The sequence below is a fragment of the Coffea eugenioides genome, chromosome 11 (genome assembly GCF_003713205.1).
Source record: "Coffea eugenioides isolate CCC68of chromosome 11, Ceug_1.0, whole genome shotgun sequence".
NCBI lineage: Eukaryota > Viridiplantae > Streptophyta > Magnoliopsida > Gentianales > Rubiaceae > Coffea > Coffea eugenioides.
In genome coordinates this window covers 36641934-36714022 of record NC_040045.1, presented here as the reverse complement: position 1 = coordinate 36714022, position 72089 = coordinate 36641934, and the positions used below count along the sequence as shown (strand labels likewise).

General features: G+C 34.7%; 4 protein-coding genes and 1 pseudogene across 4 annotated transcripts; 1 reads left to right on the top strand and 4 right to left on the bottom strand.

Annotated features, from left to right (window-relative positions):
- Nucleotides 1-20462: 20462 nt before the first annotated feature.
- LOC113752457 (probable LRR receptor-like serine/threonine-protein kinase At3g47570) lies at nt 20463-26316 on the top strand. Its single transcript, XM_027296567.1, has 5 exons — nt 20463-21387; nt 22800-22871; nt 23550-25541; nt 25691-26048; nt 26169-26316. The coding sequence occupies exons 1-4, from the start codon at nt 20463-20465 to the stop codon at nt 26041-26043; spliced, it is 3342 nt and encodes a 1113-aa protein (XP_027152368.1). The 3' UTR covers nt 26044-26048; nt 26169-26316.
- Nucleotides 26317-27777: 1461 nt separating this feature from the next.
- On the bottom strand, nt 27778-35664 carry LOC113751434 (annotated as a pseudogene).
- A 4580-nt stretch (nt 35665-40244) lies between these two features.
- Nucleotides 40245-43886, bottom strand: LOC113753373 (cysteine-rich repeat secretory protein 12-like). Its single transcript, XM_027297510.1, has 3 exons — nt 43078-43886; nt 40896-41006; nt 40245-40773 (listed from the first exon to the last, which is right to left on the bottom strand). The coding sequence occupies exons 1-3, from the start codon at nt 43805-43807 to the stop codon at nt 40763-40765; spliced, it is 852 nt and encodes a 283-aa protein (XP_027153311.1). The 5' UTR covers nt 43808-43886; the 3' UTR covers nt 40245-40762.
- Nucleotides 43887-55515: 11629 nt separating this feature from the next.
- LOC113753655 (probable peroxygenase 4) lies at nt 55516-59398 on the bottom strand. The gene is made up of 6 exons (XM_027297868.1): nt 59177-59398; nt 58925-59020; nt 58731-58816; nt 57209-57303; nt 55986-56111; nt 55516-55878 (listed from the first exon to the last, which is right to left on the bottom strand). Exons 1-6 carry the CDS (start codon nt 59217-59219, stop codon nt 55707-55709), a joined length of 618 nt encoding a protein of 205 aa, XP_027153669.1. The 5' UTR covers nt 59220-59398; the 3' UTR covers nt 55516-55706.
- Nucleotides 59399-63435: 4037 nt separating this feature from the next.
- On the bottom strand, nt 63436-69529 carry LOC113753524 (ubiquitin-conjugating enzyme E2 variant 1A-like). The gene is made up of 5 exons (XM_027297701.1): nt 69279-69529; nt 66352-66491; nt 64190-64315; nt 63978-64104; nt 63436-63726 (listed from the first exon to the last, which is right to left on the bottom strand). Exons 1-5 carry the CDS (start codon nt 69319-69321, stop codon nt 63668-63670), a joined length of 495 nt encoding a protein of 164 aa, XP_027153502.1. The 5' UTR covers nt 69322-69529; the 3' UTR covers nt 63436-63667.
- Between the last annotated feature and the right edge of the window lie 2560 nt (nt 69530-72089).

Below are 72089 nucleotides of genomic sequence, written 5' to 3'. Positions count from 1 at the left end.
CATTTCTGTATTTGATGCCTGGTGGATGGATGGGCCATGGATCCTGTTACTTAGAAACGTTTCGGTTATAGATTCAAGTGAGCCCATTCTGTGCTTTAGTATTTTGTAAAGGATTCTCTCAATGGATTTTGGTGTTGTTTAGTAATACCTCTATTTTGCTAATTTTGGCAAAGGTGTTGATAGTTTTACAATAAATTCTTGTCGACTGTGTAAACTTATTGGCCAAAACTGAAACATATGAAAAAATAATTTTAGGCTACAAATGAAAAAGATAGACTTTCTGGAGGTATAAACTGCAATCAAAAGACGTACAATACTCTTGAATGCTTAAACAACATGGTTTACGTACAATACTTCTCAAAAGACGTTCGCACTAATTCTGTTTCAAATGAACTCAGAAAAGCGAATGTTAGATTTTTGATGCATTTGTAAGGTAGAGAAGATAACTAAAGTCCAGTTGAGGAAATTCTAGTAGCATGATGAATTTATATTCTTCTTCGTTGGACCGCATTAATACGTGAAACATGAACTGGATTCATACAAGATTGTTCTAGCCTAGCGCCTTTTGAGTCAATATTTGAAAATACAAACTTTTTTAATGGCTTCTCTTCTCAGATTGCAGTCTTTCTTGAAAGGAAATAGCACAAATAAATAAATAATGCGCCAATTCTTGGCTTGAGACTGAGTCAGAAATTCTTTGGTGCCACTTTTTTCTTTCCACATAATAGTATGCTTAGACAAATTATGGCCCTTTGTGGTATGAGACAGTTAGAGGATTAAAAAACTTGAATAAGTCTTCAGTCTTCTCTTCTTTTACCATTTAGGAGGTGTTTGGTTCAAATGTCGAAATCAAGATTGAGATTAGAATTATGGACCTCACTTGATTGAATACTCTTGATTTTTTTTCTTTCTTTGTATAGGCTTGCACGTATTTCTATTCCATGTTAGTGTATGGACTATAATTTTTTTAACCTAAATTATTGGTTGGTCAAAAAACACTGCTGCCCTTATTTTAGAGATAAGTAACGGATTGATAGCAAAAGAATTTTTTTTCGGAAAAGCCCACCATATATGTTGGAAAGAAAATAGACACTCCCTCTCACATTGATGACTACAAAAGAAACAAAACAATACCAGCAGATTTTGTTTAAAGAAGGTGTAATTTATGTAAAAAGATATTTGACAAATATTATATATCACCAACAGCACATACCCTATCACATAAACAACCAAGAATCTTCATCATGAAGGCTTTGGAAATTGAGTTTTATTTACGTACAGTAGAGGTGGCAATTTATCCCAAGTCCCAATGGGTTACCCATGCCTATGGAGACTTTGGGCGGGATGGGTACTAAAATTTGTTATTGGGTTTAAAATGGGACAAATCCCAATTGTACCCATTAATTGATGGGAAATTTTGGGAAATACTTGGGTACCCATTGGGCTCAAATTGCAAGGGCTCCGTTTGGATTAGCTATTTTTAGGGGGTGTTTTTGAAATATTTTATTGTAGTAGTATATATGAAAAATTTTTACGATAAATTTTTTTTGAAATATTTGATATACTAATATGGATGGAATGTTTTTTTGAGTTATTGTATATTACTGTAATATTATATTTGAAAAACTTATTTTTTGAAAAAATAGCCAATCCAAACGGAGTATTAGATTCAAAAATTATCTTTAACAATTTTTATAGTCATACCAGCGAATATAATCTAGTAGTCTTCCTAGTCATTATCCACAAGAATTTTCAGTATTTCAGTTAGTTTAAACCTGTCATACTTGGACAATGATAGAATAAATATTCAACACCCTAAGTACCTTGGCCATCTTGATATATGTTGGAATATGGTTGTATATCTATCTTTTCCTTTATTTATTAATCCAATTTTTGGTGAAAATTCTGAGTATAAAGCACTTGCATGTTTATTTAATAAAACTAAAAGAAATTTAATAAATCAAAAATATTAAAATTATATAGAAAATAAAAAATGAATTAAATGAAAAAAAATATGTAGAAAATAGATTTGGGTATTGGGCGGAATCAATCTAAACCCATCCCAAAGTGATCCCGCCCAAGTTAGTCCCAAAACACATATGGGTAAGGTTGGGCCCAAACCCATATGACTCGGTTCCATCTCAAACCTAAGCAAATCCCGCCCATCCCGCCCATTTTGCCATCTCTAACGTACAGAAAAGGAAAAATGAAAAAAAAAATTGAAAGATATATTGTTTACTCAAGCTAAGAGAAGAATGACTAAATGAGAGGAAAAAATGAGTTTTCAAATAGAAAGTAACGTTATATTTGTCTGAAGATTCGAACATTTGAAAATAGACCTGATTATGAAATTCTAAAAACACCAACTACTCAAAGACAAAGTTGGATTACAGAATGACTAAAATGTCACAAAATTAATGTTATAGACTATGTTGTAAAACATTCCAAACTTTAGGGGGCATAGTGCATTTAAAGAGAATTCGAAGAAAAAGAAATGACTGCATTTGATGTAAAAGCAAGAACTGCTGTTACGATTTCTTTTTAGACATAGTTATTCACTACACATAAGATTATCCTAAACCTCGTGTATTGGTGATTCGACATGTATCAAAACCAAGTATGGTTACAAAGAGAAAGAAATAAGGGTGCATGCAGGGGGGAAAAACACAAGTGATGCTAGAGAGCTCATGGTGCAATTGGAACTTGAAATTGTAGAGGCATGTAAGAAAAAAGATAATAACTACAGCGCGTAGAATTTTTTTTTTTTTTGTGTGCCGGGGGGGTGGTGGGGGAGGGAGGGGAACACCTGTAGCAGGTCTAGGTCTTGGGTCAAAGTCTCGAATCTATTTCTCGCTTCTTTCCATCCAATTAACAGGAAGGATATAAGAAAAAAGAAAATAATTGCTGCGGGTCTAAGTCAAGATAACTCAGATAATTACTTATCTTTCTCCACACTTCACTTTAGAATAATTGGATGAAAAGAAGAGACATAGATTTCGACCCTTGTAGTCTTCGTCAAGATGGCAATATTAGGTGACTTTAGTATCACTATCACCTCAGATTAGGGGAACATAGACTCAAATGATAAGAAAAGGGGTTTAAATTTCTCCATAACTTTATATCACTCTCTGGAAAGAAGAACCCGCTTACCACGAAGTCCAACATGTGGAAAAAATCTTCCTTGGTAGGCAGGTAATGTCTAGCAAGTAAATGATTGAAATGCACGTAGACTCTGAGCAAATTAATTTATAAATAGAAATTTATTTTGGTCGATTTCTTTCTTTAAGATATATCAATAGATAGCACTGGCTGTAGGTTTTTTCTTGCTAGTCGCTGCATACACATACAAGCATGTTTCGATTCATTATTATTTGAAAATTTTTTTACTTGAATCACAAATAAACTTTTTAATAATTTTTTGAGCAAATTATCCCAGTGGCCACTAAACTTTTGCCATCGTCGAGTTTTGGTCACTCAACTATTAAAAGTCTGGTTTTGACTACCAAACTGTATAAAAGGTAGACGCAAGGCCATTCTGTTAGATTTAGTCGTTAACTTCACCGATATGTCTGTCCGTGCGATTTCCAATACAAAAGATAGGGTCAATTTAGGAAGTCGAAAATATCACTTGCATCTCTTCTTCCTCTCCCATGCATCTGTTCTTCTTCTTCCTTGCCTAAACCCAAACATCAAACAATTGACAATCAAAGAAAAACGCAACAACGAAGAATTTTGGGGGATTGAGCGACAGCAGAACGGGTTGACAAACAAGATCTTCATCTCCTGGAAGGATGGAGTGGCCCAAGTGGGTGATTAGACCAAGGGGCCAGCATTTTGATCCATCTGATGCATACGGTAAAGTTTTAAAATCCCTAAATTTGTTTAGTTATCCACATCCCAGAATAGATTGTGTGTTTCATGTATGTATGGGCTACATTTTATCGTTGTTTTGGCTTTTTGCAATAAAGTATAGAGATTTCATAGTACACTGATTAAAGTATTCTTAATGCTGGAAAAAGGGGTTAATAAATAATTCATTCATTGAATTTGGGTTTACTAGTTTTGACTAAAATTTTAATTTTTTTAACTAATCGCATGTCATGCAGTGCCAGGTTCTTCTCTCTTCACCATACGAATGTATCATGGGGGTAAATTCAATTGGCAAAATTACAGATACATTGATGGGCATGTAGATTATGTTGATTTATGTGATGCGGAAACAATGTCTGTGCATGAAATAAACTACATGGTGGATAAATTAGGGCATTATGGATGTATGGTGTATTACTATGTTGAGCCTGGAAAAGATTTTCGAAGTGGGTTGAAGGAATTATCTACTGATAAAGCCATTATCAGTTTTTGCAATTGGGCTTATAAGCATAAAATCATGGAGGTGTACTGTGACCACAAGTCAAAGAATGAAATCAAGATGATGGCCACAAAGTCCCTTCCTTCTGATCTAGAGCTGAGTAAAAAAGCCGCAGTCACCATCGAGGAACTTGATGAAAATGGAAATGTTATTAGGGAACCTGGATTTGAACTAGTGCCATTTACAAGATCAATTGGCAAGATAGATGTTGGGAACTCTTCTAAAGAGAATGCCTTGAATAATGGGGATGATGGGGATGCAAATGATAGAGGAAATATAGATGGCCAAGTGGAGACTGATACTGATTCGGATAGAGACTGTGATCGCTTTAGTGCTGATAGGGATTTCTGTAGGGATGAAGAAATGTTAGAAGAATTGATTGTTGAGGGGCTAAAATCTGGTGTGGATTCTTCAAATACAGAGCAACCTAAATCTTCACAACATCCCAATTCTAATGTTGATTGTAATAATGCTGCACAACAGCAAGAATCAATTGCAGATGAGCTAGGGAGACAACAACAAACAGCTGGGATGGATCCATGGTCACAACAATCAGGACTTGAAACTAAATTTGAACCTCAGCAGCAGCCTGAGACAAATGAAGAACAACCTACGGATGTGGGAACTGGAAACCAGCAGTCGCGGAGGAAGAAGCAAGTTAGAAGGAGAAGAAACAACAATAGAGCATCAGGAGAAGAGGCAACTCCTGATTTAGATGATGTCCATGCATTAGATAGAGACACAGTGGTGACTGAGTTGCATAGTGATGCTGGCTCCTCAGATGAAGAGAATGATGATGACTGGAGGAATAGGTATGTTGACTTCAATCCGGAGAGAGATCTAAAAGACCCTAATTTTGAGTTTCACATAGGAATGAAGTTTGAGTCAACTGAACAGCTAAGATTAGCTGTTAGAACATATTCCATCATGAAAGGAAAACCAGTAAAGCCATACACAAATGAAAAAAAAGGTTTAGAGCAAAATGCAAACCTCCTTGCCAATGGTTTGTTTATGCTTCAGTTGAGAGGGAACTTGGGACAGCTGATTTGGTTGTCAAGAACATGAATAATGAGCACACAAACTGCAGTCATGTATGGAAGAACAAGAATATTTCTGCTAAGTGGCTTGCAAACAAATACATGGAGAGGTTTAGATGTAATGTTGAAATGCCTCCAAGATTATTAAGACAAATAGTTGATGAGAACTTCAAAGCTGAAATTTCAAAATGGGTGGCATACAATGCAAGGGCAATTGCTAAAAAGGAGATTCAAGAGAATGCAGAACAGCAATATAAGGACATATGGAGATATTGTGCAGAAATTAAGAGGACACACCCAAATACCACAATGGAAGTTATGTTTACTCCCTTCAGACAACCTGGATGCAACCCAAAATTCATGAGACTTTATTGCTATTTGGGAGCATTAAAACAAGGCTTTCTTGACGGTTGTAGGCCCATTATTGGGGTTGATGGATGCCACATAAAGGCTGAATATCGGGGACAGCTGTTGACTGCTATTGGAGTAGATCCCAACAATGGATGGTGGCCCATTGCTTGGGCAGTGGTTGAGAGGGAAGCAACTGAACAGTGGAAATGGTTTTTTGAGCTGCTGAAGAATGACTTGCAGATTGAAAATGGGTACAGCTACACCTTTGTTTCTGACCAGCAGAAGGTATTAACTCCTACCATTTGTATATGCACTGTACATAGATCTGTTTCAATTTACTAATGCCTTTTGTTTGTAATAATGTATAGGATCTTGACCGAGCATTATCTGAGGTACTACCAAACAGTGAGCACAGATACTGTGTGCAGCACCTGTATAACAACTTCAAGAAGAAACATCGTAGACTTGCCTTGAAGACAAAACTGTGAAACATTGCAGCAAGTACTACTGAGGGACTATTCAAGAAAGCAGCAGCAGATCTGGAAAAATTTGACAAGGAAGCATATGAATGGGTGAAGAAAGCACCACATCCCAGTCATTGGTGTAAGACTTTTTTTTCAGAACATACTCGATGCGATATGTTGGTTAATAATTTGTGTGAAAGTTTTAATGGTCATATCCTTGAAACTAGGCAGCAGTCAATTATCACAATGTTAGAGTCCATTAGGGTATTTCTGATGGAGAGAATACAGAGAAGGACAACTGCAATGGAGAAGTTTGAATTGTCCATTGGCACACTAATTAAAAAAATAATTGATGATAGAGTGATAGAATCAAGGCAGTGGAGGACCATTTGGAATGCAGTAGATGGATACCAGGTTAGGGGACCAAGGGGGGCCTAGTTTGCTGTTTATTTAAAGAAAAAATCGTGCACATGCAAACTGTGGGATCTATCAGGTATTCCTTGCTGTCATGCTATTGCAGCAATTCACAGAAATAATGGCGACCCCTATAAAGAGGTGTATGACTGCTACAACAGAGATCTGTTTCTAAAATTTACAAAAATGTTTTGTATCCTATCAATGGACAAGTAATGTGGCCTGAAGCTGATGGGGTGGATCTTGATCCACCAGAAAGGATAGTGCAACCTGGCAGACCTAAGAAGGCCAGGAGAAGAGATCCTACTGAAACTCAAAAGACTAGAAACAAGTTGCGGAGAAGGATAGTCATCCATTGCAGAAAATGTGGTGTTACCGGCCATAATGCAGCTGGTTGCAAGGTACAGCAACAAGACAATCAACAACAACAGAATCAGGATAGCGAGGAGCAGGAGCAGAACCAACAGCAGCAACGTGTTTCTAAGAATATGCAGCAGCAACAGCAGAACCAACACCAGCACCAGAATCAGCATGAACAGACCCAACAGCAGGACCAGAGGCAGCATCATCAGACCCAACAGCAGGACCAGAGGCAGCATAATCAGACCCAACAGCAGCATCAGAGGCAACATCAGACCCAACAGCAGCATCAGATGCAGCATCATCTGTAAGGCCCAAAGACAACCTAAGAGGGGGGTGAATTAGGTTGATTAAAATCTTAATCAAATTTATGCAATTTTTGCTTAATAAAAATTTACCTTCTTTTCTAGTAATGATCAATCAAGTAGATTAGAAGAAGAGAGCAATATTGATTCGAAAAACAAGTATAGATAAGCAATGAGAATTTTATTAAACAAAAAGAATAAGATAGAATATCAAACCGATTGTCTACCAAGCTTTCCTCAAACTTGAAGACCAATCACTAGGTTGAGCAACTTCTCTTTGATGAAAGATGATCAACTAGATGTACAATGGAGGGAGCACTTCCTCCTTGCCCTAAGCCTCACTTAGTCAAGTTAAGAAGTTTTACAATCACTCAGATAACCCTCAACAAAGCTACACTAATGAAACTTTCAACCACAAGAGAAATGCTCACAAGAAATTCACACCACTTGGAGAACAAATCTAGCTTTGGAGACTATTTTCTAACTAAAATATCTCTTTAGATCTTGTAAACAAAGTGTACAAAAGTCTGTTCTTCGTTCAGAATCGTTTGTATTTGAAGGGGACCAAAAAAGGGCTTCATTAATGCTTCCAACGGATAGAAGGCAGATGAAGAGTCAGCTAGCCGTTGGGGCTTTCGGACGTTCGACGGCTTAGTCATCGTCCAATCCCATCGTCCGAGAATCAGTCAAGTTGTTGTTCGGACGTCCGATGGGATTTTATCGTCCGAGCTTCTGTGTCCGAACGTCGTCCAGAGAGTTATCAAATCTTCGTGGAATTTTTAGGACGTCCGATGAGATTGATGTGCGTCCGAAGCATGCGTCCGATCCTTCAGGACGTCCGATGCTTTCTTACGAGCGTCCGACAGAGTCTTGGCAGAGAGTCATCAACACTTTGTGGAATTTTTAGGACGTCCGACACGTTCGATGTGCGTCCGAGGAGTACGTCGATCCATCCGGACGTCCGATGCTTCCTCACGAGCGTCCGACAGAATCTTCTTCTCAATGATCTTCATCCTTTCGGACGTCCGACATGAGTGTCCTGTTTTTGCTTCTTCTTTTGGTTGATTTTCATTTCTTGACATATTCGTACCTGATTCTTTGATAGGCAAAAAACACTTATTGATAGGGTGTTAATTGTTGGTATTTTTATTATTAATTTTCCCTTCTATCCCTGACAAATATTGTGTTAATTGCTGATATTTACTCATATTTGGTATCGGGACTTAATTTCAGGAATGAAGCAGAAAACTACCAAAAAGGAGGGACTTTATGGAGAATATGGAGACTTCTAAGGGCTTCAATCCTTAGGCCTTGGATTGGTGGGGACCACAAAGCTATAAGTCATTTGGGCTCTTCAAAGAAAGCAACGTAGAGAGACTTGGAAGAAGAAGTAATTTTGAAGACTTTGTCCACATGTGTGGGGACCACCGGAGATAGCTTTTAGTCATCTTACTTTTGGCTTTTTAAGGGGAGGACGTACGGAAGCAAAAAGGGGGGACCTCTAGTTTAGCTTTTTAGTTTAGTTCTAGTTTCCTTTCTCTGGACTGGCCTCTGACACACGCCAGGTGTTCGACAATATTCCCCAACGGGAAAAACATCTTTTATTCCTTGCTTTCTAGTAAAAACGCAATGCCTTTGCAATCCAGTACTTTTGGCTGCAATTCAATTATGAGGAGTGGCTAATTTCTTCATCTAGTCAGAGGTTAAATCGAAGCTTTGGTTCGACAAAACTGTGAGATCGAATTTATTTGCCTACGTTCTTTAATTTGCAAGTATTTATATATTTCCTGTTCACTTATGCATATGATTATTTCTTGCAATTAAATACTTGATCACTATTTAATTGTGTGAGTAATTAACAGCCATCTAAGAGTGCTCAATCCGTAATTGTTGGGTAATTTTAGTGCATGTGGCAAGTGACATGATTCAATTGTAGTAGAAACTTTTGAGTTGTTGTTGTGGAAATATATGATATAGCCTAAATAAATCGAGCATATGTGTTTGTTGGTTATAATTGGTAGCCAGTCTAATGATTAATGCTGTCAATAGGTTAAATCCTAAGAGCGTGTTTAGGACTGCTTAATTGGCTAGGGCAATAACTACAGAGCTTGTTGTGGTTATCGAATCAGGAAGGTTAGGCAGGTTGTCAGAGCTTGTTGACAACCATAACCAGTTTATTTGTAAATGAAAGATTTTATCTCTGCATCTGTGATCAGTGATTCGAACCATTAGTGGAGATTATACCTTTGACTAGAGATTTTCCTTCCGTTAATTTACTTTATATTTATTGTTATTTATTTTATCTGCGATTGTCTTATTTTTAATTTGAGCAATTAAATTAGACAGTTCCATATCAATTCCCCCCATTTTTATTTAATGTTACATTCATTCAAAATAAATTTCCAAGTCCCTGTGGATTCGACCCTGCTCACTGCTATATTCGAATTTTGTCTTTCACGTAATTAATATACTTTGGTATATCGGATCAAGCAAACTCTGGCACCAGGGTGAAGCTAGTAACCCATTGCACAGCCTAAGTCCCTGCTCCAGTACCATAGTGGACTTAATTCGTGACTTAAGAGTAGGAATTTTATTTTTGCTGGTTTGACACCCACCAAATTTTGACTTATATTTGAAGAGAGTTAGATAAACAATTCAAAGTCCTTTGTGATCATCAAAACCAAGAATAACATTCTCCCCCTTTTTGATGATGACAAAACAAAGATTTGAAATGAGATTTGATGATTGCAATAAAAACTCCCCCTTTCTCAATAGACAAGAACTCCCCCTTACTTAGTGAATCATAAAAAAATTTTTGAAAAACTCCCCCTCACTTGGCTGCCCAACCGAATTAAACAATTATCCAAAATATGATAATTAAGCAGCCAACATCCAACATTTTACCAATTCAATCCATCAGCCAATCCAAATTTAATCAAATCATCAATCAATCAATCAATCCAGTCCTCTCCCCCTTTTTGTCATCACAAAAGGGCAATCAATCACATCCATCTCATCCACAAACACATTCATCAATGCAAACCAAAAAATTCATTACATCCACACAATCATCATTCAAAATACTTAAACATCTATCAAACAGTACCAAAAGAAACATAAACATAATCATAACCAAATGTTGAATTCATCTACATATCCATTGTTGAACACCACAAACAAAATGCAAATGTCCTAAATGGTGAACTATGTGGATCCAGGTGTTCTTCAAGAGAGCTGATATTGGGAGAGGTCCTACTCTTCAGTTTCTTCATCATCTTCAGCAGCCTCTTCAACTGGTGCTTTGCCTTTATCTGATGTGGAAGGGCCATGAGGAGTCACAGGAGTTGATGAACCAGGGTCTGGAATTGATGAGCTTGGATCAGTGGGGTGTGGTTCTTTGTCATGGGAAACTTCCTCAACCACAGGTGGGGGAAAAAGAAGGTTCTTTTTGTCTAGGAAGGCTGTTTGTTGCTCAGAGGACATGGTGAGCATTAGACCATGTTCTAGAAGAAGAACATGCTGTTTGAGTTCACGAAAGAGCTCAATCACTACATCATTGGAGGAGGAAGATGCCTTAGTGGCAGACTTCCTGGGATGAATGGGAGTGAGTGAAACAGATGAAGGATCATGTGCAGTCTTAGACCTTTGTTCACTAGATGATGCCCCCTTATAAGCCCACAGATTATCTTTAAAAAATAAGATTTTTCCTTTCAAAATATCTTTTGGTAAAGGCATAAGAAGATGCTTCTTTGGGACAAACACCTAGAATTGGAACTTTGTAAAACTCAAAAATCTTTTGAAGAAACTTTTCATAAGATAATTTTCTGCGAGAATCAGTGGCATAGCGAAGTAAAAACTTGCACATGACAAAACCAAAATCAATACGAATTTTTTCTCAAAAACAGTAAAAGAGATACAACTCCATTTTGTTTGCATCAGTTCTATGGCCATCAGTGGGTACAAGCATGTTTGAAATGATTGAAAAGGCAATTAGATTCACAGGAGCAAGATCATTCAGTTTAGTATCAGCAGGGGAGGAAAAACTTCTTTTAAAATAAGTCAACATTTTAGCCCCATCAAAATGATTATCAGCAGTAGGGTGCTCTTCATAGGAAAAGAAATTTACAATTTTATCCTTGCATCCACGTTCAATGATAGTATTTAAAATGGAATTCACAGTTTCAGAATCAAAGACTAAGTCTACCCCATTAACCCTGGAATGATCTCAGTTTGGTCAGTGCCTTTCCTAAGATTGGCAAAAAATTGATGCAGCATTTCAGGATAATAGACATTGGGCATAGAAATGAGATGTGACCATTTCTGGAAAGCAAATAGACTCAGAATGGATTCTAAACCTATGTGGTGAAATTCAGAAGAGTTTACAGTTCGTTGAGGGATGACACCTTTCTGGGATATCCAGGAGTGTTTATCTTTTGCAGCATCATCAAAGAATGTAGGGAGTGTGACTGATTTTGGAGGCGGTTGAGAAGAGGTTCCCTGTCCAGATTCAGGCTGAGAGGTGGGTTGTGTAGTAGGCCGTGACATTTGACCCTTTACGGCTCCTCTCTTGAAGCGTTTGGATGAACGTTTGACCGTAGGAAGATGCTCATCCTCATCCCTGAGTGGATGCTTGCATCCAGCAGTAACCTTTCCTCCTCTTAGATTCACCATTGTGTGAAATGTGTGGAATGAAGGATGCAAATGATGCACACAGTAGTAGGGAAGTGAATCGCATAGAAATTTTGGGACAAAAAGGCCTTGAACAAGATTTGACAGAGCGGTTATGAGAAAGTAGGGTTTTGAGGGAAATTTGGGAATTTGCGAAATGTTATGCGATTCGGTAAAATGATCAGGAGAAACGAGTCGCAATCGATCAGGAAAAGTTTTGGTTGAGTCAATTTGGGAATGAGAGCTTCAGAATGGTATGAATTTGAGAGTGAGAGACGAGAGAGTTTTCGTCCGAGAGGAAATAGAAGAAGAAGAGTTTGAAGCAAATGAGAAAGAAAGTTACTTTAAAAAGTGTACCGTTGCACTGTCGGACGGCCGAACGAAGTCGTGCGTCCGACATCTTCGTTCGAACAGGTGTTTTCTGGAAAAAATAGCTGAAGAACATTATCGGACGTCCGTTCATCTTCTTTCGGACGTCCGAAGGCTTTGAAAAATTTTAAGATGAATTTTTTATTATCCCTAATTTTGATCTTAGATGAATGAACTGATCTAATGGCAAAGCTTTTGTAAAAATATCAGCAAATTGATCTTTAGAACAAACATAATTTACACATACTTCACCTTTTTGAACAAGATCGCGAATAAAGTGATGCTTTATATCTATATGTTTGTCCTAGAATGTTGAATTGAATTTTTGGTCAAATTGATAGCACTAGTATTATCACAGAATATAGGCATGCAGTCATATGATAATCCAAAATCATTCAAGGTATGCTTCATCCATAAAAGTTGAGCACAACATGCACTAGCGGCAATATATTCCGCTTCGGTTGTAGACAAGGAGATTGCATTTTGTTTCTTGCTAAACCAAGAGACTAAGTAATTACCAAGAAAGTGACAAGTTCCACTAGTACTCTTTCTATTCACACGACAACCTCCAAAATCAGCATCCGAATATCCATAGAGTGCAAACTCACTAGATCTAGCATACCAAAGACCATAGTCTAATGTACCTTTCAAATACCTAAAAATCCTTTTAACAGCATTCAAATGTGATTCTTTTGGACAAGATTGAAATCTAGCACACAAGCAAACAGCAAACATAATATCAGGTCTACTTGCGGTTAAATAGAGTAAGCTTCCGATCATACCTCTATAGTGCTTTTCATCCACATGATTACCTTCTTCATCTTTGTCAAGTTTTGTAGAAGTGCACATTGGAGTTTCAACTTGTTTTGAGTCCTCCATGCCAAACTTTTTCAGCAATTCCTTGGTATATTTTGCTTGATTTATAAAAATTTCCTCAAGGGCTTGATGTATTTGAAGTCCAAGGAAGAAATTTAATTCTCCCATCATACTCATTTCAAATTCACTTTGCATAGTGGTGAAAAAATCCTTGCATAGATACTCATTAGTAGCACCAAAAATAATATCATCAACATATATTTGCACAATAAGAAGGTCATTTAACACTTGCTTAGTAAACAGTGTGGTGTCCACAATACCTCTTTTGAAACCATTTTCAATCAAGAAACCACTTAATCTTTCATACCAAGCTCTTGGAGCCTGTTTTAAACCATATAATGCTTTAGATAGTTTAAACACATGACTTGGAAATTTTGTATTTCTAAAACCGGGGGGTTGATCCACATATACTTCTTGATCAATAAAACCGTTTAAGAAGGCACTTTTAACATCCATTTGAAACAATTTGAAACCTTTGAAACAAGCAAAAGCAAGAAGCATTCTAATAGATTCTAATCTCCCTACGGGAGCAAATGTTTCATCAAAATCAATTCCTTCTCTTGTGCATATCCTTTAGCAACTAATCTGGCTTTATTTCTTACAACAACACCTTTATCATCCAATTTATTTCTAAATATCCACTTTGTGCCAATGATAGGTTGATTTTGAGGTCTATCAACAAGTGTCCAAACCTTATTTCTCTCAAATTGATTAAGTTCCTCTTGCATAGCCAAAATCCAGTTATCATCCTTTAAAGCATCATTGATATTTTTGGGTTCAAAAAGAGAAACTAAAGCAAAATTGTCTATCAATTTTCTAGATGAAGAACGAGTCTTTACCTTTTCGGATGGATCACCAATTATAAGCTCTCTTGGATGATTTTGGCTGAATTTCCAAGCATTGGGAAGGTCTTTGACTGAATCATCATTCTCATCTTCATCACCCTTTTCTTGATCATTATGAGCTTCATCCATCATTTCCATTGCTGCTGGTTTAGAAATTCCTTCATCACCAATTTTCAGCTTTTCCATTCCTTCACGAACACCTACATCATCATCCTCACACGACCTTTTGGAATTATCATCATTAGTTTCATCAAATGTTATGTGAATGGCTTCTTCTATCACAAGAGTCCTTCTATTAAAGACTCTAAATCCTCTTTTGTTCTCACAATAACCCAAAAATATTCCTTCATCAGATTTTTTCTCAAACTTACCAAGATGTTCCTTTAAATTTAAAATAAAACATTTACAACCAAAGATTTTGAAATATCCAACCATAGGTTTCTTATCAAAAATCAGTTCATAAGATGTCGCTTCCAACGGATAGAAGGCAGATGAAGAGTCAGCTAGCCGTTGGGGCTTTCGGACGTCCGACGGCTTAGTCATCGTCCGATCCCATCGTCCGAGAATCAGTCAAGTTGTTGTTCGGATGTCCGATGGGATTTTATCGTCCGAGCTTCTGTGTCCGAACGTCGTCCAGAGAGTTATCAAATCTTCGTGGAATTTTTAGGACGTCCGATGAGATTGATGTGCGTCCGAAGCATGCGTCCGATCCTTCAGGACGTCCGATGCTTTCTTACGAGCGTCCGACAGAGTCTTGGCAGAGAGTCATCAACACTTTGTGGAATTTTTAGGACGTCCGACACGTTCGATGTGCGTCCGAGGAGTACGTCCGATCCATCCGGACATCCGATGCTTCCTCACGAGCGTCCGACAGAATCTTCTTCTCAATGATCTTCATCCTTTCGGACGTCCGACATGAGTGTCCTGTTTTTGCTTCTTCTTTTGGTTGATTTTCATTTCTTGACATATTCGTACCTGATTCTTTGATAGGCAAAAAATACTTATATTTGAAGAGAGTTAGATAAACATTTCAAAGTCCTTTGTGATCATCAAAACCAAGAATAACAATCAGGCCCAACAGCAGGACCAGAGGCAGCATCAGATCCAACAGCAGCACCAACAACACCAGCAGCAGGATCAATATCAGCAACAACAAAATCAGCAACACCAGCAACAGGATCAACATCAGCAGCAGCAGCAGCAGAACCAGCAACAGCAGCAGAATCAACAGCAGCAGGATCAAGAGTATCAGCAGAACCAACAACATCGACAGCAGGAAGAAGTTGTACAAAATCAGCAACAGTCTCAAAGCCAAGGGGCTCATCAACAAAAGAAGGCAGGAAAACGAAAGTTAACAGATTCAGAAAAGGGGCGGATCAACGCCAATTATGCATATTTAGGTAAATAACCTCCTTTCACTGTTGGAAATTGGAGAGGGAGATGGAGTAGAGCTGGTACTAGAAGAGGAGGAACTTCAGCAACAACTATCAGAGGACAACCAAGAGTCAAAAGATGATCAATATCTGGAAATTGAAGAGGAAGTAAAGCTATAGCTAGATTGGGACATAATTCAACTACATTTTGCCTTTTTGTATGAAGTTTGTTTTGGATTTGATATGCTGACCTATTACGAACTTGGTCCATATATACAAACAATTTATTTTGTCCAATCTACGCAGATTGTTCTATGTTAATGCGGCACTTCTGTTTAGTTCTTATATCTCTGTCATTGATTGATGAAATTAGTAGAACTGAAATGTATTGTTTCAAACCTTTTTTGACACCAAATAATAACTATTTATTCATGTGAACAATTCAACTTTTATACATCAAAATGTTTATACAGAGGGGTACAAAAGGGGCTTTATAAAGCCATTTGCCCTTTCCCTTTCAATATGCTACCATTACAACCAACTGAGTAGCTATTCTTCAATGATTTTCAACGATGCCACAAATTTGTAGCATGCCACCAGAATTATCTATTCTCCTAACAAACATTGCTAAGACAACTATTAGCCAAGGCAACACTGCACATCGAATGAGTCGCTTATTGGCTGATTTGTACTTGGCAATTTCAATTTTAAGTGGCTTCATTTTACCCTCCAATTTCACAGCTTTTGCTTCCCACTTTCTTGCAACTTTTTCAAATTCAACCATTTTTTCCTCCATTCCATTGATCTTTCTGAGTAGACCCGGTATAATCATTGTAGATCAAGAGCACATTTCATCATCTATCCAACCCCAATAGCCACAGCCATCCTTCAAAAAAAAAAAATTTCATTATATTTCTTACACAATAATAAATTAAGTATCTAAAAAGATGTTACAAACCTTCCCCAATGCGCATTTGGCAAATCTTCTTCCCGGATTTTGTGCAGTCCATGAAGTTATCATTACTGTCTTCATCCCACAAACACAAGTAGGCAAAATGGGTGCCATCGATGTAGGTGGCATGGATCTTGCTGGCCCGACTCTTGGTGGCGTTGATCTTGGTCCTACTTCCTCTAATCCAAGTTGGGCTTCTTCCATTTCCTTCTCTTGTAGTTTCTCTCGGGTAAGTAATCTTTATTAGCTTTATACAAGAAGAACAAGAAGATCTATTTTCAACTTCCTAAATTAACCCTACCTTTTGTATTGAAAATCGCGCAAACGGACAGATCAGCGAAGTTAACGACTAAATCTAACAGAATGGCCTCGCGTCTACCTTTTATACAGTTTGGTGGTCAAAACCAGACTTTTAATAGTTGAGTGACCAAAACTCGACGATGGCAAAAGTTTAGTGGCCACTGGGATAATTTGCTCTAATTTTTTTGTTATCTCAATCATTATTTTTTTCACGTACATCACGCCATAAGAAAGTGTCATAATAATTATTCTAAAAATGTCATTACCTAACTCTACAGTTAAAAGCAATCGGTTCGTTATGCACTTATTTGATTCTTTAACAGTTTATTTTTCTAGTTTTAGGTAGAATTTCATTGTTTTTATCCCCTCTCTTTTCTTTGATTCATCCTCCACTGATAACCTTCTAAATCTGAAATCGAAAATAAATATAATGAAACTGGCTCTAGTGTAGTCTAATTAACCTAAACGCATTGATCATACAATAGACTGAGGTCATGCAATGTACTATAAATTCCACGTTTTCAAGTCCTTAGTATTATTGTTGAAGTCTTTCGTCCAAAATAAAGACTTTGGCAGCATCTCGGTGGAATACCTTAGATGGCCTATAATTAATTATTTAATCCAAGAATTGTTAAACCAAGTTTTCTTATTGGTTGGTTGCTTGGGTTAAATTCCTTTTAAGACAAATGGGCAGAAGGTACTAAGAAAGTACTAAGGTGCCAAGTCCCATTTGGGCTCCAATCCGAGGGGAAAAAGACATGTTGGCTGTGCGGCACAACCGCAGGAATAACGCTTTAGACTTCGAAGTCTAAAGGATCCTTTTATCTTGATAAAGTAAAATTTACTCTAGTATTGAAAGTAGTACAGTATCATTAAAACTTTTCATCCGGGCTCTTTTTAATTTGTTTATTTATTTTCAAATTTTTTATACGAGAATAGTAACTTGTCAAATGTTTCACATAAAGTTAGTAAACATGGAGAAATATATATTTACTCCCAATTGTAGGATAAGTAACCATATCTGATTGAGATTGGTTTTTTCCCCCCTAAATATATTGCATTTTATCCTTAGTAGTCAGGGTATAAGGAAATTTAAAAAATTGAGAAAAGTTTGTATAAGGAAATTTTAAAAACTGAGAAAAGTTTATCAATAGCATGTATTGTTGAAAGATAAACAAAATTACTTGATATTCGAATCGAGTTCAACTCAATAAGAAATCATTTGAGTTTGGTTCGTCAATTAATCAAGACAAATATGAATAGCATTTTGTATTCAATAAAGTTTAAAACTCACCTTGAATTTGATTTGATTAGTATGAATCTTGACTTATACACAAAAAATTCAATCTACTCAATCTTGACTCAAGTTTGACATGATAAAAGCTTGTTTCAATTCGACTCAATGTATAAGTAAGTCAAAGTTGAACATAAATTTGACTCATTAAAATCACTAAGTAAGTTTAAACATTAGATTATTCGGCTTGATTAGATTTTTTTTTACATCCTAAAGCATGGAGTGCTACATTGGATTTATATATTGCATGTTTAGTCACAAAAAAATGCATCTTCTTCTATCCTATATATTGATGTCACAAAAATCATCTTCCGAATCAACTGGTCCCGCACTTCTGCCTCTGTTTGCAACTGGACCGGAATCGTCATTTATGGTACATATTTCTTTTATTTTAAAGTGTTTAATTATTAATACAAGTAATAAATAAATAAATAGAACATTTTAGCCATTAATTATTCATGGTGCAAAACAATACATTTGAATATTATGCGAAATTTGAGAACAGCTATGAAAAATATAAGAAGCCTGTAACAAACTAACGGGATGAATAAATGAAATAAAAAGTGAGAGAAAAAGAAGAAAAATAAGTTTAGTCAGTTTTTGCATGTTTTCTATTACAGAATTCCTACTACACATCGAACACAATTTCAATCTAATTTGCAAATCATTTCAATTTAAAACTCTTAGTTTTAGTATTTATAACTTGAGGTACTACAATGATCCAAATTCGAATTATTATAGACCAAAATTCAAAAGTCAAAACGGATGACTAATGGCAATTTGATTATTACTATTGGTAAAATCAGAAACATTGAGAAGCTAATTTCCTACCACTTTGGTACGCGAACCAAACATGATGACCAAAGCATTCTTCGCTTTATATGATTCCGTGAGTTGGGCTTCCTATGAAGGACAAGTCGTTGCTGGCACAAGATAATTGCAGTATACAATCACTTCACTACCATAAGAAAGTCAGTATAGAATTTCCGCGAACTGACAGCTATTCCTTCCTTCCCAATCTTTCACATTTACCCACAAAATACGGTTGACTCTCGTTGACCAATTTCTTAAATCCCATCCTGCTTAATTTTTTTTAAAAAAAAAAAGAAGAGGAAAGAAAATAAATAATTTCTCCCTAAGATTTGCAGATGTTTGTTACTTTATCCCCTCAAAAATTTGGCTGTGGGAGGTCCAAATCTGAGTTCTTAATTTTCTGACTGTGCAATTGGATTATTATTTCTTGAAGTTTTCGTAGAACAATATACTATAATAATTTGATATATATGAAATAAAATAATAATTAAAAAATATGTTCATGAAAAACATAAATTTCTTGAAAAACGAAATGCCAATTCAATCAAGGTCTAATCCTTACGCACAACACCAAACAACGCCAAAGTGACTTCTATCAGCCGATGTAGTGCTTCTTTTTCTTTTTCTTTTTCTTTTTTTACTAACTTTTTAAACAAGGCCTAAATCGTACGCACAGCACCAATCAATCAACGCCAAAGTGACTTATATCATCCGATGTAGTGCTTCTTCTTCTTTTTTTTTCTAACTTTTTTCTTGATCTACTTTCCAAGGCAAGATGATTGATCAACAGAAGAACAAAGTTAAGAGAAATAAATAAATGAAAAGAAAAAGTTTGATAGCTAATGATTACCTACTCACGAAGCTTAATTATAAAGAAAAATAGGAGAATCGATTGTAGTTTCCTTCTCTAGGGGAACTTTTTCTACAAATAAAGCGAAAATGTAATTTGGTCAACCGCAGGGCTCATTTGGTCATTTAACTAAAAGATAAACGTGATTAACCCACTTATGCCGTAGACTAGATTCGTACAAGAGTTTCCAGTCAAGTGCCTTCCTTTCATGTACAAGTCTAGGGACTTAGACTAGAGTAGTTCTTGGCAAAAACTTGTGTTTCGACACAATGGCCCATGGAGGCTTAGGACACTCGCTCTGCATCATCTCTTCTTTTATCCTTCAATTTATTTTTGTATAGAGATTTTCAAACACACAATAATTTTAGCTTGGCTTGGAGTAGTATCCCTTTCATCATTCCTGGAAAATTGTTATACTCAAAATTCAATTTTGCCACATAGAATGCTAAAGCACCGGATTGCTTGTCATATCAATTGCTCAAAAGTTGAAGAATACATAAAAAAAAAGATAGTTTCAAATTGTGACAAATTAAAAACATAAGTCTCAGAGATAGAATCAAGCTACTGTTTTGCCAGCGTAATATAGAGAAATCTAAAAGAAGAAAAGAATTTAAACTAGCAAACATATCAAAATTGAGCCTAGCTGAGGAAACAAATGAGGATCTTCAATTTGTCAAAACCTTGTCACTTCCTCGTGGAAACATTTTAACTCAACCCCAAGTATATGCCTATATAACTCCTGCCCAATTTCACAATGTATGCTCGTGTTTTATTTACCTTTTGTTTGGCATTCCTCAAGTTTTATTTACCTCTCCATAAGCAATGCAGACACCTTATTTTCTTTTCGTTGGAGCCTTGGTACTGTTGCACTTTATCGCAACTATCTCAGCTAGCATAAGTATTGCCAATAACCATAACAACAGTGCTAGTGATCTGAATGCTCTTCTTGCCTTCAAAGCCACCATTTTCGATCCTCAAAGGATTATCCCAACCAACTGGTCCACTTCTTCCTCTGTTTGCAACTGGATTGGAATCACTTGTAATGCTCGTCATCACAGAGTCGCAGCCATCAACCTTTCTTACATGGGAATTGTAGGAACCATACCTCCAGAACTGGGAAATCTTTCTTTCCTAGTCTGGCTAAATGTTAGAAATAACAGCTTTCATGGACATCTTCCAACCGAGCTATCTCGTCTCCATCGATTGAAGTACATCAACCTTGCAAGCAATGACTTTGAAGGGGAATTTCCATCATGGTTGGGATGTTTGAGTGCACTCTGGTACATCAACTTCGAATACAACAGATTTTCGGGTTCATTATCAGGCAGGCTCTCTAACTTCACAAAGTTAGAGACCATCAGGTTGGATTACAACTTTTTCACTGGAAATCTTTCAGAAGAATTCAGCGCTCTACCGAAATTGACAGTTTTGGACATTCAATTTAACCAACTTGTAGGCCCTCTGCCACAGGCTCTGTTTAACCTCTCCTCATTGCAAATTATTGGTTTTACGAATAATAGCTTATCGGGCTACCTTCCAGCACATATCTGCGATTATCTCCCACAACTTAAAGGGCTTTACTTATCACTTAATAACTTTGAAGGTGAAATTCCATCAGGCATCGGAGAATGCTCAGGACTCCAAGTTTTATCCTTGTCTTACAACAAATTCAGAGGGTATATACCAAGAGAAATTTGGAATCTAACCACGCTTACACGTTTAGTTTTGGGTGGGAATGACCTGACAGGTAAGCTGCCAACTTGACTTTGTTTTGGGTGTGTATTTCGAGCACCTCTAATTGCCATGCGGTTTACAAATACACAGCTAACCCCTTTGTACTTCAGATTGAAAGCTAAGATGATGAAATGCATACAAACTAACAGTTTTGTGCAAAAAGACAACTCTTTTTCTTAATTTTGTTTCTTACTTGAAAGTATTCTAGTTTTGGCCCCATTCTGTACGCTATCTTTATGTATTTCAAACTGAATTGTTAGTTTGCAATGTTTTGATGTTTTTATTTGTCAACTTTTTCATCTTTATTTTGTCAAAAAAAAGTAAAATTTAAAATATTCGTCCTTAATCAATCAAAATTTGCAACAACATTATAAAGTAATTATTAGTTATAGCTGGCAATTGTCATCCAAGACTAATTTATGTAAGTTTATTGTGTAGAGTACAAATTAAGACTGAAAATCCATCATTTTAACCCATTGAGAAATTTTCATTGGGTTTAAAGGATTTTGAGACTAGACTCATAATTGCATGAAAAATTTACATCACATACACTATTTCTGATGATTGCTAACTGCTTAAGTATTGGTGCAAACTTCGTGTGAATAATCTATAAGTGAGTTTACCTATAGATTATGAAGTTTTTGTTTTCAACAAAATAAAGATAAAAGTTAGGAAATAAAAAACTCAAAGCATGGCGGACACAGAGTTACTAAACCTAACCCAATGGTTCAATTGGTCAACTTAGTGATCTTGGATTAGTAGTTGGACTGAATGAGGACGGAAATAGTTGGATTAGATTTAATCTATGGTTAAGCCGCTAACTTGTTGCAACAATGGCCTTGCCAGGCTGATGTCTAGGCCGGCATTAATGACTATGCCAAACACACAATTTTGTTTGATGTAAGAAATAAAATTGTGAAAGAAGAATGAATTAACACTCTATGTATATTAATGGGGCAGAGTTGTCTTTTTGTACAAAACCATTGGTTTTAATGGATTACATCTCTCTTGCCTTTGAATACAAAGCATAAGGATGTTAAAAGTATATTTTCAAGCCACATGGGTGGTTTTGAGTAATTTCCCCTTAAAATTTTTGGACATTTGAAACTTCATGGCTTAACCGTCTATGAAAGAAAATGTAAAAAAAGTATTAATTTCGATATGCATATTTAGATTTTATATCAATTTTATTTCTAATTTATGCATACATTTAAAAATCCATTGACATATGCATATAGATTGCCACCAAAATGACCTCCAATTTTTGGGAGTGTATGTAATTGTCATTTTGCCAATATTTATGAGAGATTTACATGATACTGTTTGAAACTAAACTGAAGATCCTTAGAATTCTGAAATGCATATATATTATATACATATAATTATGCCATGCCATTAATTATATTTATCATGATTTTTGAGCAGGTGAAATTCCAAAAGTCATTGACAATCTCTATAATTTGGAGAAACTAGGCATGGAGAATGCTAATGTGACAGGTAAAAATCTTGATACATTTTGGCATGAGATCTATTTCATTATTCCATCATTAGAACACTTTTCTCAAACTTGAATTTGAGCTTGAAGTCGAGCGAGTTCAAATACAAATCAAATATGGCTCTTTCTCATACGTCAATCGGTCAGTCATACTAGTGCACTGCATAAGCTAAAAGGATTCCAATTGATCACTTCAAAAATAGAGATACCGATAGGGGGTTAACAGATGATACAATGGAAAATAGGAAGATGTAGGCATGTCGTGAATTCCAAATCGTGAATTTCCAAGAGCTAAACAAATGATATCCAAGAGTTTTGGCATGTCGTCATGCTTTAATTATTGTTAGCAGCTTGGTTGACAAACTTCGAATTACAAGATGCCAAATAACGCCAATTACCTGACCACTGCGAACTAGATAAATTGAGGGAGTTAGCTTTTTAATGGGCAACGGTGTTTTTAAGCTACACTAGTTTATGCTTAGTTCATCTATATTAGGAACCGAATTTACATGAACTGGTCTTCATCGTTTTGTACTCAAATGCTGGCTAGCTTGTAAACCGTAGTGCTTAATATTACGTATTTCCTATATATGTCCATTTTCTCATTACTTACCTCTTTCTTTGACCAAATTGTTTCACGTCGAATACCTCATTTTCTTGTTACCAATTTGATTTGTCAGGTATACTACCTCAAGAGGTTGGTAATCTGAGCAAGTTGGAAGTTGTACAGTTGACCTCAAATAGGTTGAGAGGTCCCGTCACGCTGAAACTTTTCAATATTTCAACACTACAATTTATTTCCCTCTCGGAAAACAGTTTTTCAGGCGAGCTTCCATCGACTTTAGGTGTTTTCTTACCCAACCTTGAGGAACTCTATCTTGGGGAAAATACATTCACTGGAGCTATACTAACATCCATCTCAAATGCTTCTAGGCTCAGAGTACTAGACATTGGCGGTAACCATTTTACTGGTGCAATTCCTCATTCTCTTGGAAACTTGAGATTACTAGAAGTCTTGTCCGTAACAAACAATGATTTTTTTGGGGACTTACGATCCAACGGGTTGAGCTTCATTACGTCTCTTGCAAATTGCAAGAATTTAAAATCTTTGAGGATTAATGGGAATCCTCTGAATGGCTTCCTCCCAAAATCTATCGGAAATCTTTCCAGCTCACTCGGATCCTTTCATGCAGGTAGGTGCGGAATCAAAAGTGAAATTCCAAGTTCGATTGGTAATTTGAGCAACTTAGTAGAACTGTACTTTGACAACAATAGTTTGACAGGGTTAATTCCAACTACAATCAAATGGTTCTTGAAGCTTCAGAGGATAGATCTAAGCGACAATCAAATACTAGGTGCTATTCCAAGTGAGTTTTGTAATTTGCTTAACTTAGGAGAATTAGGACTCGGACAAAATAAGCTCTCTGGTATGGTGCCTTCTTGTTTAGGAAATGTTACAACACTCAGATACGTTTATCTCAATTCTAACAATTTAAGTTCTGTGATACCAAGAAGCTTTTGGAGCCTTAGAGATATTTTGGAGCTAGACATGTCAGGAAATTATTTGACAGGTTCTTTGCCTGCTGAAATTGGAAACTTCAAGGCATTAGTTACATTGAACCTGTCAAATAATCAATACTTGGGTGGGATACCTAGCACTATTGGAGCACTACAGGATTTGCAAGAACTATCCTTGGAGCACAACAAGTTACAAGGATCGATACCAGATTCCATGAAGACTATGCTGCAGTTACGGCATTTGGATCTATCTTTTAACAATCTAGAAGGTGAAATTCCCAGCTCACTACAGGTATTATCAGATCTCCTACACTTTAATGTGTCTTACAATAGATTAAGAGGACCAATTCCTCATGGAGGGCCATTCACAAATTTCACGAACCTATCTTTTCTCTCAAATGAAGCATTGTGTGGCGCTCCTTGGCTCCAACCTTGTACAAGTACATTTCAACATGAATCAAGGACAAAAAGGATAGTCATGATTGTTCTGTTGGCATCAGGTTCTGTCATATTAGCCATGGTGATTTCAATTTTTTTGATGCGGTTAAAGTTAAGAAAGAAAAATCTAGCTCCGACTCAGAACTTGCTTCCCATGGCGACATTTGAAAGGGCATCCTTCCATGAGCTTAGACAAATAACAAATGGATTCAGCGAGAGTAACTTACTTGGCTCAGGGAGCTTTGGTTCAGTTTACAAAGGAATTCGTGAAAATGGGATGGTTTGGGCCATAAAAGTATTTGATTTGCAGCTAGAAGGTGCATTTAAAAGCTTTGATAGAGAATGTGAAGTCTTAAGCTGCCTTCGTCATCGAAATTTAACTAAAGTAATTACTGCTTGCTCTAGCCCTGACTTTAAGGCTTTGGTGCTCGAATACATGCCCAATGGAAGCCTTGAGAAATGGCTTCATGTAAACCATCATGTCCTAAGTATCAGGCAAAGGTTGGATATCATGATAGATGTGGCTTCTGGTTTGGAATATCTCCACTATGGTTATTCAACTCCTATAGTTCATTGTGATTTGAAACCTAGCAATATTCTCTTAGATGAAGACATGGTTGGGCATGTTTGCGATTTTGGAATTGCAAAGTTGTTAGGAGATGGAGAATCGGTGGTACAAACAAAGACTCTTGCTACATTTGGGTATATTGCCCCAGGTGACTTTTCTTGACTCAAATTTCGAAAATTTTATATCATTCAAATTAATGTTTCAACTTTCAACAACTAGTACGGTATGTCAAATATAAAACCTTTAAGAAAAAACATAAATTTGACTTTAACAATGAGTTTCAAATTTTGGTGCTAGAGTATGGACTGGAAGGATTGGTTTCAACAAGTTGTGATGTCTACAGCTTTGGAATTACATTGATGGAGACATTTACAAAAAGAAAGCCTAAGGATGAGATGTTCACAGAAGAGTTAAGCCTCAGGCGTTGGGTACAAGATTGCTTACCAGATTCTGTGATTCAAGTTATAGATGTAGATTTACTTCATCCTGAAGACGGACTGGTACAAAAGAAGATTAACTGCATATCATCTGTCTTGCAACTCGGTTTAAGTTGTACAATAGATGCTCCTGAGGAGAGAATAAACATGAAAGAAGTTCTAAGAGCGCTACAGAAGATCAAACTCCAGTTTATCAAAGACATCACACCTTGAAGCAGGTATAAAACCAATAATCCAATAGCAACTTTTTCTTCAATCATATGGTATATCAAAAGCTTATTCCAAGGATTATTATTCATTCAAGTAGTACTTATGTTTTTCCACTCAATACATGGCAGAGCCCTGAGGTGCAAATGTATTTGGGGAATTCTTTGTCCTGACTTGGTGCACCACCGAAATGCTTAAAGTTCAAGGAAGGAATGAGATATGTTAATGTATTACTTGGTGTTTATTATGAAACGCCAAGCATTTTACTTGGTGTTTATGTTTGACATATATATATATATATATATATATATATATATGGCAATTAAGTTGGTAATTTACTTTTAATTACTGATACAACTTTCCTCTTTTCAATTTTTGCAAATAAATGAGAAAAAAATTGATCATCAGTATACATCACCATGTAGAGGTACACATAAGCATATGTATTTGTACATATAGAACATGCATATGGCATGCAGATTCATGCATTTATTTTATTACAAATTACACATTTTAAAGGTGCAAAGAGCAGCGATGGTAAAGGAGTTTTATGTGCAACAATTACTACTTAATAGAAATTAATAGCACATTTTCAGGGTAAAATTGAAGCTTATATTTGTAATTATTGTTGGGGATAGTTGGAGGTTGGTAAAATTAATTATGTACCATTTACTCAAGCTAGAAAGTGGTGGGAACATTTGTTAAATATCTCAATTTTGAGAAATTACTATGACGAAGCTCTACACTGGATTGTTGGTGATTTGGGAACAACTCATTCCATACATTCCTTTAACATTGGAAATAAAAAAAAAATTCAGCATGTTCCACCTCCTTGGTTTTGGAAAACGGAATCATTGGATGTGTTTAGGTATTTTTCATGGTTTATTTTTTGTTATTCTGCCCTAACGAACTTCAATTCGACCCGTTTAAACCCTCATCCCAAATCTCTCCTCCTTCACCACAAAAGAAAAGATAGAAAAGTATTTTGTTTCTATTTGCGTTTCTGGTGTCGAATTGGTTGATTGTGTCCTTTTCTGAAATTCTGGAAATTGAGATCATCCCTCTATCTCCATTAACGGTCCATTTCTTGCATCTGTAAAGACAGTCCATTTCTTGCATCAACTTAAATTTGTATTCTACAAGCAAGCAACTAAGCACAGTGCAAAAGTATCTAGAACATTTCTCTTTGAACGACAAATTAATCCAATACAATATTATTGAAAAAAATATTAATAACCTCAACTAATACAAAATTTTGTGTATCGCAGTTTTTTGAACATGTCACAATGAATGTTCTTGACACTCTTTCAATTTAGATTTTTATTTCAAATTTAATTCTCTAAGAACGATTAGTATTATTGTGCTTTCAATCTAGGAACAATAAACAAGGGAAAAAAAGAAATCAATATTTAGTTTAATGAATACTATTACAGTTTTCACTCGTAAAACTTATTAATTCTTAAACCTAAAGAGAGGAGAGAAAAAAATTGCAAAAATTGGAATCACTGAATTGGAATTTCACAAATATAGCAAAGAAATAGTAAAAAATAACTCCCCCCCCCCCCCCCGGGGTTCCCCCTAAAATAAACAAGCAAAAAGAGGCATTTACTGCATAAAATTCTTTAAAAAAAAAATTTTTTGGTTTTGAAGAATTTGAACAAGCCATTTAAACACCATTAAGTCCATAGAAAAATTAAATGTAAAACACCAGCATATCAATGGCTAGGCCGAGTAACCAACTCACTCATGGTTCCTATGCTTCCCTATCCTCTGATTCATCACCTCCACATGAGCAACCAACCGAGTTACAGCAAAAAGTAGCCAGTAGAACATGAGCGCTGAGGCAATCAGCAATGCATTGCGCTGCCTCTTTATAATGGATTTCTGGTGCCACATGAGTTCGGCCAAGGTGCACGACTCGAGCGATTTACAACTCGGACGAGTTTCATACTTTCAGTAGATATCCAACAGCAAGAACAAACAAAACGAGACCATCGTCAGAAATGACTTTAGAAGGCTCCTTGTTATGGATGTTAGACGGACTTGTAAGGTGATCCGCGCTCAGAATAGTCAGCAGCAACACCATCACCGCCTCTGAAATGCCCAAACCCCAATTATCCAAAAGTTTTCTAGCCAATTGAATATTATGTATAAGTAAGGGGTTATTTTATAAGTATGATATAAATTTGATATGGATATATACAAGAAATTGGAAGAATTTTGTGTTAATAACCAAGAACATTGGGAGTTCTAAATCAGTTTTGCGACTAACAGTCACCTCTGCGCAGCTTTGGAAAATTAGACATTACTTGGTATAGAAAAGTCAAAATTGAGTTCCATCAATTACGTTTAAAACTAAATTCAAAAACCTTTCTAATGGTATAAAATTTCATCTTCGTATTTGTTGCCTATTAATACCAGAAAATTTACAAAATTGGTTGAAAATCAGAAGCTGCATAGTTAAGGACTAAAAATTGCACTAATTTATGGTCCAACTTAAAGCCCCCCTATTGATCGAATCGGTAAATGATTCCTCTGAAGATATTTAGTATTCTGAGTTTAATTTTTAATGCTACCAATTTTGTAGTGATTTGATATATATATATATATATATATATATATAACTTGAGTTATGTGTGTTTAACTAAGGACTGCATTTGCTGAAATTCCTGGTGGAAACATTTTAACTCAACCCCAAGTATATGCCTATATAAGTCCTGCCCAATGTCACAATTTATGCTCATGTTTTATTTACCTTTTGTTTGGCATTCCTCAAGTTTTATTTACCTCTCCATAAGCAATGCAGACAATTTATTTTCTTTTCGTTGGAGCCTTGGTACTGTTGCACTTTATCGCAACTAGCTCAGCTACCATAACGGTTGCCAACAACCATAACAACAGTGCTAGTGATCTGAATGCTCTTCTTGCCTTCAAAGCCACCATTTTCGATCCTCAAAGGATCATCCCAGCCAACTGGTCCACATCTACCTCTGTTTGCAACTGGATTGGAATCACTTGTAATGCTCGTCATCACAGAGTCGCAGCCATCAACCTTTCTTACATGGGAATTGTAGGAACCATACCTCCAGAACTGGGAAATCTTTCTTTCCTAGTCTGGCTAAATGTTAGAAATAACAGCTTTCATGGACATCTTCCAACCGAGCTATCTCGTCTCCATCGATTGAAGTACATCAACTTGGAAGATAATGCCTTTGAAGGAGAACTACCGTCATGGTTGGGAGGTTTAACTGCACTCCAATACTTATCCTTCCGAGATAACGGATTTTCAGGTTCATTATCAGGCAGGCTCTCTAACTTCACAAAGTTAGAGACCATCAGGTTGGGTTTCAACTTTTTTACTGGAAATCTTTCAGAAGAATTCAGCGCTCTACCGAAATTGAAATTTTTGGAAATTCAATATAACCAACTTGTAGGCCCTCTGCCACCGGCTCTGTTTAACCTCTCCTCGTTGCAAATTATTGGTTTTACGAATAATAGCTTATCGGGTTACCTTCCAGCACATACCTGCGATCATCTGCCACAACTTAAAGGGCTTTACTTATCATGGAATTACTTTGAAGGTGAAATTCCATCAGGCATCGGAGAATGTTCAATACTCCAAGTTTTATCCTTGTCATACAACAAATTCCGAGGATATATACCAAGAGAAATTTGGAATCTAACCACGCTTATAACTTTATATTTGGGTGATAACGACCTGACAGGTAAGCTGCCAACTTCACTTTGTTTTGAAAAATTCTTGTATATTTCGAGCACCAATAGATCACAGATTTAAATGCGGATGTGTGGAGAAACACTTAATGTTTAACCAATAATTCCCTGTCCGCTTCTTAAATCTTAATTAGAAACAAAATTTTAAAAATTGAAAGGTAGGAATGTTTGAAATACTTTTGGTAGAGATACTTACACTAAAAAAATTGGGAAAATCACTCAAGACCCTCATGCGGTGGTAAATGTGCCATCTAACTGCCATGCGGCTTCAAATATTACATTTAACTTCTTTCTACTTTAGATTGAAAGGTAATATGGATGAAATTCATTCAAACTAATCATTTTTTTTTTGGCAAAAAGACAACTCTACCCTAAATGTCAATTCATCCTTCTTTCTAGTTTTATTTCATACTTGAAAGTATGTTTAGTTTTGGCCGCATCCTGTACGTTATCTTTATTCATTTCAAACTGAATTGTTTGATTTTTCTTATTTCTTAACTTGCTTCCTTATTTTGTCAAAAAGGAAAAATAATCTTCTTTACTCAATAAAAATTTCTAAATTTTGTAGCTATAATCGGCAATTGTCATCCATGACTAATTGATGTAAGTTTATTGCATGAATTACGAATTTAGACTGAAATTCCTATGAAAGTGGTTCAAAATCCTCATAACCCAATAATAAATTTTCATTAGGTTTTGAAGGATTTTGAGACTAAATTTATAATTCACATGAAACATTTACATAAAAAAGAATGCTGTTGGCAGAGGCTAATTACTTTAGAAATATTGGGGAAATTAATTTTCTTGTCATGTCATGATTTATTGGCAGGTGAAATTCCAAAAGTCATTGACAATCTCTATAATTTGGAGACACTAGACATAAGGAGTGCCAATATGACAGGTAAAAAGCTTCAAACGTTTTGAAATAAGATTTATTTTATTATTTCATCTTACCTTACGTTCTTAGATGGAAGACATCATCATATTCAAAGTACTTGTGCCAGTGGAAATATTTGTACGTCCCACCAATTATTTCATTAGCATCGAATATTACAATTCTCGAAGTTCAAAAAACAGGAAAAAAGAAAGTACATAAATACAACAAAGCCAACACATAATTCAAATTACATGAAAATATTTATTATCATATGCTAAGTTCATGAATACTAGTAACATGGATTAACTTTACCAAAAAAAAAAACATGGATTTACTCGAACTCGTCTTTATCATTATGTATCAAAAACTTGCTGGCTTGTAAATCATAATGCTCAATACTTGCATCCACTATGTGTCTATCTTCTCATTACTTCCCTATCTCAACAAATTGTTTCAAGTCAAATGACTCTTTTTTTTCTTACCAATTTGATTTGTCAGGTATAATACCTCTAGAGGTTGGTAATCTTAGCAAGTTGGAAGCACTTGCGTTGCACTCGAATAGGTTGAGAGGTCCCATCCCGCTGAAACTTTTCAATAGTTCAACTGTACGATTTATTTCTCTCACGAAGAATGATTTATCAGGCGAGCTTCCATCAACTATAGGTGCTTTCTTACCCAATCTTGAGGAACTCCACCTTGGGGGAAATGAATTCAATGGAACTATACTAACATCTATCTCAAATGCTTCTAGGCTCAGAGTGCTAGACCTTGGTGAGAACCATTTTACTGGTGCAATTCCTCATTCTCTTGGAAACTTGAGATTACTGGAACAGTTTGCTATATGGCAAAATAATTTTTCTGAGGACTCGCTATCCAAAGAGTTGAGCTTCATCATATCCCTATCAAACTGCAAACATTTAAGAAGGTTGTGGTTAGATGAGAGTCCTCTGAATGGCTTCCTCCCAAAGTCTATTGGAAATCTTTCTAGCTCACTCGAATCCATTTCTGCCAGAAATTGTGGAATCATAAGTGAAATTCCAAGTTCGATTGGTAATTTGAGCAACTTAGTAGAACTGTTCTTTGAAAACAATAGTTTGACAGGGTTAATTCCAACTACAATCAAATGGTTCTTGAAGCTTCAGAGGATAGATCTAAGCGACAATCAAATACTAGGTGCTATTCCAAGTGAGTTTTGTAATTTGCTGAACTTAGGAGAATTAAGACTTGGACAAAATATGCTCTCTGGTATGGTGCCTTCTTGTTTAGGAAACGTTACAACACTCAGATATGTTTATCTCAATTCTAACAATTTAAGTTCTATGATACCAACAAGCTTTTGGAGTCTCAGATATATTTTGGAGGTAGACATGTCAGGAAATTATTTGACAGGTTCTTTGCATGCTGAAATTGGAAACTTCAAGGCATTAGTCTATTTGAACCTTTCAAATAATCAATACTTGGGTGGGATACCCAGCACTATTGGAGCACTACAGGATTTGCAAGAACTCTCCTTGGAACATAACAAGCTGCAAGGATTGATACCAGATTTCATGAAGAATATGTTGCAGTTACGGTATTTGGATCTATCTTTTAACCATCTGGAAGGTGAAATTCCCAACTCATTACAGGTACTATCAGATCTCCAATACTTTAATGTGTCTTACAACAGATTGAGAGGACCAATTCCTCATGGAGGGCCGTTCGCAAATTTCACGAACCTATCTTTTCTCTCAAATGAAGCATTGTGTGGCGCTCCTTGGCTCCAACCTTGTACAAGTACATTTGAGCATGAATCAAAGACAAAAAGGATAGTCATGATTGTTCTGTTGACATCAGGATCTGTCATATTAGCCTTGGTGATTTCAATTTTTTTGATGCGGTTAAAGTTGAGAAAGAAAACCCTAGCTCCGACTCAGAACTTGCTTCCCATGGCAACATTTGAAAGGGCATCCTTCCATGAACTTAGACAAATAACAAATGGATTCAGCGAGAGTAACTTACTTGGCTCGGGGAGCTTTTGTTCAGTTTACAAGGGAATTCGCGAAAATGGGATGGTTTGGGCCATAAAGGTATTCGATTTGCAGCTAGAAGGTGCATTTAAAAGCTTTGATCGAGAATGTGAAGTCTTAAGCTGCCTTCGTCATCGAAATTTAACTAGAGTAATTACTGCTTGCTCTAGCCTTGACTTTAAGGCTTTGGTGCTCGAATACATGCCCAATGGAAGCCTTGAGAAATGGCTTCATTCAAATCCTCATTTCTTAAACATCAAGCAACGATTGGATGTTATGATAGATGTGGCTTGTGGTTTGGAATATCTCCATTATGGTTATTCAACTCCTATAGTTCACTGTGATTTGAAGCCTAGCAATATTCTACTGGATCACGACATGGTTGGGCATGTTTGTGATTTTGGAATTGCAAAGTTGTTGGGAGATGGAGAAGCTGTGGTACAAACAAAAACTCTTGGTACATTTGGATATATTGCCCCAGGTGACTTTTCTTGATTACAATTTCAAATTTTTTATGTCATTCAAATTAATGTTTCAACTTTTAGCAACTAGTACAGTATGTGAAATATAAAAAATTTGAAAAAATGTAAAATTGGAGAACTGGTACTTGATTTTAACAACTAGTTTCAAATTTTTTTATGCTAGAGTATGGACTGGAAGGATTGATTTCAACAAGTAGTGATGTTTACAGCTTTGGGATTATATTGATGGAGACATTTACAAAAAGAAAGCCTAAGGATGAGATGTTTACAGAAGAATTAAACCTCAGGCGTTGGATACAAGAATGCACACCAGATTCTGTGATTCAGGTTATAGACGCAGACTTGCTTCATCCTGAAGATAAAACAGTACAAAGGAAGATTGAATGCTTATCGTCTATCTTGCAACGTAGTTTAAGTTGCACGACAGATGCTCCTGAGGAGAGAATAAACATGAAAGAAGTTCTAGGAGCATTGCGGAAGATCAAACTTCAGTTTATCAAAAGACTGAACACTTGAAGGGGCGGTATAAAGCCATAATCCAATAGCATCTTTTTTTCTTTCATCATATGGTATATCAAAGCTTTTCGCAAGGCTTACCATTCATTCAAGTAGTACTCATGTTTTTCTGCTGAGTATATGGCAGAGCCCTGGAGTGCAAATTTATATGGGGGAATTCTTTGTCTTGAACTAAGGAATGAGATATTTTGTATTGCCAATAAATTTGTTTACGGATATGGAGACCTTAAGTTCATGATCCCAATTTATATATATGTTGACTTGGTGTTTATGCTTGTCATACATATATGGCAATTAAGCTGGTAATTTATATTTAGTTATTCATACATCTTTGTCCTTTTCAATTTTTGCATATAAATGAGAAATAAATTGATCATCAATATATATCACCATATAGAGGTACACATAGGCATATGTGTTTATACGTACAGAACATGAATGTGGCATTTAGTTAATTACAAAATTATTTTTTAAAGGTGCGAAGGACAAAGATAGCAATGTAGTTTTCTCTGCTACAATTGCTACTTAATTTATAGAAATTAATAGCACTTATTCAGGGCAAAATTGAAGGTTATATTTGTAATTGTGGTTGACAATAGTTGGAGTATGTTAAAATTAATAATGTACCATTGCCTCAAGCTAAAAAATGGTGGGAACATTTGTTAAATAGCTCAATTTTGAGAAATTCCCTCTGACGAAGCTTCTGCACTGGGATTCTTTTGGGTGATTTGGGAACAACTCATTCCATTACATTCGCTTTAACAATTGGAAATAACCAAAAAAAAAAAAAAAATGCAGCATGTTGAACGCCAAAATGTAGCAGTATAAACATGAGCGCTGAGGCAATGCAGCAATGCAGCGCTGCCTCTTTTAATGGGATTTCTGGTGCACATGAGTTTCGGCCGGGAGGTGCACGACTGCGAGCGATTTAGCAACACGGACGAAGTTTCATACTTTCAGTAGATATCAACAGCAAGAAACAAACAACGAGTTACCATCGTCAGAAAAATGAGCTCTATGGTGGCTCCTTGTTTATGGATGTTAGACGGCCATGTAAGGTGATCCGCGCTCGAGAATAAGTCAGCAGCAACAATCACTCGCCTCTGTAATGCCCAAACCCAATTATCCAAAGTTTTCTAGCCAATTGAATATTATGTATAAGTAAGGGGGTTATTTTATAAGTCTGATTATAAATTTGAGTGCCAAAAGTGCATAATTGATATGGATATATACAAAGAATTTGAAGAATTTTGTGTTAATAACAAGAACATGGGAGTTTAATAGTTTTGGCTACTAACAGTCACCTTGCGAAGCTTTGGGAAAATTAGGCATACTTTGGTATAAGAAAAGTCAAATTGAGTTTCCATTAACCTTCTAATGGTATATAAATTTCATCTTGGTTTGTTGCCTATTAATACCAGATAATTGGTAAAAAAATTCAGAAGCTGCATAGGTTAAGGACTAAATGCACTATATTGGAAATTTGGTCCAACTTAAGGCCCCCTATTGATCGAATCGCTAAATGATTCCCTCTGAAGATATTTAGTATGGACCAATTTTGTAGTGATTCGATATATATATATAACTTAATTTCGCTCTCCTGCAGATAAGAATCAAATCTGAGAAGGCTTGAAACTAGTTTTGATCATTGCTTATTCTAGAGTTAAGTTTTTGTAAATGTAGCATGTTGCCTTTTGTACTGCTGGTTATATATATCATTGTGAACTTACAATGAGATTTTACAAGTTGATTTTTTACATTCAGACTTTTGTAAGCGCATTCAAGAGTTCATGGTATCCATATAATATTGATTTGTATTCAAAGGTGAGAATGTACGAGTAATTTGTAATTCGGAAGACTTTTGCTAGGCGACTTTGTTATCATCTTCGGGAGGGTAATTGGTGCCACGCTCTAAATTAAAAGTTAAATACTTTTAAATACATTATCAGATGCGAGGGGTGGCAGCCTCTGCTGCTGCGACATAGCCTAATACTATCCATTCTAGTGCCATGTTGAATTAGAATAACAGAAATGAAATATATATATATATATATATATAATCGGAATTCGTTCTGCTCGAAAAATTGTTTGTGGGCTTTTTCCTGCAATAAAATTTTTGCAATTACGGGGCACTTGACAAGGTTGATTGATAATTTGAAGAGAAGGAAAACGTCCAAATAAAGGATTTTTAGAAGTTGACGAGTGGGAGTTATCGAGGTTTTCGGTTTGTGACACAGCACATGTTTAAATCCAAGTAGCACATTTTGGATGGAGAGATATTTTGGATAAATAGTCCTTTAATAAATTTGAGCTAATGCATAAATCTCTTATTAAAAAATCTACAATAATAAGTTGTCAAATGAATGAAGAGTAGATCAAATGAGTAGCTAGATGAATGGAAGATGGTGTTTTAAGCTTTGAACTCCAACCGATGATCAAATGATACAAAAGTACAATAAAAAAAAAAGGGATTCTTTTCATTTGATTATTTGAGCTAATTTTTGATTTTGGTTTTGAAAAGTAATTTTTTAGATGTTCTTGTTGACTTTTGTATTTAGGATTTAAATTTTTTCAATAACAAAGAAAAAGATCAACACAAAAGTAAATTTATCTGATTTTGATTAATCAAACATTTTGCAAAACAAATAGCAAGTAAAAGAGCTCCGAAATCAAGTTTTTTTTTCTTGTTTTTTCAATACAAAAACGAAGCAGCCTATTTAGTGGCGATTTTTGTGGGGTTAATAGATTGCACAAATGGGCTTTTATCTTTAATTTGTATGGACAGTTGAACTGAACAAAATCATGTAGTTAAACTTATCTATCGGCTATTATTCCATGGGCTTCAAATATAAAATCACAAAACCGTTTATCTGGGCCACTCCATCCCCACTTGAAAAGCCCAAAAAGGGGAAGCTAATGCTTCTCAAAGTTAACTTAATCGACTGATTTTTCAGATTTGTCCTTGGCTTACGAACTCGATGATGGGCAAAGATGGTGATTTTCCTTCGTGCAATTAAGTCTGGATTTTGCAGTAATCTTGACTTTGTTTTTGCTAAATGAAGGTGAATTAGTTTAAAGTTGAATAAAATTGCATGTCAAATCAAGGCCTTATTTAATAATCCAATTCACCATTTAAATTTAATGAGTCAAAATCTTAGAATGTTCAGAAATGTTTGATAACAAAAATAAAACATTTTAATTAATCAAGTGGCTCTTAATTATTTAAGCAAAACTTACTTCAAAATATAAGGCATAAACTGTTCACTTATTATTTAATACAAAATATGCTCAAAGGTTAAGATTCCAATAATTAACAATTTAACCACTTAACTAATTCATATTTCAGATTCAAATTTTAGATTTTAGATTTTAGATTTTAATTTTATCAAATGCATCCTAAATTTAATTCTTGAAGTCTCTCCACCCTACCCTTATTATTTAGAGAATCCAATGCTAGTTTTCCCTCCATGTAAAGGAAGAAATTGATTGAAATCGTCAACTCTAGGTAAAAATGACCACTAATCAAAAGCGATATATGAGTTTTCACTTACCAATCATCTTTAGCTCAATAGGATGAAGTCGTCTCCAGGTCAATGAGGTATCAAGTTCAAGCTCCACTTAAATGTACACTCCAAAAAAAATCGCTTTTATTTTATTTTATTTTATTTTTTTCTGTTTTGGGCATAATTTGTCAATTGTCATGTTTGGATCACCATTTTGAACTGATTGATTCATGTCCCCCACTTTGGAGATCATAATACACATGATACTTACTACTTAGATTTGTTAAGGAATATACATGCTTTTAGCCTTAATATGATTTGTCCTAGCATGATTAGGATAAGTTTAAAGCAAATGGTAGGATGTGCTATAAAAAGATAGATTGTATGAGCTCACCTAATCCACAGACTTGAGAACTGGAAGAATAATTCACATAAAGAAAGTTTAGTGGATATGTGATAAAGACAAGATTCTACACAATTCAAGTATACAACGTACCCACTTGTCCTATGGCCTTCATTTTTATACCCCTGCATCCATTTTGAGATTGTCTTTTTCTGATTATTGTTACCAATTGCAGCTAAAAGTAGAGGGAATGTGGGAATATTGCCTTGATTCTGGTCAGAGCCATTAGTATTTATATTTTGCAGTATGCACAGGAGAAGAGTTTCTCAGATAATGTCTGGACTATATATATGCATGCCTGATCCCTTAATTGGGTCAAATTTTTAGTTGGTTAAGGAAAAGAATACTGATTCAGCAAAACAAAAATTAATAAACAAGAAAATTCAGCCTCACGTCTAGGTTTGATTGTGAGCCGAGTGCTGAGCCGAACAACTCGGTCAACCACTCAGCTCAAGCTCAGGTTGATCGAGTCCGAGGCCGAGTTCGAGTTATTCAACCAGAAAGCAACTCGAGTTTCAAGCCCAGATATATGCTACTCAAACTCAACGACCTACTCATTGAGCACTTATTAATTTAAATAATATATTTTTTTAAATACAAAATTTCCACTAAAGGTTTATGTTTTTAGATAATTTACAAGCTGATTTGCATACTTAATTTAAGTTCTTTAATGGCAAAAAGGTAATAGAATTTGAAGTAGACAAAATTCAATTTCATTCGCCAGGTTTCGAGCTTAAATGCTCAAAAATGAGATCTGATCAAGCATCTATGCTTGAAAGCAGCATCGAGTAATCAAGCTCGATATGGCTCGATCTTGATTCGAGTCATATCGAGTTGAGTTCGAGTATTTTTACTATTTCGGTGACTTGAGTTCGATCCTCTATTCCCGAACTCGATCAAGCTCGAGTTCGAGTCGAGTAGGGTGCCAATAGTGTTCGAATGCTATACTCAACCTCGACTTGACTCATACACACCTTACTCATGTCTATTTAGGATTTGATGACTCGAGTACCCAATTTTTTGGCTTCACACATTCAAGAAGCTAATTATGTTTTTGCCCCAAAGACTGGGCCTTGTCTAATTTGGTCTAGTCAACTTTATGAATTTTACCAATTGAGAATCAATTAATTTATTCTTATTCCTTCTTTTTTAGTCTCAATGAAAAGCCGGTACCTGTGATTAATAACTAGCAAAGTGAGATACATATAACATAGGGAAAAAAAGTGTGTGTGTGTGTGGTTTTTTTTTTTGGATTTCAATGCTTTAGCCTCGTCCCAGTTAGTACCTTTACTTTAACAACCAAGTGCATACTCGGTTCCAATTTCCAACCTCCAGCTAGAGCTGGCAATTATACCCAAAACCCAACAACCCACCCACTAATTTGAGAAGTTGGGTTGGATAAGTTGGGTTTTGGGTTAATTTTGGGTTGGGTAATAAAAACCCATATATATTTTGGGTGGTTTGGATATTTGTGTTGGGCACCCATTACCCAACTTAAGTTAAAAAAATAAATTAACAAATTAAAATCAAGAAACAAAAAAAAAATGACCAGCCTTGTTGAATCAAGCAAAACCCATATATGTACTGGTATGTATAATTATCATATATACTACTACTACACACTGAGAAGGATGATCAACGAGTAATGCTTAAAAAGAACAAAAATTGAGAAATGAACGGTGCAGCACAAATGTCAGTAGGATTTTTTTAAAAAAAAAAAAAAAGAAAAGAAAAAAGAAAATCCTTGTACTCTTCGCTCTTCACATCCATCCTTTTGCCGAGTTCCGGAAAAATGCATCCTACTGTTCTTCTATTTCTTTTTCTTTCTTTCATTCAAAATGAAAAAACAAGTCCCCACCCCCCCCATTTATTGATCACTTCATCGATATCTCTTAGTTTTGTTCCACCCAAAATTGTTGCTTGGATCTCTTAATTTGGACCAAAACTATACCCAATTTGAAAATCCTTACTTGTATAAAAAATAGTGAGTTCATCCAAGTAGTTTAAATAATTAGTATGTGTGTGTATTTGTGAAAGTATATTAGTGTGTATTGTAATTTGTATGTGTAAAAATAACGTATTTCAAAAGAGTTTAAGAAGTGAGTGTGTGTGTCTATGAGTGTTTTAGTGTGTAAAAATATGTCTATCTACGTGAAAATGTGTTTATGTGCGTGAAAATTTTTTTTTGTATGTGAAAATGTATTTGAGAGAGTTTATGTATCAAAATCTATTAATTAATATATTGGGTCATATTTGGGTCATGGGTTTGAGATGACCCAATATGACCCAACCCAAAATTAACCCAATCTAAAGTTGGGCGGATTGGGTGTCACCCATTTAAATGAAAACCCAATATCAATCCGCCCAAAAACCGCCCAACCCACTCAATTGCCAGGTATAGGATCAGCTAAAAGCCTAAAACTCGTCAATGTGGTTCTCTACTCGCAAAAGTTACCTTGAAAGGCAGCCAGAGATGGATCTTAAGGCACTAAGTTGGAGCAATCCCTAGGGGGAGGCCGAAGACCTTAATTTCAAATTGGCTAAAGTTCTAATAAGATCATCCAATTCTTCTAACTTGCAAGAAATCCCAAACAGAAATGAACAAGAAAAGGCAACAACCTGTTGTTCGCCAAGGTTCATCAATTTAGATTGCCAGAAAACCAGCTATAAGTCGATGCCTCTTTAGCTGAAGCAGAATATGGAACTGAATGTGATCCATCACCAAAAAGTGATCCAAATTAAACTCGGCATGAACATTTGGCATACAATTCTTGTATAATTATACGGATTGATTGCTTTATAGATAAAATAAAAGTTTGACAACACATCAAATATACAAAAACTACCTAAAAGTGACTGTCAAGTCTTATCTTTCAGCTGCTAAAGAGAACTTTTATAAAGTACAGAGCCATTTTGTACACGCACCAGTAACTGTGTTAAGTGAACCTGTAACTTGGGAATTTAATGATGTCCTCTTATTTCAACTTTAACCTTAACTAGTTTCAAGGAAACTTCACATCCCAATCTTTAACCCTCGTCTTTTGGGAAGAAAAAATGAAGGAAACTTCACCAGAGCATGAAGATTGGAGATAAAGAAGTATGTAGGGCCAGGAAGGAAAAGCAAAGGAGCACCTACTTCAAATCAATTTGCCCAAGGGAAAAAGGAGAGGCTTTAGGAATACTTGCACCCACAAAAAGGATCATTATTTACCACCTGTTGCAAGACAAAAACAAAAAGAAAAGAGATAAAGATATTGGTGAGTCCATTGCACATTTACCTATGTTGCATGGTGTAGCAATCCACAACCATGAAAAGAGAAAGCCCGGAAGACAAACCTTTCTTTTCAAATAGTTTATTCAAAGCAGACAAGAGCACGATGATCAGTGCCACACCAGCTATGAGTCCAACTATAATTGCAAGGGTCTTCTCCATATCATTACTATTGTCTGCAATTTACAATTGGCAAAAAATTTGTTAAGTGTTATTTCATCCTTTTTCAAGAATGTGAGCATAGTGGAACCACTTTTCCTGAAGGATCAACAATGATTTAAAACTTACAATAAGGTGTGCTACTTTTATGCAAAATCATCTAGAATGCTTTATAATGCAATGATGCGGTACAAAAGTTGCCTAATGTTTTGTGAATTAACAAACAGCATGCCATAAATATTTTGCAAAAGAATTGGATTCAGTACTATTCTACTGTTTGGAAACGTAAGAGCATTCATGAACAAGACCACCAAACGTGCAAAGACAGATTAAGTTCCCACTAATGGATTCACTAATTAAATTCTTGTTATCACTCTTTTTTATTCATGAGCTTCTTTATCTTTTCTTCCTTCATTATTACCATTTGCATGTTTATCATTTGTGATCTCTATAAAAAGGGTCTAGGTAAATCCTGTGATCATCATTTCCCTTTCTCCTATTCTTTTTGTTTGGCGGGGTTATAAGATGGTAAAAACACATTTTTATTTGGACATATCGAGATAAATTGTGGAAAAACTCCTATGTAATTGGACATGAATCAACATATAGCTAGATTAGAGTTCTTGTGCTAGTGAACCTTGAAATATAGACTTTTACTTTTAGGAGCTTAGCCAAGTCCATTTCAATCTTGGAGTTCATCACTCATGCTTGAGCCCTCTTTATGTTTATGTGTCTATTAATGACAACTGTGTTTAGCTCAAATAAGAGCCCTCTTCATGTTATGTGTCTATTGACTAGTACAATTTTGTTACCTGCTACATGGTATTTGGAAAGCTTCAATGAGGAATGTGTTCTGAAATATTCCAACTACCTTGGGTACGTGATAATTAAATACATTGTTAGCTATCCAACCAGAGCCTTAAGCATAATTAACCTGCTCGAATAACTTATTAGTTAGCATGCGCCCTTCACTTTCTTTTTTAATATTAGTTATGATACAAAATTGGATGATTTGAAAGAGAATCCAGGAAACTTTATACTTTATGAATGATTTGAGGCCTATCAATCAGAGACGTGTACATCAGTTGGTATCCGATAAAAAAAAATGTGTTTTTTTTCCTCGTTATAGATGAAGTAGGATCGAGATTAAGGTACTAACTTTTGTTTTAAAAAAATGTTTAGGTACTAACCAAATCTTAATCAAATATGTACTTAGCAAGATAAACCCCATACACATGGTGAGCAACTTATACTGTAGGCTGCATTAAGATTTGCGAAAAGCAACTATTGAACTAATAAAAAGTGGTCCATTCCATTGCTACTCATTGAAGTTTCAAGTCAACCATGAAAAGTGAGTAAATGGGATTTGGAGACTGTAAATCAGCCCTACTACTACTACTACTACTTTTTTCTCTTTGCTTTGTGAAAAAAAAAGACACAAAAGAGGGTCAGAAGAGGAATTAAAGAACTACCCTTTTCATCCTCCCTCTTTTTTCCTCCCTTTATTCTCAGAACAAATTGAATACCATGCAAGACTTATTAAATCCTAGGTCTTATGCGCCTTTATCTTATTAATATACTTGTGATTTCTAGTAGTCAAACAAATAAATATTCTCAATCAACCTTCATTTTCTTTTCTACCTAATCTTAAAGCAGATTGTTTCGTTGATTTTAATCAGAGTAAAGTATAGAACTCAAAAATTACTTTAGCAATTCATAAAGTACATCACCGCAGCCCGCAAAATAAAGTCTATGTGCTGATTCCTCACATCCCCCAAATAATTCCAAAATAAAGAATAATTATCCCAATCAAAAACACAAATATAAACACAAAATAAAATACACAAACACTATTTATATTTTATATTTGTATATTCTACATTTCAAGAAAACCATGCAAGTAAATACTACGAGATTGCATTTACTTAATTACCAAGCTACTGATCAACCCAAAAAAAGGGCAACAACAAAAGTGCTACTTAGAAAAGTTAATTCATTTGCTTTAAATAATATTAGGAAAAGAAACGAAAAAGAAAAAAACATAACCAAAAACCATGAACCACCAAGCACGGTGGTGGAACAGCTTACCACTGCCCGAGTGATACCCACTCTCCGAGTACCGCGCGTAGCACTTGGCCAAAAACATATCACCCCAAGGTGACGTCCCACACTCGTTCTTCAACCGTCCGATCGCCTCCGAAACGCAATCCTGGCACTGACCCATACTCAAGTCCTGCACACACTGAACAATTCCCTGCACATTCCCGGACCCACCAACTCTAAAATACTGCCCACCAGCCGTCAGATATCCCAAGACCGCATCACGCCGAGTCAACGAATCAGAATTATACCCGGTCGACGGTCCACATTTCTTCATCACGACCGTCTTATCTTCCACCCCCAGAAACGAAACATTATCGTACTTCACGAAACATCCGTCTAGCTGCAAAGCGCCGCCAGACGTGTCGGCGCAGATGCCTCCGAGTTGACTCACTGCATGGACGATGCAGTCGTGGCAGTCATCGTTGCTGAGGTCGCCGCGACACTGGAAAAGGCCGTAAACGACATCGCTTTGGGTCGAACCCGGGAGGGAGATTTTGAAGTTGTTAAAGTTTGCGGTGGCAGCTGAGTTGACTACGGAGGTGAGGACCGAGTCGACGTTCGACTCGTACGGTGTTCCTGGGGTGAACTTGAGCTGCGTGCATCCGCCGTAGACGAAGTTGGTGGTGGAGGAAGTTGATGGATGTATAAGAAGTGAGAAAATTAGGAGGAAAGTGAAGGAAGAAGATTGAACGAAGGCTTCAATGGAGTTGTTCATTTTTCTTTAGTTCTTTTGGGAGGAAAAGGAGAGGGACAGAAGTGTATGCTTTGTGTGTGTGTGTGTGTGTGATATGGCTTTATGGGATGTGACTCAAATTTTGAGACGTTGGCCATAGTTTTATGTTATAGTAGTAGCAACTAGTAATAAGTACAATGATAGGAAATTATTTTTCATAGTGATCATATTTCTAAGATAAATAATGCATCTTTTGTTATATTTATTTCGTTTCACTATTATTATCGTTTGGACCTTCAGAAATGGCATAGCATAGGATAATGAATTGGTGAAAGTATCATTTCTAACTTTATCTTTTTGATAAAAAGAAGAAAACTTTTTTATTATGGATTAAAGAAAAAAGAAAAGAGAAATAGTAAAGAAAAAAAAAAGCAGATAAAGGGAATATAAGATGGCTACCATAGATGAGAGAACTTTCATTTTAAGATGCAATAAATAGCCCTAAACAGTGTATATCCGACTTGCATGTTCTGCATGCATTATTAGAGTGATTAGAACTCAAAAATAATCTACCACTGTGATACGTTGATAGTTGAGAAAATAAAGGATTATGGTTTAATTGTCTCTATTATGTATACAATCTTATTGTGCTAATTACATGATTAATTGAGTTTATATTTATCATACAAAGAAAGTAAATCTTGAAAGGTCACAACCCCTTAAAAGTTCAATCTGTCGGTAGCTTTTGCAAATACATTACGTTGAGAGGTGTGAAATCAGTATGGGATGTCAAAAGGGAGAAGATTGCTATTAAAACTATTTGATTTACTACTAATCAACCTTTTGATTTCTGAGTTTAGAAACAACCCTTTATAGCTTCAATTTTGTTTTCTTCTGGCGCATAGGTGCGGTGGCAGTTGAGATAAACCTTGGATGTGAATGAAACAAGTTAATTTTCCTTGGATGTGAAAATTAAGACCAGGTCTAACTATGTTTAGACCCTTCCTGATTCTAGACAGTTGTCAAGCAAGATATTACCCCACGTATAAATATTTTGTCTGCAAACTTTTTACGTGTACATGACCAATTGTACCTTCTGAGAATGGTGAATTATGTGACAGACTTTGAGTTTCTTGGCGTGGAATTTACGTGAAGTGATCAATAATATCTAGCTATAGCAAATGCACGATCTATAGTAGAGCATCTGATAGAGTTCATATATACATGAGCGAGCATGGACCATGGTGAAATTGGAGCACAAAAACATAGAAGAAGCCTAGTGGTTTGGTGTCACTCTAAGTACATGCGTCTGACTTTGTAGATGCTTGTTCAAGCAAGCTATTACATACATCTGACTTTGTAGAGTAGAAGCAAAAGCACTGTGCCACCACTGAGCCCCCTTTGGCTGGTGGTCGGTTATCCAAACTTCATTTGCAGTAAAAGATAATATTTAAAGGGGGTGTCAGACTATTCTTTGATCTAATCAGATTATATATCTGTTAGATTCTTATATAACCTTTTTAAAATCTTTGTTTTTATAGAATATGATATGTCAGATTATAAGAATATTATCGTTATTGTTAAAAAAAAAGGCAAAAGGACTATATATATTTTTTTTTTTGGGTATTAAAAATGAAAATTCTAACTAAACATGAAGTAATCTAGACAAATCAAAATCAACTTAGCAAGGAGTTAAGTGTTTACAATCTTCATTACCTAGTTAGAAACCTTTTTCTAATTTGAGTAGAAATGGGATTCATTCTCATGATTAAAAGTAGAGGTGGCAAATCAACCCACTTAACTAAATTTACCCATACCCGCCCATGAATAGATGGGTATGGGTATCTTAAATTTTTGTATATGGGTATAAATGGGTTACCCAATAATACCCATTTATTAAATGGGTATTATTGGGTAACCCATCAAACCCAATTAACCCATTTAAAATTCTCTTCCCCTAAATCTCTTCTTTTCCCCCACCCATTTTTTTTTTTCAAATTTTTCATTTTGTCATGATGTTAACTACTTTTGTTCATTATTATTATTATTTGTTGGTTTTATTTTATTATTTTGTTTCCTCTTAGTTTTTTAACTTGCTCATTTTTCGGCATTACCAATTTATGATAAATTTGAGCCTCTTTTCTTACCTTTCTAAAATGAAATTTTAAATTTATATATGGAAAAAATGTTAGGGGTTAAAAATTTTTGGATTAAATTTTTATATTAACTTTTATAGTACTTAGTTAAAATTTTTATATTCTTATTATTCAATTATTAAATAATATGTAATTTTGTGAAATAGAGTATAAATGAAAAAAATTTGGTAATTAGGCTTATTGAACATTATAAGTAAATATTTAAAACTAATAATGGGTACAAAGAGCGGTATAAATTGATAACTTAGTTTGCAAAAATGAATTTAAATGAGTTTACAAAAAATTAAAATAAATGGGTTATAAATGGGTAATTGGGTTACCCAATTCATTTTTTGACTTACCCATTTATACCCATCTAATTAAATAGGTATAAATGGGTTGACTCACTTATACCCATTATCCATTTTACCCAACCCAAATCCGCCCAAGTCACCCATTTTGACACCTCTAATTAAAAGTGCATCTTGAGCAAGCATCAGAACCATCAAGAGAAATACACAAGGATGGCTTGAACTTTTAAGGATACAAGGTATCAAGTGGTGTGAGGATGAATTAAATTTTTCAGCCACATATGTCATGAGATCAATGGTAATTGAGAATTTAGTTTCCTATAAAGTAAGAATGATGAAAGTCCGGCAAAAGTAGATGTGTTGCTTTTGTTCAGGGTATTTGCATCCAAACTCTCGAAAATATCATGGCTAAATCACATTTGATTGGCTTTCAACATTTAAGCTCTTGGCTGCTTTTTCTGCTTCAAGTGACTCAATCATCCAGAATGGTCCAAAATCATTAGCATCGTAAGCGAAGTCTGATTATGTCCCCACCCCGGTACCTAGGAAACACCTTAGCCTACTTTATAATTTAGCTTGAACTCAATCTTACATGTCAACCATGCATCTATTAGTAGAATAATTCACAAGAACAGAGTAGTTGAACAACTGAGATTGCTCGAAGAAAAGAATTCAAATGATGACTAAGTAGCAGGTAAGGACTCTAATAACTCTATGTTTGAAAAAAAAGGGGAAAGATGTCTATTAGGTTTAATGAGTAAAGGTTATCCACCAATATTAATTCGAGAGAAGAAGAAAGAGTGCTTAATATAAGTATGTGTCCAAAATTTACTAACTTAAACATTTGATTTAAAGTTAGATTTTTACTTATATTCAAAAAAAAAAAGTTAGATTTTTACTTATATATTAAATTTCTTTGATAGGTTCTCTCAAATTGGTTAGAGGAGGATTTTTAGCGTCTTTTTCGATATCAGATTCAGGGTTCGAATGTTATCAGATTTAGAATTCAAATTTTTTACTTGACAATCGGAGGTGAAAAGGGTACATTAAGAAGTGGAAGTTAGCATCAGCGTTAGGGGTGGCAATTTCTGACACGACCCGAAAACACGACACGAACCTAACATGAAATTAATAGGTTTGGGTTGAGGTTTCGGGGGTTCAGGTCAGAATCGGGTTGAACCCAATGAACCCAAAAAAAAAAACAGGTCGATTTCGGGTCAACCCGTAGGTGACCTGATATGACTCGATATGATCCGTTTACGAATTAAAAATAATTTAATAAGCATAAAAATTATTTTATCTAACTAAACTAAGTTATTGTTTTTTTTCAAAGGTATTAATTACTTAATCCTAAATGAATTTATTTAACTTGTGTGAAATTGAAATTATTATATTTGAACAAATAATATATTATATTATTTTTTACTGTTATACTGTTTTAATTTATTTTACATTTGATTTGGGATAAAACACTTTTACGGTGTTTAATTTAATTTAGATTTGGTTTGGAATTATTTATTTAAATTTTTATTACTTGATTATGTAATTAATTTTGTGAGAAATTGATTTTATTAGAAATTACAGTGATAAATTAATAAATTAAAATTATGTTTCGAGTCATTTCGGGTCGACTCGCTAACCCGAAATTTTCGGGTTCGTGTCAAGTATCCTGACCCGTTTCGGGTTGATGGGTCAGGTTCGGGTCAACGGATTTTCTGTTATACTCGGGTCTTAGCCCGACCCGTCAACCCGAACTCGATCCGATTGCCACCCCTAATCAGCGTGCAATAAATACAAAACTAGAACATTAGGGGGACCTTCCACATTTTTCTTTACTACTTGACTTACTAGTGCACCATTCTAACCCTAACATTAAGAGGTGGAAGTTAGCATCAGCGTGCAATAAATACAAAACTAGAACATTAGGGGGACCTTCCACATTTTTCTTTACTACTTGACTTACTAGTGCACCATTCTAACCCTAATAATTTTAGAGTAGACGAATAGCAAATTAAAGTGCTTTTGACTTGGCTGTAACTATCTGGGTGGCCACAAGAGTTGTATATAGGGATAATTTCACAAACCTCCCTGAGGTTTCTCACAATTACAAACTCCTCAAGTTTTAAAAATTACATATACCTCCCCTACTTAATTTTACTGTTTAGTAACAATGTAAGTCCAAGAACTTAGACTTTCTTTCAAAAATCCTAAATTGCCCTTTTATACAAAACTAAGAAAGAAAAATATAGTATACTCAATCATTTTCTTCCACACTTTGCACCAACAACCCAAATCCCTAATAACCATCCAAGTATAAATTCTAAAATCAAGTAACCATTCAAAAGATTCCAAATTGCATATACAATATCAATACTTGTCACGCTAAAAAAAACACACAAAACCCCATTGATAACCAATTTTATACCCCCAAATTAAATATCAATACTCAAATACCTTTTCAATATAAGCTAATTTGACGTAGAACCATCATTACAATTCTCATATGGCCTTAAAAATATTAATATCTCAAAAGTTGAGAATAAATTCTTACCTCCACAATAAAATCATAATAAAAAATTTCTAATCCAATGAAAGAAATCATTATGTAATTAGTGACATTTTATAAAAGTTTTTCTTAACAATAAATAAAATATGACAAATTCCACATCTTAGTTCTTCTTTCTATTTCAATCATCAATTTTATTATTTATTTCTCTATCACTGCGAGTCTCTTCATTTCCTTTTAATTTGACACAATAATCTACTCCCTTTATAGATTTTGTAATTTCAATTTGCTAGTAACCACAAAACTGAATATAATAAAAAGAGGTTAGATTAACTAGAAAATAGACAAGAAATAGAAAAATAGATTTTTTTCAGGTTTAAGTGGAGGGCATTATAGGTATTTTACTATGTTAAGGGAGGTAAGTATAATTTCTTAAACTTGAGGGAAGCCGAGTGCAATTGTCAGAAACCTCAAGGGAGGTTTCTGAAATTATCCCTTGTATATATCCATACAATCATCCACAACATATCATAGTCTAACTAGATGTGACTAATCGTCCCATTACATTTGGATTGATTTGGCTGTATTGAAAATTCAATGTGCATACTATTTTCGAACAGGTAGCTAAAATATTTCAGTGTCTGGAAATGTTACAATACCGAGGAGACAACGGTCTGTCCTGGCTTCTTCGTTCAATCGATTTAACGTCCCGGTCGGGTTACAAATAGCATGAGCGTAAGATAATAGATTCTCTAACAAGGTTGAACCATTCAACTTTTCATGATAAGTTCATCAGTTTTGACAAATGATTTTGATCGACTTACAATATCTTGTGTCAGTTTGATCGACGTGAATAATCCCTTCTGGTTTGTGGGTTTTTAGGATGGCTTTAGAAATTTTTTACTGTTACTCTTCTTCTTTCTCAACTGGAATCTATCCCAATGCTCTCTAACTATGAAACCTTAAAAATGATTAAAAAACGTGTTTAAAAATTTTCAAAAGCGTATCTATTAGAAACATGCCAAAGAAATTTTTCGATATGTTACTAAATGACTATGTAATAAAATAAATCACATGTCATTTTTAATTTTTGGTGTACAAACACAAATTAAATATTTTTTTTTGGTGGTATACAAACACTATATTGTTTGCTGGTATTTTAGATTCTTGGTTTAAGCCAAAAATTTAATACTACTATCTCAAAAAGTCAATCATAAGATTGCTACCGGATAAATTGTAGATTAACAGATATGACCGGGACTGAGTGAAGACAGGTAAAGTGACTCGAAAATCTAATTCAATATTCTAGTATCATCTGGCAGCGGCTAAATTGGTCTCCACAAAATGTCAACGTTCTAATTATTAATCTTCTTGTCTGATTCACTAGTTCCTGACCATTAATGGAACAATTAAGCCTTAATCATTTCGTTTTGATCCTAAAACTGAAAGATTCAACCAAAACCCCTTATCACCTACCACGTAACTCTATCGTGGGAAATTCTTAAGTGCCCATGTAAGAGATAATGCTGTCTTAGATTCTAAACTTTTGTCCTGGCTTATCCTGTTCAAGGTTTTGAAACGATATACATTTGTCCATTGTCCTTATAGTTCATTTGAAGATGTACGTCAAGCATATCCCTAGATAATTTTCAGTAAAAACTATGCAAATTTTTATTTTTAGTTTTTTGGGGGTAAAGTAGCTTTTAGCCCTCTATACTTCAGCATGCAGTCAAGTAAAATTTTCAGTAAAAAATCAACAAATCAACTCTTTTAGACCGAAAGAAAATGACAACTAAACTCTTTACACAATACATTTTCATCTACCTTGAAACATTTTCTTCGAAGTCTTAATTATACAATTTCCATTTTCTTTTCTTCATTATCTTCTTGACCTGCCATCAATCTGAGGAACTACAGAATATCCTCCGATTCCTCTCATCCAAAAGAAATGTACAGGAGCGCTACATAAGAATTTCCTACTCAAATTTACAGAGCTGTTTTGCTTTAAATCTTTAATCAAATTGATGCAAATTGATTCATTTACTTAATTAAAAACTCAAGCATTATAGTGTCAAAAAGATAATGATTCATGCGAATACTGAAGGAACTATATTAGATGATTCATGCAAATCAATAATCATTTTCCTTGGTAAAAAGAAAGGGCGCTGAAGGAGGAATGAAGTTCCTATCTTATTATTAGTTGATCATTCTGCTGAACCAGCCAAAAGCATTACAAGACAAGTAACAGCAAAAGGTGCTCAAAAAGATTGATCTTACGCCCATTAGACGGTGATCTCCATCCACCTATGTCCGGTGGTTGTTGGTCCAAAGCTCCACTTAAATAGTTTTATGACATATTACTTACCTCCAGATTATGATTGTTACATTATTACACCACTAGGGCGAAAAAAACAATGTCATATGGATCAAGAACTCAATTCTAGTTCGACCCTAAGCTATGACCAAAAGATAAGCAGAACAATATCATACGTCCATTCAATTACTAAGCTTTGGGTCCTCTATTACACTTATTGGTCTTACATTATGCTTTACAATGATCCTTATCCTCGTTGGCCCTATAAATTTAAATAAAGAAATAAATACCACCCTAGCATATGGTATAATTTAGTGTAATGCAAAAAGACTAATAGAAAATCCAAAGCCGTTATGGGTTCCTAAGTTTCTTTGCTTTGATTTTTTGCCTGGTTTCAAGGATTTGAATTGAACCTAGAAGTGGTTCTCGATCAATTGTAAATATGCTCGAAAGGACTGGAATGTCCCAATTCAATGGCTTCTGAAGTTTTTTTATTATTATTGTAAGTGGAATGTCTTAAATTTTTAATCTTTCATTTATATTTCCTCCGTCATATCACCCAATCCATCTCTCATCCAATTGCTTCTGAAGTTAGTTGATAACAATTTCTTAGCATTACAGTCACTGTCAATTTGCTTTGGGTTGGAGATATTAGGTTGCATTTATAACTATTTTATAATGAATGTGCAACTTTTAGATTAGATAGAATTATATGCACGTTAGTCTCGAGAACTGTATAATGTCTTGACCTCACATAAAAAAGGGAATCTCCTAAAAACATGTAACCTTTGTTTCTTTTGTCTTTGCTTGCATTTGTGGTTGGAGAGTATGGGAGAATGTTGTGGACAGCAAATTATCGATGTGAAATCATCAAAATCAGAATTGAAAAGGGACAAAGATTGAGGGAAAAGGGAAAAGTCGCATTCAACTAATCACCTTATTTTATGTTTTTAAGTAGTGCGAGTTTGTTTTCTTGTTTGATTGTGCCCACAATAGTTTGTTGATGACCCTCCGACCGAATAATTGGCATCTTTTTTCTTAGATAAGGTCTCTCACGAGCAACCCATGGCACATGTTTGATGTTTATGCAGCTACTTACTAGTTTCTTGGAAGTTTATTTCATTTGATGGGAGGAAAGAAAGAAGAAGCTACAAAAATCAGTAGTTATTACTATATTAAAAATGATTGATTCCAAAGTATGATAACTTTTTGAGGAATTGGTTTTAAACCTTTGTTTACAAACAGAAGAGCTTATAAAATATGCATGTTAAGATGCAATTAACAAAAAAATTAGAGGACATCGCCGGTTGCCTCGACCAAGGTCTTGTGTCTATAATATCAACAAATGATAGAACCCCGGATGATGCACCAGTTAGCGTGTTAATTGATTCAGATATGAGAACATGGAAACATCAACTGACTGATGAGGTTTTTTTTTGACAGAAGCATACAGATATGAACTTGATAAAGCGTAAAGAATTTGGTAAATCTACTGTGGGCGTTAATAGAGTCTGGCGCCAGTTTTGGAAACTAACCCGTGGCAATTTGACGTATCTGAAGTGAAAAGTACTGATTGGAAAATATGTAGACAAAAAATGTAAAAAAAAATTTGGAGAAAAATAGCAATCCGAACGTAAAAAGTTTTCTTATGGAGAATCTGCTGAAATGCTCTCCTTCTAAGATAAATTGAAGAATCCCAGTTGATGATCATTGTGTTTTTTGCTTCTCAGTTCATGAGGACCTTGCTCATATCCTTTTTCACATGTCCTGTAGCTCAAAAATGTTGGGAGTTAAGCTCTCTTTTGCCTTTTGGGCTCTCTTTTGGACATACTTGTGGCTTCAGGATATTTTATCAGATGTTCCAGGACCTGAATTTGAACGAAATAGTTAATTTTGCTTCGGATGCTTTGGAACAATTGAAATTCTACCTCTTTTGAACGCGAGCAAACTTATCCAGCAGCCATCCTAGCTACCTCAAGAAATCGTGTCCTCTCAGGCTTTCGAATGCATATTCCACCCCCGTTATGATGTTAACATCATCCTCTTGGAGTCAACCACTTCTTGGTTATTGGCTTCACAGACCAGGATGAAACTTTGGCTTTGAAGGAAGCTACTGGCCTGACTGTCCTTAAGGGGCTCTTAACAGATCTTTTCTTTTTTTTAAAGAAGTGGAGAGGGGACAAGAAATTTGAAAGCCAGGACCATTTTAGGAAGATGCAGTAAATTTGCTTCAAAGGATTTCTCGACTATTTGGTCCCAATGTAGATGGCGTGCAATAATCTTTAAAGGACCTAGATGCTTATAGATTAGAATGAATTGGTAGGATTGGCGATTGTTTTGCTCATTCTCTTTCGAAATATGCAAAATTTGTTAATTCTCAAATTGTATGGGAGCTTAATTTCCTCCAGCCCCATCTTGAGGTTGATTTATTGAGTTTTCCATTATTGGGGTATCTTAATTAAAAAAATTACAAATATCCCATGATTATCTATGAATATTTTCGGTTACAAATTCTATTCATTATTATGTAACATATGTAACGACTATAATAGTTAAATGACCATAATGGATATAACGGTTATATAAATTATGAATTGACCGTTATGTAATTAATTTATACTATTATGTTTTATAACCACATCTTAATTACCTAGTTGTAACTCCTACAATGTTCTACCTATGGATAAAGGTTGAAACAAATGTGTTTTGAGACCCCTTTCTACTATTTTTCAAAAAAAAAAAAACCCTTTCTATTTCTAACACTTTATATTTATCTCCATCCAACGAGCAATCAAATTAACCAGAAGAACACATTTGCTCCAAGTGGGCTTATATCGGTGTGAGTTTTACCCTTTAGCTATGAGAGTCCAACAATCCGCCCCACGAGCCAGGGAAGGAGATTGCTAATGGGCAAAAACTTGGGGCCTCTCCCACCAAGAGGTGAGAGCCTGTGGGATCAAAAGCACATGGACTTCTCCAGCAAAACATGTCCAGCAGGCTTCATCATTTTTTTTATATTATTCAGCGGGCTTCAAGTTAGTTATTACGTAGCCCAACTACACAAAAAATATCTATATAATATATAATGTCTGAGTAATGACCGTATAAATACTTTTTGTCATCTTTTGAACTTTTAATTTCACTTTTATAAAAATTAACTTTTACCTTTATCATCTAATCATATTTTACCAATATAACTACTCATAACCATCCTAAATATTGTAACTACCAAATTACTATAATCATATAAACCAAAGTTTTTTCATGAAAGTTTTATATAAATTTTTTTTATGTAACAAACAAAATTGGTTCATTTTAATTGTTCTCTAATTACACACACATTGGGTGTACCTTTGACACTAGTACTGTATAACACGTAAATAGGATTTCAATCTTTTTGGAGTTTGTGATATTCGTAGCAAGCATCTATTGAAGCTAATGAAGTTAAAGGGAGTTCCTTCAAAAACAAAAGAAAAAGGGAAGTTAGAGCTAGTATTTGATGAATCATCCAACTCACTATTTCCTAAAATTCTAGAGTCATGGGCAATATCGATCTTTGATAGGACTAATAGACAAATCAAGTTATTTTATATTCAAATTGTGTTTAGTTCAATAACAATTCGGTTGAATTTGATTCACTAACTAATCAAATCAAAGATGAACAATATTTTGTATTCGATAAATATAAAAATTTAGCTTGAATTTGGTATGATAGGCATAAAATTAAAATTTGTTTGTAAAAATTTCAAGTTACTCGAGCTCAATTCGATAAAAGTTTCTCTGAGTTTGGCTCGTTAAATAATCAAACCAAGGCCCCATTTGGTAAGTGAGTTTTTTGGATATTTGTCTAAAATTTTACTGTAACTTATTGTAAAAGATTTTTAAAAACTTTTTGAAGTGTGTAAATTTTTAAATATTTTGAAGTGTATAGTTTAAAAACTTTGAGAAGTTTTTTGAGGTTACTGTAGCTAAAGTTTTTAAAAAACTTGTAGCAGATAAACTTGGCAAAAAAATTGCCTGCCAAACAAGGCCTATATTTGGACACAAATTCAGGTTCATTAAATTAATAAAACAGACTTGAACATTAGAGTGTTCAACTTGATAATATTCATTTACACTCCATTATATCTTCCATTCATAGAGCTGAACTTCCTAGGCGATTAGAGGGGGCTAGCGTTTGGAGGATGATCTCTGAACTATGAGTTCTGAGGTCTTCAGTTTTTTTTTTTTTTTTTAAATGAGCTCTTCATATGGTAATTCTTACATCTTTTTGTTAATTGAGCTCATTTAGCTCTCTTTATGGTAGTTCTTGTGATCGCTTTATTTATTGTTTCTAATGGTTCATGTTCGTGGACTGATATCCCTCAAAAAGTAGTTTCAAGTTGATTATGAGCCAAAGTTTTGGAATGAACAAGTTACCTGTTAAAAAAAAAAGACTCAATCTTTTTTCGGCACAAAATAATATAAATAGATAGAATTATGCATTAAGTGTTAAATTTCCAACACCATTACTGCAAATATTTTTACACGCAAACCTTCCCTTAAAAAGTAGAAAAAGCACTGAGGAGATAACACAATCTCGTACATGAAGATGCACAACAACCATTGCACGCAATTAATAACAGGAAAAGCTAAAATAAAAAAATACACTAAACATATGATAGTGCAGACTTTATTACATCTTTTCTTTAAAAAAAAATCTATGGTTTTTTTTTCCGGCCTTCTCCTTTGCCATTCGATCAAATAAGGTTCCATCATAAACAGCCCTAACAGTATCCTTGTGCAACAAGCCTTGCTTATCCTTACAAAGAATGTACAAAATCTTCCATTCTGAGTAAGCTGCAATCCTGCCATTGACCCAAAACAAATGTGTATAGATACAGATAAATGGAGATGGGAAAAGAAAAAAGAAATTTAAGTATCCTTTTATCTTTCGATTTTAATCTTGACATACCATCCTTTATAGTCCTTCGGTTCCCTGTTTGCCTTTAGCAGATTCTTCAGTTCATCTGATGTTAAAGCATTTGCATTCGTTTTTGCATGCTTTCTAAAAAGCTCCTCAAACTTTGATGGGACAAACCTTCATATAGGAAAAGCATATAAAAGTGTAAACATCTTGCAAAATAATGGAGTATGGAATGGAAATCTTGCTAATTTTCACATTTCTCACACATTTGTTACTTGTATTTTTATTCTGACGAAAATCATCATTTCAGTTATGAGATCTGCACTGATAGAAATTTGTGATTTTTCTAAACAGGAGATTTTCAGGAAGGCAATTTTATTGCAAGTGCCCATTACAGCTTAAATATACATATTCACATCTATTAATTACCCAATTTACAGTTAAGGCATCCACCATTTTGGGGTTTGCCTTCGTATTCTTATGTTTATGCCCATTGGGAAAAAAAAAAAAGACGATAAATGCATGAAAAGAGGAGAGTAAGGAAAAAGGAAATCTATTAATTACACAACATCACTAGCAAAGAACTTCCAATTTTTCATGTTTAGAGTCTGAAAAAACAGTGATGAATCTTTGGCTGACAAAGGTAGAAAAATAAAATCTATAAAATTGAGAAAAAGCACCTCGTGAAGGGAGCAAAGACAAAGGAAAGCTATTAAATAAAAAAACATCACAAGCGAAGAACTTCCAATTCTCTTTTTTTTAGTATCTGAAAAATGAATTCTCTAGAATTTCGAAAAAAAAAAACTTGTGGAAATGTGTGTTTGTTCTATTCAGTATGAAATTTCTAATCTGCTGATGCTGATGAATGAAAGTATTTTTAAAAAAAATTACTACTTTTTACCCAAAATACAAAACATAAGTTTTCACTTGTTAGAAATTATAAATTTTTTTCATAAAAAGTCATCTTTAAAATCAAGAATACATTTGCCTCCATTAAGCAACGAGTTTCGTGCAAATGTTGACAAAACCAATTAAAATTTATGAGGTCATCCATGGTAAAAATTTTGCAAACAATATTATATAAACCCCAAAAAAAAAAAATCAAATATGACGAACTAAACAAGAAAAGTTCGATATTTTTGCGTGATCTATAGTATCATTAGAAGACGTACGTAGGAGGATTCAGCATTCACTGATTCTTGAAGACGTGATTGAATGAGTCACGCATTCTTTACACTAACTGAACAGAAAACCACAAGATATTATTATACCTTCCTTCCGTGTCGTAGACGCCACTGTCGCTTCCATGCTTTGCTCTTTTGATGTTTTTTATCTCAATTGGGAACTTAGGAGAAAACCCTTTTCCCTGAAATAAACCAATATTGATCAGCAATTTCATTTTCTTGAAAATGCTTGCAAAACTTTACAACACCTTGGGTAGTTAAAAGATTATGGGAATTGAACCACATATCAATTAGACCAACTAAACAAAATTTGAACCATTCAATCATGCATTGGATCACAATGGTGATGGTGAAGATTATGGGAGATCTAACAAAGGAGAAGAACTTCTAGTAGTTGATAAACCATCTTATGTCTTACTTAACTTACAATTTGAAAATTTTCTATTTCAGCTTGCCATTTTATTACTAACTAGTGTTTTTTTTTTTTATGGATTACTAACTAGTGTTTAATGCACACTTATGTGTGTACAAGTAATTAGAATTATGATCAGTTATAGAAATATTTTTTATGAAAATTGATTTTCACCCTGAAAATTATTTTGTAAAGAAATTTTATGATATGGTAATTTTTTGCATGGTTTTTAGTTATATGATATTCAATTTTAGGTGTGCCCAATTACTAACATATATTTAACTTTTAAACATGAAGGGCTTAAAATTAAGTACATAAGTAATTAATTCACAAATCTAGCTTGTAACCATTATTAGTTTTATATGTGATTAAAAAGTAAATATTCTTAACAGTGAGTGTACAAAAGAAAACTCAAAAGTTAATAAAAGTGTGTTTATACCACATAATTGTGCTCCTATTTCATATATTGTAGTTATTTAGTAGCACAAATTACTGAAATTTGCATTTTCATATCATAAACATGATCTTCAATGAAGCTCAAGAAGTTGAAGATTGCACCCCTGGATATGGAAACTATACACATTAACAAATTGTAAAGCTATGAAATATTACCTAGAGACTAATCATTTCGAAAGCAATGTGAGCAAACATCATATGTACTAGCTTCTTCAAGTGAAAGCTCATCAACCAATTACAAGCCATAACCCCTTTAAATAAAAACTTCTTTCTTTTCCTGTTTCCTTTTTTTTTTCTGTTTATCTGTGGACTTAGATGGACAGTAACCATGTAAGATATCTTATCATCTTACTCTGCCTGCTTTGATTGGAGGGTCCTTGTCTTGAATTGTAAAGACGAAAGACATAGTCAATACAGGAGACAAGGGCCCTGTGTCAGTATGCACTACGGAAAAAGAATATCATCATCCAAACCAGTGGGAAGCCTGTGGCTATAGTGAATCTGCATATTGCTCGTAAAAAATATCCATGGTTATTTTGTTATTTGATTTTGCAAAATATTACAATGATCAAAGGCAGAAAGGCAAGCATGTGAATTGAATGCATTCGAGCATAGGAAATGAAGTCAAACTAAAGTTTCACAGCACAAATACTAAAAACAGTAAGCATGTAAAACATATGAAAATAAACAAAAGAACCTCCCTGAATTGTGTGTATGTAAGAAAGAAAGAAGGAGAATTACAGGTCTAGTTTTTCTGCTTAAACCGGCGTTGATAAAAACGGAAGCAAAAGTCGACAAGAGAATACCGCATCCAATTGCTCGAAAACCTGTATACCAATTATCTCCATTGAATTAGTGAAAAAGCACCAGAAAGTGCAAGAACTTGTCTTGGAAAGAAGAAAAACTCCAATGGTATTTCAGGGGAAAAAAAATACCTTGAAAAGTTTCCCAAGGATAAACTACACCATCTTTGTTGATATCAAAGAACATAACATGCTTCTGTAGAGCGCTTGGCTCATGTCCTTCTACTCCTACATGCGAAAATATAGTGCCAAAAAACAATTAGAAAGAAGTTGGAAAAGAAAATTTCACAAAACAAAAAAAGGAAAATGGACTTCAAAAAGATGGATGAATTTGAGAAAGAAATCAAACAAATATTTATGTGCATGGTATAGGCATGCCCTCACCAGTTCCATTGGTGATTGAATGATCCTCATAATTTGCAGCCATGGATGTTTCTTGAACGACCAAAAAGGGAAGGAGAAAAAGAGGCTATAGAATCTAGAAGAAGGGTTGTAATGTTTTATACTGTGAAGCAATATAGGGGTTGATGATGAAGGTTTTGGTTAGGAATAAATGAGGAGAAAGAATTTGGAAGAATGGAATGGAGGAAAGTTGAAAGCTTGATGATGATGCTCTCTTGTTTATGGGAATAGATTCGCAATGCTTCATGTCTATATATACGGTTTATGCTACGCTAAGAATCGAGGGTCCCTTTAATTTTAAATACTTGACATGGTACGAAATTAATTATACAATAAAAAGTCACGTTTTTGTAGGAATATTTTATTATTCTTTTTCAGGCAATTTGTTGCTTAACTCGGTGTGCTAACTCGGTAAGCATCTTTTCTATTGGGAATCAGACAGAAACGATTAGGCATATTGTTTGTACACATTAACCTTCAATTAAGGCATGCTAACACACATTAACCTTCAATTAAGGCATGCTAACTATCTATTTTAGGAGAGAGGTAGGAACATTTGTAAATGTAATCGCTTTTGAGGTTGGTTTTCACAATTCTATAAGATTAACTTTATTTAAGAATAAAAAATTTCGGAAGTCCCATCTTTTTGTCAAAGAAATTAGTTCAAACTCTAAAAAGGACCTTATAGTAACAAGCTAAGTATAAATTCAACAAAGACGACTACAAGATTAATGAAGAAGAAAGATAATAAATCGAAAATTCAATTTGTTGGATAGGAGTTTATTCGAATGATTTATTTGAGATAATTACTGTAGCATTTTTTGTGATGTGATGTATGTGAGATAAAAAGGTGATTGAGAAGATAAAAAAATGATTTATTTGAGATAATTACTGCAGCACTTTTTATAGTTTAAGATTTATTAGTTTCATATAAGGTGAACTACATAACTCCCTTCTTATATATACCAATCTAATCTGCTAAATATTTGATTAGGTATTAATTGAGGTCGATGCCGCTAATCATTAAGCAGTTTCTTCTTCACGTTAGAGTTCAACAAATGATTTCCTGTGTTTAAATTTTTTGCTATAGAAAAGAATTTATTTATCCCAATTATTATGAGCTAAAAATATAGGCCATTGTGTTACGGTATACATGATCTATATACATTATAATTTTTTTTTTCCTTTCTCCAACTATAATTTCAACAATCTCACAAAAAAGGAGAAAAAAAAAAGTAAAGCGAAAAGGAAAGAAGGGAGAATTCTATCTCTTGATTTGATTTGAAGTTTGAGGAGACAAAACTGATGCCTGATTCCACATTAACACTTCAATGTCTCCATAAACGCGGAAGCAACACGAATGTGAAAAAGCAAAGCCTTGCCGTAAAGCTTTGAGCGAGGAAAAAGGGCCATAAACTCTCATCTTCATACTCATTAGTCAAGATTGGTTGTTCGAATTTTTATCTTTACAAGTGTTCATTAAACACATGTTAGATAAACTCGTGTACCTTTTATAGATAAAATTGTAACTTGCACATTATGGTGGGATAAAAACCATTCTTGACTGATAGGTCGCAATTTCGTCATTTATTTTATAGTTAATTCTCTCCTATTATCTTACCAAATGTGTGTTAATGGGCGGATTTTGCTCATTTTTGAATATTTATACTGATCGCAGGGAGTTGGAGCAAAATGTGATAAAAATGTGCAAATTTCGCACTACAAATGCTGTTTGGCGTGAAAATTATTGCTGTACAAATGCAGTACAAAATTATTGCTGTCCCATTTAAGATGTGAAGCCAATGATGATAATTGCGGCCAGGGAAATGACTGAAAAGTGGGCACAACAACCCCCCTTGCTGCTATGGCTGCCCAATTATAATGCCATTTGTTCTTTTGCTTTACACAACAGAATTTGATGGGAAAAAAAAAAAAAAAAAGCCCTCAAAGCTTAATTAGTTGGGTGGAAATGTGTTTGGACAGATGCAATCTGCTTTTACGTCACTTTAATATGTGGTATGGATTCCAAAGCTTTATTCATTTCTGTTGCAACAATCCCTACTTTTCCCATTGGATTGCTCTTCTTCATTCCCTGTTCTTGATTTCTTTATATACACACATTCTGGACTTTGTAACATGCAAGTAATCTCGCAAAGTTGAGATTTGATTTTCTTTATCTATCACATGTTCTTTTAGGATATGGATATGGGAATGGTTTAATTACTCTTCCATCTTTATTTCCCTTGAAATTAAAAAGGGAAAATTGTCCTCCTTCACATTTTGTAAAATGACTTTTTTCGTCCCTCACTTTTAAAAGTGTAATTTTATGTCCCTTACATATTCACATTGGTCAAATTTAGTCCTTAACTAGGTTTCCGATTATTTTTTTGCAGGAATCCATCACATGCAAGGCACGTGATCATTTTTGAAGGGTAAATTTGTCAAATTATATTTTACATAATCTAATCTATAGTCCTCCACATTTTATAAAACAAATTTTTTCGTCCCTCATATTTTATAAAATGATTTTTTTCATCCCTCACATTTCACAAAATGAATTTCGCCGTCCCTTACATTTCAAAAAATGAATATTTCCATTCCTCACTAATTATGTGTGTGAGGGAAACTCTTAAAAAAAATATGTGTGTGAATACATTTTGTTTAAACACATGTATATGTCTATTTGATTTTGCTTAATAATACGAATAGCATAAATATATGTATGTGCCTATTTGATTTCACTTAACAATACAAATACCATATATTATACGTGATCATTTGATTTCATCTGGTATTAGCTAGTAAAAAATCTTGCATTCATTGTCAAGTTGGCCAATAAAGCTATTTTCAGTCAAAATACAATGAGAATATGCAAATTAAGGTTCTATTGGTAAATATTAGTCATAATCATACAAAAAGAGAAGATAACCCACAAGTTGGACCCAATTACATACATGTGTTTATGCTATTATTATTAAGCAAAATTAAATAGACATATACACGTGTTTAAAAAAAATGCATTCACACACATAATTAGTGGGAAATGAAAAATTTATTTTTTGAAATGTGAGGGATGGAGAAATTCATTTTGTGAAATGTGAGGGACGAAAAATTTATATTATAAAATGTGGAGGACTATAGATCAGATTATGTAAAATATAATTTGACAAATTTACCCTTCAAAAATGATCACGTGCCTTGCACATGATGGATTCCGGCCAAAAAATGATCGGAAACCTAGTTAGGGACTAAATTTGACCGATGTGAATATGTAAGGGACATAAAATTACACTTTTAAAAGTGAGGGACGAAAAAAGTTATTTTACAAAATGTGAGGGACGTTTTGGACGATTTTCCCAATTAAAAAACAAACAAATAAAAGTACACAACACACAACGGAGTAGACAAGATTCTTGATATTGTTTTATCAAATCATCCGGCTCTTTGCTACAGCTCATCTGGACCATGTTAAACTAAACCAGTACAACCAAAATGTTATCAGCTGGAGAAGATATAAGAAGTTTATCAACGTGTAATTTTTTTCCTTCTTTCCTCTCCAATGCACTCGGCTTGGGAATTTATCTGAAAAGACTACCCTTCCTATCCCTTACTTTTGTTGTGAATTTGATTAGAGATCTCAAACTTGTCTTTGATTATTTTGTACTCGAACTCAAACGATGATTAGTCGAGCTGAGCCCTAATCAGATTTCATAATTTTGTACCTGGATGAATCTGATTATTACACCAAGTTTTAGATTAGAAGCTATGAACATGTAATCTTGATGCTAATTAGATTCTGTGGTAGGCAAATAGGGTTGCCAATGAGCAACTTTGTTGAGTATGCAATTCACTCCTAAGCATTTTTCTTCTTTTATAAAAGCAAATTCTTGTAGTAGGGGCAAAGCAAATGACAAAACTTGGCCATCAACAGAGGCCCTACAAAGTCAAGCAAAAGGCAGTTAACGCTTATGAAATTCCAAATACATTTCTTTGAAGTCACTGCAAGGCATATCTTCAGCTGGTTATAATGCCACAACTACTTTAGGGGAATAAATAAGAATAGGGGTGGTGAAATATACTCAAAAGAAAGAATGGGGAGTAAGTGTACCAGCTAGAGAATCCCAATAATCTAGAATTCATAAGAGATCATCAACTGGACATTGAAATCTAATGACATCATACAATAGGATTCATTAAAGAATTCAATTTTCAATCACCAATTTAATATGTCAAGAAGGAAGGACAAAATATTAATCCGATTCGTTAGATAAATGACAACTCATCTGTCATCTGATTGAGTTTATTCAGAAAATTACGACATAAGGGATTGATCATAAAACTGCCACCATGTTCAAGATGGGATAGTTGATAGGATCATGCTTATAGAAGTACAAATATATAGATTCATATGCTTCATGTTGCAGTTGGATACCTAATTCTACTAATATATATACATCATTGTGCTCATTCTAATTAGAGAATACAACACCTCAGCACTAGCCCCTTTTGTTCCACTCTTCCTTCTTCATTGCCTGAAAAATGAACATTCTCTCAGCTAAGTTATACGTATCAGGACATAAAAAAGAACACTATAATATAATCTTCTCGAGCAGCAAAAACAAAAGTGACTTCACCGCACGAAATTAGAGAATTTGTAACATAAAGTATGGCAAGAGCATAATTACTCTAAGAGGCATTTAATGTTTTTGTAACAAAGCCTAAAATGATAGAATGAAGTTGATCGACCGACATAAAGAGATGAGAAATTAATGGGAGGAAAAACCTTCAGGAGGCTGAGCCAGTTTTCGATTCTGAGGGGACATCATTTCTTTCTTTAATTGAATTAGTATATCCTCCATTGTGTACTCCCTTTTCCAATCAGCAAGCATGGGAAACAGACTTGGTTCAACCTGATAATTACATCAACCATAAGGTCAATCCTGGCATGTGATTACAAAGCAAAGAAACAGACTTGACCTCAAGAATAAGACCTACCACCCCACTTTCCTGATTAACACAGTTCATGTTTATCCGGGTCTGGAACCTCACACTAGGTGGCTCATCTGGATACTCCTTCCCACAGAATAACTTCAACTGGTAGATACGCCCTTCATGTACAGACTGGCAACAGGCACATCATGTCAGTAAAAACACATTCTCTTCCCTTTCATATGCTAGAGGTCGTCATGCATCCTTTCTTAGAAAGGGACAGAGAGGATGTACAAAGTGCGAATGGAAGGAGAAAGAGCAACAGTATGGATTGAAAATCCCATGTTGGGAGGAAATAATAACTAGACCCAAAGTCCTTTTGCATGGAAAGACAAATTGCTGATTTCGTTCACTTTTCCAAAAAAAAAAAAAAGCCACACTAATATGCCCACATTGATTGTGTTTAGAATTAATTATTTACATGAAATGGCTAAAGTAAACTCAAAAGCAGTACCATGTAGTTCATAGCCTTAGCACTACAAGCATCTCTATTTTTTCCCGTGTTTTTCTAGATACGTGCATGTGCAAATAAGAAAGAGAGAGTGACAAGAAGGAGAGAGCGAGAGGAACAGATTGGAAAGAAGGAAGAAAAACACAAGCCTAGACATAACTGACAAAAGTCCTAGTCCTACCAAGAACTAAACTTCTCATAATATACCCAACAAAGGGTCCTCTCCAGAAGGAAGGATTATCCTTTTCGCATACTTTATCTTGACATGTAACACTCCAGGCTCTAGGATGGGAGTTTCTATTAGTTTCTTGTCAGCAAAAAGAAACTTTTAAAGACCTAATCTGTTAATAATGTTCTAAAACACTGGAAAACAAAGAATTTCCTTCTTTACTAGGACAAACTGGATAACAAAATTTTGTAGAGTAATAAATTTTTGTTCAAATAACAAGCAACATCCTATTCCTACTTCTTTGTCAATTATGTCCTTGTTTTTATCAAAGAAACAAATCCAGCAACTAATGATTTATTTGTTGTGTGTGTGTGTGTATAGACACACACACATACAGTTCAGTAGATTTTATTTATCAATAACCAAACAGGAAAGATCAAAATTAGAAACACGAGAGTTACAGGTTGAGATAATAGCTTCAACTCTTTTAGCATCAAGGAAATTGAGATACGAAAATCATCAAATGTAATTACATTAACTTTTATGCGTAAACTTTTCATGCTTAAACTGACCCAAGCTCATATTTGTAGGAAAACATAAGCCTACGCTTTTTAGACAATTAATATCTTACCTCACACGAGATACCAGAGTTTCTTTTCAAACCAAGTAATTACATAATTATAGCTGAATTGCATGATGTAACATGTAAAAGATCCTCTGTGTTTCAAGTAAACAGTTCTGAGTGATTATGCTAAAAAGGCAAATATCGTATGGAATCCAACAGACAGAAGAGCTGTTAAGACTATGCCAACAAGAAAAGTGACACAAAAGAATAAAGCTTGGTCATTTAGAATTATAGTCTACTGATTTACAAGAACAGAATTATGTCTACTATGGAGAAAAATCAGCAAGATGTACCCATATATGCTAGATTGAATTAAAAAATATCTAAGATTCTTTAATCATTCACAACATAACATTTATGCAGTAGCATACTCTTTGAGTTCAAAATAAGATGTTCAATAACTTCATCTCATCAGGAAAACATGGTTATTTTGCTAGTAAGCCGATTATTTCCCAGCCTAAATATTTAATTCATCCGGCTTCTATATTTATCTCTTTAAATGAACACATTCTACATGAATTGTACCTTTTTCTCTTCCATTTCATTGTTGAGACATAAGAATCTTCTTCTCAGTCTAAGGCTTAAATCTTCAAAGTTATTGAAGTTATACATCTAAAAGCTAACCTAATTCATGTATATCTTCTTATTCTCATTTGCAATACAAGTTCAATTTCAATTTCACTTGTCAAAAGAAACTTAGTTCTATCATTTCACTGAAAAAAAGAGACTAAACATATATTTAGATCCTCCAATGTGATCCAGAAATGACTACTGCTATCGAAAAAGAAGCCAACAACAACAAAGCAATAATACAAGGAGATGAAATTCCAAGTAATTGACTTATTGTAAATGCATCCATAGTATATAAACATTTCAGAAAAATGCACAAAGTCAACCACATGAGAGGTAAAAGGAAAACCCACATTAGGAGGACCAATGACAGTTCCAGTCCATGACTGCATGTACACATCATCAGCGTCGTCCATTCCATAGCTGACATTTCCATCTCCTATTCCCTTTTCACCTCTCTCTAGCTCTTCTAATAATCTAAAGTTTCTCGGGACTGGAAATTAAAGCAAATTCAGTTTAGATATCCATGATAAATTTGAGCAATATATAGAAAACCAAACCCTGCATAAACTTGCTAAAACAAATTTCGCAAATAGTGAGAGCAATATGTTTCAGGTGAATTTTGATCTATATAAGCATATAGTAGCACAGAAATACAAGGAGACATCGGCCTTGTTCTCATTTGCTGTAGATTTTACAAAATCTGATTATGAAAAGTAATTATAGAGAATAATTAGAACTAGGAAAAGCTACTCTTTGGTTGAATATAGATTTTTGCTTTTTCGGTTATTAAAAAATCTATAATCTGAATACAAAAGCTAATGAGGACATCATAAAAACTGATTATCCAAAATCAAAGTCTATAATCAGCTAAAATAATCAACCAAGAACAAGCCCATCTTCATATGCAAAGAAGGCGCAAGCAAATCATTTTCACTGCAAAAGGCAGCTTCCATTTTTCCAGCATTTGTCAGAGAGCTGTTCAGACATTTTAACTTATTCTACATCAAAAGTCCAATAAGGAAAGGCACTGTCTCAATCATTTTCCTGTTAGAGGAGAGAGAAAATTTTCTAGTCTAACGGTATACAAGTGATACTCAAAGCTTAACAGTTTTTTCTCTTAAATGGAAAAGAATTATGATCTTTCTAGTTTAACAGCTTATAAATGAACTTTGCAGGTTAACAGTCTCGTCTGTTAAAATGCAATTGAATCATGACATTATATGAACTACCCACCGAGAACAATAAAGTTTTAAGCGTGAGAATCAAGATAAGATTACTCAGTAATATACAAGTCCATTTAAATACAAATAATGGGAAACAAAATGTCAAAGTGTCAGATATCCATAAGTAAAAAAGGCATACTAAAGGTGATCCAACACTTGTGCTAAGAAGATACAAACACAGTTAAACAACTTTATCCTGACAACTTCACTTTTCTCACAACTTTTGATAGGAAGAGTTCCAATCCAAATATAAGAGTTTATTGTCACCTGCGTGTCATAATGTAAAGAAGTCAACAACACAAGGACATGCAAATTCAGAAGAAAGACCAGGCGGTTTGCAGGAAGTAAAAGGATGTAAACCAAGGTTGAAACCAAAACACAGGAAAAGAATGAGGAGGATGAGTATTAGTATCTAACAAAATTACTAAGATTACTTATCCAAAGTAGAACACTCCCATAAATCCCATTGTATCATCAAAATTAACACCTCTCACATTAATATTAACTGAATCTCTACAACCAACCTAACTATTACACTAAAACGTTAAAAGAGGATAGTGTGGTATCTCAGCTCTCTTACTTATATCCAAAGTATTATGCCATGGTTTTTTCCCATTAAATATCTGACATAAACATAGGTAATAAAATCCCAAAAGATAAGAATAACTTCAAGTCTATTCCACTTTAATTACACGAAAGCCTTGTTTTTGAAGTTAACAACATCTGCCAACCTTGAAGCTGAGAGAAATTTCAAAATGTTTACTGGTTAAACAACATATACTCCATCAAAACGTACAACATACTTATTATCGCATCCTTCCATCATAACATTTCTTCCACTTTGACAATGCCAAGAAATTTGCACAATTAGTGATAATCTTATGGATACTAGAAAATAGTTAATCTGAAGTGCATAGGTTTTCCATACAATTCACACCTAAGTTCCAGGGTGGAACTATTTTCTCACTAGCACATACAATTGTATGAGAGCAAAATCGACTATCAGGTGGAGTTAGAGAAATAACTCTTCTCAAGCTGAGACCTATCTTAACTACAAGACATACAAGTTTAAGCAATTTCCAAGATTTTAAACAATCTAGAGATAATTTTAAGAACACAGTTATAACATAGCACTTTCACTTGAAACAAATTGTATCACATTTGTTCTAGTACCTCCTGTCCATCCATAAATCACCAACCTAAGTGTAAGTACTTTCATAACACAATAACCTTCAAAAGCTATAGCTACCTAAATCCATTATGAGCTCTGACATGTCAATCTTGACCCCCAATCAAATGCACCCCCAGGCCATAACCCAAAAACAAAAAAACAATAATTGAACAAAAAATGTGCTTAATTTAGCTTACCTCCCAGTCTAGTAGTAGTTATAGTTGAAATTATTGCAATGCAGAAAATAGGGAAACCAAAAGGTGGGACAAAATACGTGCCAACACAAGTACACAACCACAAAACTGATTTCATTTTGTCCAAGTTACCCTAACAAGGAAAAGATTGTCCTTTTTTGCTTTCACTCTTACCATTTCTCACCACATCTAGTTTGTATCCTCATTCTTTAATGCTAAAGTTCAAATAATTGTCAACCGTTTCTGTTCAATAGAAAGTCATTCATAACTTAGAAATCCAAAAATCTAGAGCATACTTGAACTACTAACGATATAAATCAACCAATTCGAAAGTGATTGGAGAATCATTTTCCTGTCTTACATAAGCGACAAAATGAAACCTTGAACAAGGACTTCGATAGGTAAAGACTTCAACTTTAACACTAATTCCAGCAAATCAAATGAATCAATTCCCCAAACTCAAAAATAGGCAAAACCACAAAAAAAAAGATCTTAACATCAGGAACCCGAAGTGCAAGGACATTAACACAAAATGCAGAAGTTAGAATACAACATCAGAGTACCTCAAAAAAAAAATACCAAGAATTACCAAAAATCTACACTTTTCCACAAGCCCAGAAGACAAATTTTCAACTTTATCAAGAAATAAAGGAGTAAATTACAAAAACATTGAGGGTTTTGAAGCTCACCAACAACTTTCGATGATCCTTCTGGCCCCATTTCTTGCTGCATTGAGAAGGCAAAACCAGGTGGGTTCTTAAGACCCAAAGCAAAATTTTCTAGATTTGACCAAAGATGCAGGGGTTAACCCCTGCAGAGAAGGGAGGAAATTAATATTAGGTGGTGGGTTTGGAAAGTGGGGGAGGTTTGTACTTTGGAGAGAGAGATGAGGGAGGCTGGGCAAAGGAAGATATTTGGAAAGTGATAATGACTGAATTTAATGTTGTTGTTGTTTGTTTAAAAGGGATCATCACGAGAAGTCGTGAGGTACAGTAGTGTGTTTTGCAACAGTTCAGCTCCTAATATTTTACTTTTCGCATTTTATCCCCCCGACTGCTACTAGTCAAAGCAAATATGTAGCAATGGTTCTGACAGTTATCATCAAAAGGACAATAACATCCCTAAGAACTAATGGACAAACATAAATATACAGAGGTACAGGTTGAATATAGCACATAAGCATTTAGTAAGATGCTGATGATTAATACCAAAAGAACAATGATATCCCTAAAAAATAATGAACAAAGATAAATGCACATAGGTTCAAGCCGAATATAGCACACATTTATCTACCTTTGCTTAAGTTTGGAGTCTATTCATTTGAAATAATTACGTACATGATGATTCTAAATTTAAAAAATTCATATTTTAAATTATTTTTCTAAAAAGTATAAAAAATAATTAGTTTATCGTAAAAGTCAAACCTTATAATTTGAATATCCAAGAAATCTATTTCCAAAGCTTTTCAGTGTCCAAAATCTTTTCAATTGTGCTATTTTACCGTATCTACAGGTTTCTTGGATTGGTTCTTTTATATGATGTGATGAACAACATCTAGAGTAAGAGCAAGGGAATGGGTTTGAAGAAACTTGGGACATTTTTTTTGTTTTGGTTACAAATGTTGCAGATGAAGGAGAGAAAATTTTTGATGTGATGAATGGTCAAAACATATTAGAAAACTTATGGGGATCATTTCTTTATAGAACATGAAGAGTGCCATTTCCATCAAAAATTTTAACTATTAAAATGGGTGTTATTTTCGTCAACTTCAATGTTTTAATGATACACTGAGGTGGATTGATGGATTGATGGAGGGGATAAAATAAGAAAAATAAAATGTTAGAGGTAAAATGCAAAATATACCAAACCTCAGGGGCACTTCTTATGATTAACCCTTTGTTTAAAAGTGCGCTAAGTAATGGAAACGTGAATGAGTCATAAAATGCTTAACTCTGTGTCCACCATTTGACAAATGAGTTTTTTTTTATATTTGTTTAAAATTTTATTGTAACTTAGATAGAAGTTGTAGGAAAATTTTTAAAATAGAAAACTTTTTTTTTCTTTTTCTTCCTCTTTCTTTTTCTTTTCTTTCTTTCTTTTTTCTTTTCCCTTCCCCTCCCCCTCTCCCCCCAGCTAGAAGTTGCAGCAGCAAAAACATTTTTTTTTTTTTTTTGCTTTCTTCTCTCTTTCTTTCTCTTCTCCCTCTTCCTCTCCCTCTCCCCCTCCTTCTTTCCCCTTCCCTCCCCTCTCCCCCGCCACCTCTCTTCCCCCCTCCCTCTTCCCCGGTCGAGTGAGGGAGGGGAAGAGAGGTGGCAGAGTAAGGGAAGAGGGAAAAAGAGGTGGCGGAGAAGAGCAGAGAGGAGGGCAGAGGGAGATGCCGGCCAGTGGTGGCTGGCGGCGGAGGTGATGGTGGGTTGAAGTGGGGGAAAAAGAAGAAGAAAAGAATAAGGGAAAATTTTTTGTGTGTTTTTCAGTATTTTAAAGTGTGTAGTTTAAAAACTATAAGAAGTTTTTTAAAATTACTGTAGATAAAGTTGTTATAAAACTGATAGGAGACAAATTTGAACAAAAACTCATTTGCCAAACAATCCCAAATGTCATCTTGAATTCTTCGTAGAGTTTTTGTATGTAACCATATGTAACCGAAAAAAGAGTTTATCTTTGTCATGTCAAAAATTTTGATCATATGCCATATGGAAATATAGAGAGAAAACAATACACGTGTCATTAATAAATTTAGAACAGCTCATGTAAACTTTTTTCACTTTATTTGGATTGTAATTTTTTAAAAAAAATTTTATATTTTTTGTGAACACATTTTTCAGTCACCATTTTTACTTTATGTATATTAAATTACTATAATATATTTTTATATAAAAACTCCAGAAAATAGCAATGCAAACGGGCATCGTAGTGAAGCACATAGAGAAGATTTATTACACTAAAAAATAGAGATATTTGCAGATTATCTTTTTCTTTACTTATTTGCACAGTTTGGGATGACGGGGAATAACACAAGAAAATAAATATCCCATTCGAATGCTTTTGCTTTGCTTCTTGGTTTTCCTTCCCATCCATCAATTGTATAGAAATTCAAGATTGCAGCATTTGATATGACACCTTAGCTTTCCATTGTGAGGTTATCTGTCAAATTCTTTCCTAATAGGCCAATAGTTCACGATTTGAATTAGAACAATAGTCATAGCAAAATTTGGCAGGTGTTGCATTTAGACCACAAGATTAATGTAACATTAGTAAAGAAGAGGTTCCTTGCTGAATGCTTGATATACAGCAAACTAACTACTGCTAAGGGGAAAAGGGATAAGGATATTGATGTTCAAACAAGAAGCATAAAGAAGACAAGTTTCAATAACAAACATATTGTTTATCTGATACCAATATTAATGTTTGTTACTATTCCATCCATGGTCATAAGATCAAGTTGGAACTTGGAAATAGGGGGAAGAAAGAATGAAAGTATGAAAGTAATGGTATAAAGC

Excerpts from the sequence above, each read along its gene's own strand:
- LOC113752457 (XM_027296567.1), top strand. The coding sequence starts at position 20,463 with ATGCAGACACCTTATTTTCTTTTCGTTGGAGCCTTGGTACTGTTGCAC. Across the intron at positions 22,872-23,549 it reads GGAGAATGCTAATGTGACAG|GTATACTACCTCAAGAGGTT; the intron begins GTAAAAATCTTG and ends TTGATTTGTCAG. Across the intron at positions 25,542-25,690 it reads ATTTGGGTATATTGCCCCAG|AGTATGGACTGGAAGGATTG; the intron begins GTGACTTTTCTT and ends TTTTGGTGCTAG.
- LOC113753373 (XM_027297510.1), bottom strand. The coding sequence starts at position 43,807 with ATGAACAACTCCATTGAAGCCTTCGTTCAATCTTCTTCCTTCACTTTC. Across the intron at positions 41,007-43,077 it reads TGGGTATCACTCGGGCAGTG|ACAATAGTAATGATATGGAG; the intron begins GTAAGCTGTTCC and ends TGTAAATTGCAG.
- LOC113753655 (XM_027297868.1), bottom strand. The coding sequence starts at position 59,219 with ATGGCTGCAAATTATGAGGATCATTCAATCACCAATGGAACTG. Across the intron at positions 57,304-58,730 it reads TAAGCAGAAAAACTAGACCT|GGAAAAGGGTTTTCTCCTAA; the intron begins GTAATTCTCCTT and ends GGTTTATTTCAG. Across the intron at positions 56,112-57,208 it reads GTCTACGACACGGAAGGAAG|GTTTGTCCCATCAAAGTTTG; the intron begins GTATAATAATAT and ends TCCTATATGAAG.
- LOC113753524 (XM_027297701.1), bottom strand. The coding sequence starts at position 69,321 with ATGCAGCAAGAAATGGGGCCAGAAGGATCATCGAAAGTTGTTG. Across the intron at positions 64,105-64,189 it reads TTAATCAGGAAAGTGGGGTG|GTTGAACCAAGTCTGTTTCC; the intron begins GTAGGTCTTATT and ends TGTAATTATCAG. Across the intron at positions 63,727-63,977 it reads ACTGGCTCAGCCTCCTGAAG|GCAATGAAGAAGGAAGAGTG; the intron begins GTTTTTCCTCCC and ends TTCATTTTTCAG.